Genomic DNA, 70510 nt, shown 5'->3' with positions numbered 1-70510 from the left:
AAATTAATTATTTGAAATGAAAGGTGCTTTTTAGCTTTTTATGGCACTTTTTTTAAAAAGCGCTGTCTTTTATCTTTGTATCCAAAATTATTTTGATCCAAAATCACTTCACAATCAGTGCACACAACAACAAAACATATTCAAATACCATAAGCAGTTCACACAATCAGTAGAACATAAATCAGAACTCTGTAACTTTTTTAACATATATGTAACTCTGTAATTTACAACCTAAGTAACTACATTCAGATACATATATACAACCTAATTTACAACCTAATTACCTACATTCAGATACGTATATATATATAACCTAATTTACAACCTAAACTACATTCAGATCCATATGCATGTTCATATATTGTGTCCTATGATCATTTACATATAATAACTAACAGAATATACATTATATGCACTAGCTACCATATAATATTCAGATCCCTTGCCCAGCAGCAAGCTATTTCCCAGAAAATCAAATAATTTTCATGTCAAGCACGTACTGACACCATTCTTCCTTTAATTCCATCAGATCTTCCTCAGAATATGATGGACTGGAATTGTCAAAGTACTGCAATATAAAAATTGAACATATTATATTAAGTTAGTATCAAATATATAGATAATTTATATATGAAAATCATATAATGCAAATACCGTACCGTTTCTGGGATAATAGTTTTATTCTTCTCAACAATCTCCTTCATGAATCTCAATATGTAGTACCCACAGTCGATGTTATTTGTTTGACGAGGGCACTTTATTGAGATCCATGTAATGTTATTAGACTTCTGCTTCGACACTTTAGCACCTCTTTGAGCTCGATAAACTTTTAAGGCACTATCGAATGAATAAATGTGATTATTAGAGCATGAATATTTATATATATATATATATATAAATATTCATGCTCTAATAATCACATTTATTCATTCGATAGTGCCTTAAAAGTTTATCGAGCTCAAAGAGGTGCTAAAGTGTCGAAGCAGAAGTCGAATAACATTACATGGATCTCAATAAAGTGCCCTCGTCAAACAAATAACATTGACTGTGGGTACTACATATTGAGATTCATGAAGGAGATTGTTGAGAAGAATAAAACTATTATCCCAGAAACGGTACGGTATTTGCATTATATGATTTTCATATATAAATTATCTATATATTTGATACTAACTTAATATAATATGTTCAATTTTTATATTGCAGTACTTTGCCAATTCCAGTCCATCATATTCTGAGGAAGATCTGATGGAATTAAAGGAAGAATGGTGTCAGTACGTGCTTGACATGAAAATTATTTGATTTTCTGGGAAATAGCTTGTGCTGGGCAAGGGATCTGAATATTATATGGTAGCTAGTGCATATAATGTATATTCTGTTAGTTATTATATGTAAATGATCATAGGACACAATATATGCATATAATGGATCTGTTAGTTATTATATAATGGATCTGAATGTAGGTAATTAGGTTGTAAATTAGGTTGTATATATGTATCTGAATGTAGTTACTTAGGTTGTAAATTACAGAGTTACATATATGTTAAAAAAGTTACAGAGTTCTGATTTATGTTCTATTGATTGTGTGAACTGATTGTCTATAATATGTTCTGTTCTACTGATTGTGAAGTGATTTTGGATCAAAAATAATTTTGGGTACAATGATAAAAGACAGCGCTTTTTAAAAAAAGTGCCATAAAAAGCTAAAAAGCATTTTTCATTTCAAATAATTAATTTACAGCGTTTAAAAAAAAAAAAATACATTTTACAGCGCTTTTTTTAAAAAGCGCTGTAAAATGTTGTTCTAAAGCGCTTTAATGGTGCACCTTCTACAGCGCTTCCGTGAGAAAGCGCTGTAATATGTACAAGAAAAGCGCTGTAAAATGCAGACCCATAATATGAAATTATGGGTGGGCATATTACAGCGCTTTTGTGAGAAAGCGCTGTAATATGCACACCCATATATGAAATTATGGGTAGGCATTTTACAGCGCTTTTTCGAGAAAGCGCTGTAATATGTACGCCCATATATGAAATTATGGGTGGGCATATTACAGCGCTTTTTCGAGAAAGCGCTGTAATATGCACACCCATATATGAAATTATGGGTGGGCATATTACAGCGCTTCTTCGAGAAAGCGCTGTAATATGTACACCCATAACTCATATGACGGGGTGCATATTACAGCGCTTTTTCGAGAAAGCGCTGTAATATGTACGCCCATATATGAAATTATGGGTGGGCATATTACAGCGCTTTTGTGAGAAAGCGCTGTAATATGCACACCCATAACTCATATGACGGGGTGCATATTACAGCGCTTTTTGTGAAGAAGTGCTGTAAAATGTGCATAACAAGCGCGCGTTGTATTTACATGTTTTATAGCGCTTTTATAAAAGCGCTGTTGTATCATTTACAGCGCTCGTTTCCACAGCGCTTATTTTTTTGAAAAAGCGCTGTAAATGGCTTAAAAAAAGCGCTGTAAAAGCCGTTTTTTCGCGTAGTGTGTTAACTTTTTAACATATCAAACACATTGTTGGTCAAATCAGGTTTAACTAGAGGTCTTAAGTTCCAATCAATTCTAAAAAAAAAAAAAAAAAAAAACATTAATTGGTAATAAACCTAATCGCTCTTTTTAAAATCAATTATAGCTCTTTTTTTTATTTTAAAATAGTAAAATGAATAATTGGTAATAAAAAATGATAAACTGATAATTTTTATGGTGTGCAAGGCTACTTACATTAGGAAAACTATCTTCTTATTAATTATATTTTTCTTCTCTAGTGAAAAGAGAACAAAGGTACATGTATAAAATAAAATAAAAATATATAATAGACCAAAAATAATATAAAAAAAAATAAACAATTAATGATTTTGATTGTGACATTGAGTCATTGACCAGATTAGAAAAATACACTAAATAAATATTTATATTTTAATATTGTTATCAGGTATTGATCAATTGTTTAGGTTTGTACCCAAAAAATATACAAAGTATCGTATTAGAAAAAAGGAATGTTTTTATTGACTTGAAGAGGGATTGGTATGGCTATCTTTTGTTCCACAAAATTAATTAGTGGTGTGGATCTATAGTATCTTTCATAATTTTAATTCTTTCACATGCAACACATGGTTAACACCTCACTCAAAATAAAAGTCATTTTTGCTTCATTGTGTAATGTTTGTTCTCATTCTTTTATTTATATATATAAATCGGTCATTTAAAAAAAAATAACAAAAGATAATAAGTTAGTATGTTTTTGGTTAAAAGTGAATTAAATGTAATTAATTTGATTAATACACCATTTAATAAATGAGAATAATACAATGCTAAACATTCAAAAACCAAAGTAATATAACTCCCAATATTATATTTTCAAACAAAGAAACGTATGTATTATCAGTACCTAAGGTTGCATTAAAATCTCATGATATATATTAGAAATTATTATATTCAATACATTACAATATTAAATATTTTATTATAATATATATTTGTGTGTGTGTCAGCGTGCACATATATTGTTTTTGCTCTCTTGTGTAGATATATAGTGATGAAGGAATTTGGTCAAACATTCTCAAATGTGACTATCGAATATTCCTTAAATATTTTATACTGCTCAAGATCCAATTCATTGAATTAGGGGCCTCCGTAAATGGAGACTTAAGAGATGTAGGTGGCACGAGATAAATAGCATTGTTGATGTCAAATTCAGAGTTTTTATAGATTTATATGATATGTTTTTTCAAAAATTATTTGTATGATATGTGTAAAGAAGTGGTTTTAGGGTTTTAATGTTAATTGCTTATAAAATATGGTTTAACTCAAAATTATAGAAATCACTTCACTTAAAATATATTTCAATACCTGTCCCCAATATATATATATATAAATATCAATACAATTTGACTCACGTTTAGTTTGGTTTAATTAAAATCTCATGTGAGGGAATTACCCCTCCTTATATTTTTGTGTTTTACAAATAAATAAAAATAATAAAAGAATATGATGGGATATCAACAAATTTAACATAAAATATTTATTTATTAAAATTGTAATATCATGTTGAAATATATGCTTTGATATACATTTCTCTGCATGTTTACATGATGAACTTTTTTATTATTTTTTAAATTATTCAAACATATTATACTATTAGTTTGTCCAAACTCTAGGGCAGATGATGAATTATATATGAACTCATCCAGCTCCTCACAGTATGCTCTACATCGTGTTCGAAGAGCAAGATACTTTTTAATATATAAATATATAAATCATGAAAAACATGTATAAAGAAAAAGAAATAGACTTTCAAATACAATTCTTTTGGACAAAGAAATTAGCTCGATACTATGATATTTATAACCACTATCACATGTGATTTCAAAATATGCGCCTCCACCTTAGTCGGTAATCATTAGAGAATTTTTTTTAAAAAAAAAACTAATTAAATATATGTTTGATTCCAAGTGATTTAAATGTATATTGATTTATATGAACAATACACTATCAATAAATGAATATAGTACCATGCTAAACTTAGCAAAACAAAAACAATATAACTCTTAATAATATATTTTCAAAATAAAAAATGATTGTATTATCGGTATCTAAGGTTGCATTAAAATATCATGTTATTAGAAACTATTTATTATATTCAATACATTACTAACATTAAACATTAAGAATTTGAATATAAAATATATTTGTGTGTGTGCGTGCGTGCGAGATATTCAATTAACTAAATAAAAGGTCTTTGTAAATGAAAACCTAAGGCATGTAGGTGACATGAGATAACAACCATTGTTGATGTCAAATTCATAGTTGTTATAGATTTGTATGATCCGTTCTTTTCAAAAATGTATTTATAGATATGTGTATAAAATGAGACTAATGAAGTCTCATTGGATATTAGTAATTACATGGTTTTACGGATTTGGTGTAAATTACTTTAAACAAAATTGTTTAACTCAAAACTATATAAATCAATTCACTCAAAATATAGTTCAGTACAATTTGACTCGCATTTTAGTTTGATTTACTTAAAGTCTTATGCGTGAGAACCACCCCTCTTTTTGTTTGTGTTTTATAATTAAAAAGTTACTAATAGAATTGAATTGGGTATCAACAAACTTGTTATGTAATATTTATTTATTAAAATTAAAATCTCATGAAATGCATGTTCACGTGATATTTTGTGAACTTTTTGATTATTTTGAAAATTATCCAAACATATTTGACATTTGTCTAAATATAAAAGCAGTTGAAGAGTTATATAGAAACTCATTCATCTCCTCATGGTAAGTCCTACACCATGGTCGACAATCTAGACACTTTTTCATATATAAATATAAAAATCATGGCCTCTAGTTCTGTCAAAAGATGCGCCTTAACCCAAATCAATCATCACTAGAAAAAAAAAATAACAAAAGATAATTAATATATATTTAATTAAAAGTAAATTAATTATAAATTAATTTATACGAGCAATACATGATTTAATAAATGAATATAGTTTTTCAATCAAAGAAATTTATGTATTATCAATGCTGCCAATATTTAAGGTTGCATCAAAATCTCATGTTATTATAAACTATTATATTCAATACATCACTAATATTAAATATTTAACATTTGAATATAAAATATATTTGTGTGTGTGCGCTTGCGAGTGAGCATGTACATTTTTTTTTTCTCTTGTGTGTAGGTAGAGTAAAATGAAATTGCTCAAGCTTCCTCCAATGCACTTGACTATAGAGAATTCCTTGAATGTTTTTTTGCAGCTTAATACTAAGTTCACTTAATATGAGCCCCTGTAAATAGAAAATATAAGAGATATAGGTGGCATGAGATAATATACATTGTTGACATAAAATTCAGAATTTTTATATAATTGTATGATATGTTATTTCAAAAAAAAAACATTATTTGTATGATATGTCTATAACATGGGACAAATGAAGATTTTATGGATGTTAGTAATGACAGGGTTTTAGAGTTTTTGTGAGTGGTTAGCTGAAAACTATGTAAATTAGTTTTGGTACTAATATATAGAGAAATAAGATAGACTTCCTAGCTAATATATATTTTTGGACAAAGATAGTCTCGTATAACTTTTATAACCAGTGTCACGGGTGCTGCAAAATTTGCACCTCCACCCTAATCGATGATACTTATCTTGCATGTTAGAAAGTAAAATTAATATTGTTCTTTTTATGATAGATTAAAAAATTAACATGTTTAAGTATTATTAAATTAAATCATAAATAATTGAATCATATGTCATTTGTGAATGAGTTTAATCATATTTTAAATTTAACACTATCAAATTTTTATGTTTTATATTTTAGATATATTTTGAAATGACATTTTTTGTTATGATTTTAATTAAAGTATAAAAACAATTTATTTAATTAATGAGATCAAAATTAAATAAATAAATATACCAAAATCCTTAATTTAATCAATTTTAATATATATTATAGTAATGTCTACATAGACAAGTTAGATAAAATTATTGATCAAAAGATTCATAGTACCGATACTCTTAAAAGTATATTGTATAACTTGTTGTGTCTTGATCCTTAGTCAATTTCTTCTCTGTCACACATATGTGCAATTTTTTTCCCTCTTCACACAAATGTGTGTTTCCCTTCTCTATGCATTTACACAATCAATCACGCTTCTTCTTGCAACATAAATCTCTGCTTCTGATTGTATTATGTAGACCATTACATCTCATCCCTTTTTCGTTTTTTTATTTTATTTATAAGTACTATATCTAAACTCACTGAGTCTTTTCTTCATTCTGCTTAATCACCTTTTCTGAAATCCAAGATATTAGTTGATGAATGACAAATATTAGTTTTGTGTATGGGTTGTGCCGTAACTTTTAAGAGAAATGTTATTTAAACACAACTTTAAACACAAATACAAACACATATACTGTATACGTATACATACTTAAGGGTGTATACATACTTAAGGGACATTTTAGTCATTTTAATAGTTCTCTTTGTATTCCTCAAAAACCCTTTCTCTCCTTCCTGGATGCTTCTCCGTCTTCTTCTCTTCGTTTCTCCATCTTCTTTTCCACTGAGAACCTGAATGCTTCTCCATCTTCTTCTATTTGTTTCATCATCTTCCTCGTTGTCGCTCATTCTCGTTGCATCTGATTTCTGTCGATTTATGTGGTTCGCTCGTTGCATCTGTTCGTTCACTCGTTGCTTTCGTTGTCGCTTGTTGGGTATTTTCATTGTAAGTGTACTTCTCTCTATCATTGTTGTTGCTTCTTTGTATGATTATTGTTTCATTTAATTTAGGGTTTTTAGTTATTGATTTAGGGTTTCTATTTTTGCTTCTTCGTTTATGACTTTTGGTTTTTAGGTTTCTATTTTTGGCTTATTCATTTCTATTTTTGGTTTTTTGGGTTTTTATTTTTGACCAGATTGATTGTTTTATTGCTTTATATTTTAGATAGAATGATTTTGCTTTATATGCTTAAATGCTGATATTCCTTCCATTGTTGCTTTAAATGCTTAAATTTGATGGTATGAATATTGAATTTTTAGTCAATCAAATATTTACGGTATGCAATTGGACTTGTTAATAACATACTATTTGTTAAGAGGTGACATGGGAGTTAGTACCACTGTTGAGAATGTTGGGAATGAAGTCGCATGTGAGCCAAACGCTAACAATTCAACAAACATAATTATGAGAATGAAAGATAAACCAAGGAAACGAGTTAAAAGTGTAGTCAATCAAAGTTCATTTGTGAATCCAGATGAAAAGAAGACGAAGAAAAAATAAATGTGTTATGGGCATATTTTGAGTTTGTGGGAGGTTTTCTCTAACGATGTAGTTAGGTGGCATTTAAACTACACTTTTTGCTTGTATTTTTCTGTCTTTCTACTTTTATGAACAAATATGTATGAAATTTTGAATTTCTTTATTTCTGTTTTTATGAAATTTTTGTTCAAATCCATTAATCAAGTTGTGACCAAATATTCTGTTCAAATCCATTAATCAAGTTGTGCAAGGAATTAACCATATTGTTTTAAGTCATTAACCAGGTTTATATCTTGTTTGATTAGAAGGCCCTAGTTTACAGTTCGAATTCATCAACCAAGTTGTTCACAACATTAACTATGTTTCTTAAAGTCATTAACTAGAGTTATATTTTGTCTAATAAGAATGATCAAACATTCTGTTCAAATCCATTAACCAAGTTGTGCAAGGAACTAACTATATTGCTTTAAATCATTAACCAGATTTATATCTTGTTTGATTAGAGTGCCAAGTTTTCAGTTCAAATTTATTAACCAATGTGTTCATAATATTAACCATGTTTCTTAAAGCCATTAACCAAATTTATGTTTTGTATGATAAGAATGAACAAACATTACGTTCAAATCCATTAACCAAGTTGTTCACAATATTAACCATGTTTCTTAAAACCATTGATTAGATTTATATTTTGTCTGATAAGAATGACCAAACATTCTCTTAAAATCTATTAATGACGAAAAAGTGACAAAAGTGATAAGCCACGTACATGATTATCATACAACCCATTTACTTGATTGTTTGTTGCAGCAAAATGTCATATAAAAAATCGATAAAACATTTACATTTTATCACATAGTTGTGTTGAATTAAGTAGTAGAGCTCCCCATCTTGTCCTTTTCTTGAAGATCTAATCTTCCATCCAAAAACCTTTCTCGAAGCATACTTTTCATAAAATGATTTGACTTTATCTAAGTAAGAAAAACGCATCCCTGTAGCAGGCTACCAACAACATGCGTTGTCATCATCATCAAGGTTGTCAACTTTGATACCTTCACCTTCAACAGTACCACAATCCATGAAGTTTCAATTGATAGTGCAAATGTCACACAACAACTACAAAAAACATTTCAATCTGATTATTAATCATCTATTGTACTTCGCTAACCAATAATATTTACACTTTTAACCAGAAACAAAAAATCAGAAAGACACATAATTAACACACAATAAATCACATAATATGAAACTTAACAATTCAAATCTGATTAACATCATTGATTAATAGTGATTAAACTTAATATTTAGACAAAAATAATTAACATGATTGATTAACATTTTACAACCCTAATTTTTAGACAAAAATAAGTCATTAATCACCTATTGTATTTCATTAACTAATAATTTTATACCAGAAGCGGAAAAACCAAGTATCAACCCAGAAAATGAGTGTGAATCCAAAAAAGCAAAACGATGTACAAAAAACAACTGCAATTTTTCTCAATATTAATGTCTAAAAAAAATAACACATTCTTAAAATTTGAAACTCAAAATTGTGGAAAAGAAAGAAATGAGAAGTTGCCTTGCAAGTGAGGAGATAAAGTTGCTCAAGTTACTTCATAAAAAATTTGATTAAAATCAATAAATAAAAGGAAGAAGAAGGAATTATGGAAGAAAATGAAGATGAATGTGTTTATTTTTGTAGAGGAAGATAAAAAATAAAAAATAAAAAGTAAAGAAAGAGAGGTAAAAAATGGGGAAAGTAAAAAAAAAAAGGGAAAATTAAATAAAAAGAGAGATTGTGTGGAGGCCACAAGTATTTGTGTTTGTATTTGTGTAATACCTCAATTTTGTTCGAATAATTAAAAATTATTTTAATAATAATAATAATATATTTAATAAATATTTTACAATTATTATCAAAAATCAAAAATAATTATTATTTTACAAAATAAATTATAAAACAAGAAGTTTAATTACAACAACACACACGCCTTCTTCAATTTTATTTTACTTGGTGCCAGTCAACCCACATCAACGCATCAGCCAATTGATTTGTTTTGTAAATTAATAAAGAAATGACTTGTAACAGGCAGAAAAAATTTATTTCCTAAAATCATATTTTGTTTACAGATTGTTACAAAAACAATGTATAATCCAATTAAATTCTCTTCTAATTTTGTCGTATAAATTGAGACAAACAGAACTGAAGATAGGGAGAAAGGAAAAAAAAATTTAAAGAAAGATCAGCAAAGGAGGGAAAGGGTAGAAGAGAGAGTTGTATGTAAATAAACACATTTTACTCACAACAAACCACATCCATAACTATAAAGATATTCAAACCCATCTTTCACACGAGACCAGAGAATCCCACATCGGAAGATTTTGTTCTATATAAATGTTGGTTTGGCTGAAATTTTGTATGTGTAAAGTTTAAAATGGTTGGGGTTATTTTTGTTTGAGAGGATTGTTTTTTTAGTGTTGTGTGTTAGAAACTTAAGATTTGTTTCCAGCGCAACTCGTTTGTTTAGACACTAGTTTAGATTGACTGCAACTGCAAGGCTTCAGCTGTTCTATATTCAACTGTACGCGTTAAATGCTTAGTTGTTACTCTGCTGCGACACATTATTATTGTTTCATTTTATTAAACTATTATTTACTACATTTATTACATTTAACATAAATTATTATGTTTATTATAAATAATTATGAACATAATAAGCTAGCAATAAATATCATTTATTTTATGTTATGTTAATAGTTTTTTTATTACAAAATAGGTTAAAAGAGAATTACATTTGTAATTAGTATTAAAATGTTTTTTTTCTATTTAATAGATTAAGTTACAAGTCGATATATTTTTCTTTATGCTATTTTACTTTCGTGTTTATTACTAATTTTATTTCGAAGAATCATTTAAATTTATTTAATATTTAGTTTTTTTCCTTAAAAAAGAAAATAAAAATAAAATTATAACAAATATTTCATTAAAAATTAACTAGATGTGACATCTTTTTAATCTTTGAGTTTTTAGAACACAAATTGTAACAACTTGGTGATTCTAAATCTCATCTTCACAAATAAATTAATAAATAAAAAATCATAAACAAATTAATCATAAAAATTATTAAAAGTTAACTAAAAATGACATATTTTAATATCGGAGTTACATAATACAAATAATATATTTTCATAGCTCTAAAATTTATTTTTATAAATAAATAGATCTAAAATCAAATTTTTAAAATTTAATTAATTAGATGTGTTTATTTTAATCTTAGAGCTGTTAAGGCACAAGTTAAACATTTTGTTGGTTTTAAAACTCAATTTAAAAAAAAAAAATATTCTTAAGAGGGTTAAAATTAGATGTGACATTTTTTTTTACTCCTTGAGTTTTGAGACACACGAGTTGTACCATTCGATCGTCTTAAAACTCATATTTTAAAATAATTATTCAAATCAAGCAAGCTTTTTTTAAGTTCGTCAAATTTAACTTTTTTAATAACAAAATACAATTTATTTAAAAGCAATCAACACATTCACATTTTCTATCAAGAACTACGTAGCTTTGATTTCTCCATCGCACCGGGAGATACGTAGGAGCAAGATCACACTTTTGTCAAGCACACTAATAAAAACTTTCTTTTTTTTTTTCTACTCTTTTTAACACACTTTTATCTCAAAAATCACATTTATAAAAAATAATTTATATTCATATTTAATAATAAAAAAATAAATATATTTAAGTTGATAAAATTTTGCACAATTAATTATAGGTAACCGTATTTTAACGGATGTCGTAGGGTGCTAATACATTCCCTACGCATAATCGACTCCCGAACTCAAAATCTGGTTTCAAAGACCATTTTTACATTTTTTCTATTTTTAAGGGTTTTCCCATATTTTCTCTATTTTAAAATAAATTTTGGTGGCGACTCCTTTGAATTCGAGAAACACTTGAAATTTTAGGCCGCGACAATTTGTGTTTAAAATTTTGTTCAAACATCATTGCTCAACTTTTAATTAAGTATTATAATAATCTACACTTCTGACTATTAAATATTAAAGAGATATTCAAATAATTAAATGTGTATTTTTCTGTTAATTAATTGATTCGTGAATGACCACAACTTAACTAATTAATTAACATTTGTCTTAATTGTTTTTATATTAAACTATAATTAGTGAAATTTCAATAGACATAATAATAATAATAATAATAATAATAATAATAATAATAATAATAATAATAATAAAATACACATTTATCTCTTAACTAATCAATTAGTAAAATACAATATTTGAAGAGATACACTAATAATTAAATAAACATTTAATTTTTTAACTGTTTTATTCGTGAATAATTATATTTTAACTAATTGATTAGTGACAAACATATATTATCATGTATGATTTGTACAGTAAATTTTATATTTATCAATGACACATATTTGTCTGATGTAAAATTTGAATAATAAATTAAAATTAGTGTATTATATATTTATTTATTTTTTGTAGAAAACATTTAAAAATTGAGTGCTCAAATTTTAATTTGTGAAAAAAAAGAGAGAAAAATAGAAGTTGTGAAATTTTGAAATTGAAAAGAATGAAAGAGAAGAGTAAAACAGAAAAAAGTAGAAGAGAATTTAAATAAATCATAATTAGTGTTTTATAATTTTTTCTCATTTTTTTAAAAAGATATTTTAGAAAAATTTCGAAGAAGATTCTCTTGTTGATTTGTTGTTGGAGAGCTCACTTGTTGACGAAGGATATGGTGTTCACGGTTAGAGCTGTTAAATTTTTTTTTTTATTAACTCTCTAATATTAGGCCCCCTATCAAAATACTTATTTTAATGTTCCGGCTCATTATTTCATGGGCTTTAAGGGAGGGGGCTCAAGGGCTTATAAACCCCCTGATATTTTGTTAATTTTGAGATTTTTTTTTTTGAAAAATTTTCAAAATTTATATTTTTCGAAAAAATATTCTTTTTCTCAAAAAAATTTATGAGAAAAATAAATAAAAAGTTCTTGAAAAAAATCAATTTTTTTTAATAAAAAAAATTGTTAAATTTTTTAAAAAAAAAAAACAATTTATTTTTTGAAAAAGTGGGCATAGAGGTCCACTAAGTCCACAAAATTTTAGGGGGCTTACTTCTTTATGGCTTTTTAAATTATAAATTGTTTTTGCCCCTCCAACATATGGATCAGGACCAATAAATAGGAGGCTTGTCAAATTGACAGCTCTATTCATGGTGATGTTGAAGGTGGTGAAAGTTTGAGAAGTGATGTTGGTGATGATAATTGGTAGATGGACTACACGGTAGGGTTGTGCAAAGGAATCGAGTTATGAAACCTAAATCCAAAATCGAATCCAAATCCATTTTAAATATCCGGTTAAAATAATATGGTTATAATCAGATTTATTTATTAATCAGTTCGATACCCACTTATGTTTTATATTTAGATTTGGTTTTTATCCAAACTACCAAAAATCCTAAATCTCCAAAACGCTAAAACGATTCTGATTTTGCCATCTCATAGGCCCTAATTTTTCGTTAATTTTGATTTTTTTTTTGAATTTTTTTTTAGAAAAAATTAAAAACCTTTTACTTTTTATCAGAAAAATTTAAATCGAATTTTTCTCATAAAATTTCTCGAAAAAATCAAATTTTTTCTCGATTTAAAAAATTGTAAATTATTTTTTATCGAAAAAAATTGAAATTTTTTTATTGAAAAATTTTAAGAAAAAAATTAAAAAAAATTGTCAAAATTTTCTATAAAAAAAAAATCAATTTTTTTTTGTAAACGTGGATCTATAGGCCCACAAAATTTTGAATCTTTTAATTATGAAATTTTTTTACCCCTCTAACATGTGAGCTGGACCCAATAGTTAGTGAGCTTATCAAATTGACAGCTCTAGTTATTATTAAAACCATATTGTATGATAATTAGTTAATGAATTAAGATATTTAATATTTATTGAAGAATACTAAAATATGATAAACTAAATATTTTAAATATAAATTTTTAAATTACTGATTTTTAAAGGTTAGAAATAATATTGAGATTTAAAGGTTCAAAATGTTACATTAATATGTTAGGTTGGAAATGATATTGAGATTTAAATATTGCTCAAACTTCACATAATTATAAATTTTCAAGACAAAAATTAATATATTAAATCTATTAGATATTTTAAATTTACTAAATCTTGGGGTGGTGGTGTCCATCTCGGTATTGGAAACAAACTTTCAAGCATTTGTATTTTTTAGGGTTTTATTATGGTGCAGTAATTGTTAAATTTGATCGAATAAACTTTCAAGTGTTTGTATTTTCTACGGTTTTAGTAATAAGCAATTTATTGAATAGTATGAATACGAATCGATGATCTTAATGAAGTTAGTAATAAATCAATTTTAATCACAAGTTATTGTAAGCAATTGAACATGTTCAATTTTAATTTCAAGAGAAATCAATTGTATGGTTGATGTATGTTTTTTATTGAGCTTTTATTTTGTAAAAATATTCAATTTTTAAATATGAATATTTTTTTAAAATAACCAGTTTTTAAACTATGAATAAATAATTTTTTAAAAAATAAATATTAAAAATAATCAAATGTTAACCGGTTTTGAGAAAAAAAATTGATTTTAAAATTGAATTTTTCAAAATCGTTTGCTTAATTAGAAACCGATTATTTAACTATAACCAATTTTACAATTGAGTTTATCATTTTTAAACCAAATAATAGATTTGATTATAAATCCAAATCCATATATTAATTTTAAAATGAATATAGTTTGATTTTAAAAAAAAAAAACAACCATGCAGAGCCCTACCAGAGGATATGAATAAAAGCATAAGCAATGAGTCTTAAAAAAGAGTTTAAATTTGAAAAAGAAGGGTTGGATAAATGATTGTGGGTAATTAGTGTTGCTCTATTAAAAAAATTATATTATTAATATAAGAAAAAAAAGAACTATCAAAATACAAATTTAATCTTTATTTAATTTTTTGGCACATTTTGAAGGTAAACAAGTAAGTTTAAGAAATAAATAAATAACTAAAAAAAATAAATATAACTATATTTTATTTTGACAAAAAATATAACTATCTCAATAAAAAGAATAATTATGTTATAAAAAAAATAACTACCAAAAAAATCAATAAAAGAAACAATTATCAATAATATAAATTTACCTTTATTTAATTTTTTGTCACATCATTATTTGAGAGTAAAGAAGTAAATTTGAGGGGAAAAAAAGAAATAAATATTTAAAACAAGAAATAGAACTACATTTTTTTACCAAAAAATATAATTACCTTAGATGAAAAGAAACAACTATCTTATAAAAAAAAACTAAGAAAAAAGAAACTAATATTATCCTCATTATTTTTGTTATAACTATCAAAATATCTACTTTCTAATCATTATTATTAGATACGCAAATCAAAACTCGCTGATCATATATTATTTTCCAACAATATATTTTCTTTGATCTTCAAATTATCAATATAATAAATGAGAAAATTAGTAAAAAAATTAATATTTAAAAAATATATTAAATAAATATTTGTTATTAATAAATATTAAATATAAAAAATAAATATTTATAATACACACATAAAAAATAGAACAAAATATAAAAATATAAAAAATACATAATAAATATTTGACGATAATACACAAAATAAGAGACAAATATTTGTTAATAAATATTATTAAAAAAATTGAATAATTTTTTTCATTAATAAATATTTAAAAATATGAGATAAATATGTATTATTAATAAATATACCAAAATACATAACAAATATTTATTAGTATAAATAAAATGAAATTTTTTATTTAATATATAAATAATATACATGATGTGTCACACGTATATAGCAAGATTAATTGCTGGTTTGTAATTTAAAATAAGTGATTTGTTGTTACTGCTATAGATTTAATCATTGGAAGAAGCCATCACCTATGGGAATCAACAATCAGAAAGAACGATGTCCGGGAATCTTATTATGAAGACTTGAAAAAAAAAAATTTATTTTCGAACAATTAGAAAATAAAATAATGAGATTGGAGTGCATATCAAATTAGAATGGATAATTGGTGTCACGTATGTGACTGACGTGCCAAAAATATGACACAATATCACGGCTAAAAGAAAAATAGGAATCAGTTGATATTAGAAACCAAATTCAATGACCAAGGAATTATTTAGGAATTTTAAAATACTTTCCTTTCTTTGAATGACTATTGTGACACTTTATGCAACACAAGGATGAAAGTGAACGTTTACACAAGAATGACTATCCTTGAGATGTAGTTGACATTTTACACGTGTTTTTTTTTCAAAATTTTAAATAAAAAAATCTCATTTTATTTATTAATGATAAATAAATATTTAATATTTTTAATATTTCTTAATGATAAAGAATTGTCTTATATTTTTATTTATTTATTTATTAATGATGTATATTTGTTTTGGGTTTTTATTTATTAGTAGAAATATTTGTTCTATAATTTTTTATATTTATTTGACAATATATATTTTATATTATTAAAAATATTTATTTAATATTTGTAACAAAAAAAATTATCATCTATAATATTTATCAATGATAAATATTCAACATTTTTTAATTCATTAATAATAAATATCTATTTTATAATTTTGTATATTTATTATTGATAAATATTTTAATCTATATAATTTTTTAATTTCTACATTAATGACTCCACTAGACAACACTAATGTATTTTACATTGAAATTACAAGCATCTATTTGTGTAATTACAATATTGTCCCGTTAACACATTTAGTAAGACATTTACTTTAGATATCAATTGCGTGGATGACAAATATATTTTACTTGCACATTTTTTGCCGTTAAATGTGCAGTTTTGTTGTTGATTTACAATTTTATAGTGCAGTTTTTGTGAACATTATTTATTTTATGTTTTTTTTTTCTGCAAAGTTTTTTGGGTTTTTTTTTAGAATTTTATTTTATGCATTTTTTTCTTCTAAATTTATTATGCAGTTTTTCTTTTATTTAATGAGACTTTAAATAAAGCAAAAAAGATCAAATTTTAAATAGTCGATGTTGTAATTTTGATACCATATTCTTTTATATATTGATAGTAGATATATTGATAGTAAATTTCATTTTTATTCTTAATTATTTATTGGATTGTACACACGTTACATGCACGAAAAAAATTATGAGTTAAAATATTTTATTATTATTTTAGAGATGATTTTTTTTTAAAAAATTGAAATTAATTTTAATAATTAGTTTTAATAACTTTTTTCAATAAAATTTTAAAATATATAAAAATTGCTACGTCAAAGAGTCTACACCTATCATTTTATATATGAAGTGAGATAGATGTCTTTTACCAATGTAAACAAACTATAAATAAGTTGAGGTGTCTATAAAAAAAATGGAGTTTGTAAAAAAAAATTAAGCAATGCAATCAGTCAACGTGACTTGTAATTTATTTTTATAAAGGTTTGTAATAAAAATTTGTGGTTTGAAAAATTGAAAAACATGTATAATAAAATTTTATTGCACAATAAAATAATAATTATTGCAAATATTTTTTATTTATTAAGAAAAAACATTAGAACTAAATTAATTAATAAACACATTACCAAGACAACAACTAATACAAAACTCAAAAAAAATTTAAAAAATTTATAAAGTAAATTATTAAAATATACCTAACTTAAAAATCTACTATATGATGATCTTATTTTATACATGTTATTGACCATTTTACTTTATATATGTTATTATTATTATATAAAGCATCCAAAATCATTTATATTTTAGATGAAAGGATGTGAAGAGCCAACAAATTTTAAATAAATTAAAGGATATGAGTAGTCAAAAAATTGAGATATTAAAAAATGTTAATAATTAAAAAATTAATAGAATTTTTTTAAATTAATCTACAAATGTTAATAAACATAATTAATTTATTAATTAAATTTAATAAACATTATTACTTTATCCATTATTTGGGAGAAAAATTATTCCTTTAGTTGTTAATCAACTTTTATATATAAGAATATTAATGATAAAAATAAAAAGCCTACAAATAATGTTAATATAAATAAAGGAGAAAAACTGATTTTTCATAAGTTTGAATTTCTACTATGAAAGCATCATGAGAAAAATAGTTTAGAGAAATATAACAAAGAACAACACAAATAACAAAATAACAAAAAAATTATAGAAGAAAGTAGTATATAAAAAATAAGGGATTAATTTTTAACCTTTTTTACCTTTTCTTTTTTTTTTTTTATTACTTTGAAAATATTATAACGGGTAGAAAAATGAACGAATTTGCACTCGCAAAAAGATATTCAAATGTGTGGTAGCGTGATTAAAACAATTATCCAAACTTTTAATTTAAAAAATCTATTGGAGTGAATTCCAAACAATAAAAATATAATTAAGAGTTTAAGAAAAAAATTAAAATAATAATATATATTGATGAATATTTTTCTCCAAGATTTTCTAAGAGTGCTGTAATTGAAGAAATTTATTGAAAATATACTCAAGAAAAAAATAGAAACAAATAAATGTATTCTATTTGTACTATAGAATAAAAAAAGAAACAAAGAGATAAATTAACGCCTTAGAATTGTATGGAATAAATAAAAACATAAATTAATAAATAGTTGACTAAATTACATTCGTGGTCCCTTAACTTAATTTCAGGTAACGTTTTAGTCCTTTATCTTTTTTTTTTTCCCGACTTGGTCCTTTATTTTAATTTTAAGTGACAATTTGATATTTTATGTTTTAAAATTTCAACAATGATATCCTTTTTTATAGAAAAATTCAAAAAAAAAATCAATCAAAACTCATAAAATTAATTATATTCTTCAATATAAAACAAATTTCATCAAATTCGTAACGCAAATCTTCAAATAAACTCATATTTTCATACTTTGATATTTTTAGGAATAAAGGACTAAATCGGGAAAAAAAAGAGAAAGGACTAAAACGTTACCTGAAATTAAATTAAATGACCACAAATGTAATTTAGCCTAAATAGTTAGAATAATAAAGTATGAAAGTTACAAAAATGAATTTCAGAGCTAAATATTTCACAACTTTTACATATAAACATTATCTCAATCAACTTATTTTTTTTCTCTATAAATAAATAAAAATAATTTTGACAAAAAATATTTAACATTAATTTAAATTTTAAAAACACAAATAAAAAGTGAAAAAAATGATACTATATTATAAATCTAAACTAATTTTAAATGGACAATCATTAATTTTATACACCACATAATTATAACTATTATCATAAAATAATTAAATAATTTGGGGATTGACAGTAGTTTTAAAATTGTTTACATTATCCGCATCAAACTCACAAAAATAACATTTTTCTTTATGAAAAAATAATATTTAAAAAACAACAAAAAGAGTAAATTAAAGAAGAAGAAAAATGTGAAACCCTTACAGGTTACATTATCGCTCGTCGTTTTCATCTTCTCCGATCGTCGGCCTTCCTTGAATTCGCCTCTCGTTCTTCTCCGTCGCGGCGCCTCTCACTGCGTTCCTCGTCGACAAGGTACCTACAGCTTCTTCTTTTCCATTTTTTTGTAGAAAATCTTCATCTTTAATTTACCTATGTTTTTACCTATCTTTTTTCCCTCTTCTTATTTGTAATCATAAACATTAGTATATGAAAGTGTGATGAAGGAAGATTGAGAATTAAATGATGTAAATGAGCATAGTATAATTCCTAATAGTTCTCTCTTTATGGACATTTGCTTTCTGCAACAGTCTTATGGCCCAAATTTCATAATCTATGCAAATAAATAAACAAAAAATATAAAAATTCAATTTGATGATAAACTATTTCCAAAAGATATATATTTTTACTTCTGCATTTAATTAAACATTGGACTGCTTGAAACCTTAACCTAACTCATTTTAAAAACAGAAAAAATAATTATTGGAAATAAATACATACAAAGAGAAGGAAACCTGTGTTGCTATGAGCAAGGGTGTTAAATCTACTATTACTCGAGTCTAGCTATCAATTAAAAGTTGACTTGACTGTAAACTCAAATTTTAGCTAACTCGAAAATGAAATCAAGTTTACTTAGCTTGACTCGCACTGAATTCAGTAAACTCGGTGAACTCGCAGAGAATTTATAACGGGGTTTTTATCGTTTTTTTATCTAAGTTTTCACATTCGGTTCCTTTTCTTGTGTGTTAGTTTGATTTTGTTCATGTCAGTTTTTTCTTTTATACTTGAGTTGAAGTTTTGAGTTATTTGATGCATTATTGTGTTATATAAGTATATATGCCATGCATGTATTATTTGTAATATTATTTAATAGGACACTCGTAAAAGTCTACGATACGAGTTTAGGAGTCGATTTGACATAGGCAGAACGAGTTTCTTTAAACTCGCAATTTTGACAACCTTGGCTATGAGAGCCGCAACTTAAGTATAGTTGAGTCTCAAACAACGAGTGACATGTTTCTGGGCAAGGTAGCCAGCATTGTGCATTTCTAGTTTTTAAATTTCTATTGGACACAGTTTCATTTCAATTCTTAGAGTAGAGTGTGTTTATTGTCCAAGGGATGTATTGCAGTTTTGAAAAAAAAACTATCCTCATATAAATTATTTGTACACATATTATGGAACAAAAGATACTTGCTAATGGTACACACTTTTGACTGCCAGAGAATGTTAGGTTTGTATTTCGTCACAAAACATACTTCATCTGCATATAAGGGGAACCATGCCTTAATTCTTGGGACATTTCATATAGCATTTTGAATATCATACATAAAGGACGAGTTGTAGAATTAACTGGCATGGCATCCAAATGTTGCTGTGCAGGCTGTCATTTATCATTGTGATGTGAGGAATTTGATTTAGGACTATGTTTGCTTTCTGCTTTATTTTCTATAGTTAATATATATTGTTATTATCTTTTTTATAGTATTTTTTTTAACTGGGTTATTTTGTAATGGCTTTCTAAATTATTTGAACGACATGTATCAGCTTGATTTTTTACAAGTAAGAAAATATGAAATGGAATTAAAATTAATTTAATTTGACTGGTTCTGTGGTAGGTTGTAGCATGAGTAAAGTAATAGATTTATTAGAGTTACGTTTCTCTGTCTAGTTTGAGCTTTGAATTGCTTTCCCTATGCTGAAATGGATTCTTATTCTGCGTAAAGTGATTCCTATATATAACAAAAATCTAGTTCATTTACTGCGTGTTATATAATTCTTCTTTCTTTTCTATTTGGTTATTTGATTACAGCCTTTTCCAACAGTATTCACTGGATTTACCTTAAAATTTCTCTTAATGGTTCGACCTATAATTTTCTTTGGTCTCCCTGTACAACTTACTATTGGGCTAAGTTAAAAACTTTTTACTCTTAGGTTTCATTAACTTTATACATGGAACCATCAGCCGAAGAGTATGCTGCCTTTGAAGAGAAGGTTAAAAGGACAGTGTACTTTGACAACCTGTCACCACAAGTTACTGAGTCTGTGATTAGAACTGCTCTTGACCAGTTTACAGCTGTGAAAAATGTCAAGTTTATCCCCAACTACCTAGGACCGAGCAATCTGCCGCAATGTGCATTGGTGGAATTGGACTCTGCCAAGAAGGTCAAGGAAGTGAGAGCAATGATTGGGCAGTATCCTTTCATGATGTCTGGGATGCCACGGCCCGTAAGAGCTCGTCCTGCTGTAGCGGAAATGTTTGATGATCGGCCAGTAAAGCCTAAGAGAAAGATGAAGTGTTGTTGGTTGGAGAAAAATGACCCTGATTTTGAGGTGGCAAGAGAGCTGAAGAATCTGACACGTAAACATGCTGCAGAAATAGCATTCATGCACAAAGTAAGTTCATTCCTTTCCTAGTAATCAAATTATTTTTCTCTTCTTGCTATTACTTGTCCAGTATTTTATTTGATTTACCGAGTAAGTCTGTAGTAGTAGATATAATATTTGTTTGTTTGAGTATTTTCCTTTAACCGAAGAATAGTTAGTAGTAACCTTAAGCATGTTTATTGTAAGTATGATAATTACTAGTAAGTTTGTGGGAGCTGTCAACTGGAATGGTACGGTATCAAGTGATGTAGTTCTTATGCTCTGTTAGATCATAATCTTTATCACTTAAAGTGATAATCAAATGGAAGTTAAGGAAAAATTTAATAATGAAATAATGGTTTTTTCATATTAAAATATCAGAAACTGCGGATTTCTAATTCTATGAGAAGTTGGAATTCAAAAAAAATGTTTGGAACATTGATTGATTTGTTAACAAGTATAAGGATTGGGCTTCCATGTTATTTTGTTTGATATATTACTTTAGTTTCATTGATCATAGAGTTCGTGATTGGGATAATTTATTTGTTCTATTTCAAGGAAAGAATTTATCACCACCTTATGTCATTTAATGCAATTTGCTTTTCATAATCCATAGTTCCCCGACATTGATCCCATGAGAGAAAATTGCAGGAAGGGAACATTCCTGTTTAAAGTGTGTTGTGGGAGAGTCTGGTAGTGTAAAAAACTGCTATAAAGTGAGTCATGTTTTTCAAGTAAGCTTTATCCACATTTGAATTTTAGTGAGTTGGTAATGTGATGCATTTCAAATTAAATCAAATGCAATGCACTCTTACTTGCTCACTATAGAGACAAGCTCAATTCAGGGAAGTCTTGTATTGTCTTAATCGCAAAATGAAAGTAAATCCTTTTTCTTCTTCTGGCTGAAGAACTCACCTTTTTAGCTCCGTGATAGCGGCCATCCCACTCTCCACTATACTGGTATAGCGGTTTGGGGGTTCAGCACTCCGTGCTGCTATCCAATGTTAACAACATAGTATGGAAGACTATGCTCAAGAAAAATCTAGTCCCTTTTCTGGTGTCAAAATAACGTCTGAACTGGCTTACCAATTGTAATCCTTTAAAAGTATGTTTGAAGTGTACTATGATGAGAGATTTGGGGTTATTCTAAGTGTGTTGTGTGTGCGCTTTTCTTTAGGTGCATCTAAAAGAAGAAGAGAAGCTTGCGGCTCAGCAGGCAGAAACACTTAAAGTGCATTACAAAAAGTTTAAGTTGATAGAGGGCATTATGACTGACAGAACTGCCCTTACTTTGGCGCGAAAGTATAATCTGGCAGTTGCAGATGAGTGAAAGAGTATTTCCGATTAACAATTTATGTAAATAGTTTTTTCTCTGTGATTAGGATCAAGCTTAGTTTCACCCTGCTGCTGCTAAAGAAATTCCATTTATACATGGTATGTAATATGCTATTCAATCCTTGTCAACGATTTGATGCTAATGTTGTTTTCCTATCATCAGATTCATGGCAGTGTGTTGGTGGATGTTTAAGTTTTATTTTATTAGATCAACTTTTAGAAGACTCATTCTGAATCGGAAGTAGTGCATGTTTGGTTCAACTTTTGTAGGGGTCAAAATCAATTTTGGAGGTCTAAAATTGATTTTGGTATTTTTGGGTGCTATCAAGTAGAATGAATTTTGTCTCCATAATTGGTTCTAACTTGAAACTAGGATTTGTAGCTTTTGAGTTCATATGTGATTTTTATACTAAAAATTATTGTTCACTTCACTTTTATCCAAATATATTCAAACATAAATCACTTTATATTCTAGCACTTTTAACTAAAATCAATATTTTAGTAAAAAAAAATAAACAAGTCAATTTTAGTCGTTGGCTGAAATAATTACATAACTCATTTTTTGTAGAAAATCATCCATTTGTTTGTTGAAAGATTAGTTTGGTTGACATGATTTTTATACCTCATAGAAAGTTAATATCAATTCAATTCTTAATAGATGGAGATTGACATTTTGTCTTCTTAAGAAATAGGCATCAATTCAGTCCCTTAAGTATACTGATAAATATAAATATTTATAATGAAAGTCTATTAATAATTTAAATTTCATTTAGTCTTAGAATAATTAAATTGATGTCACTTATGATTTAAGAAACAGTGATGTTTTTTTATAGGAAGAAACAATGATGCTACTCTTATATTTTTAAGAAACCAAATAGATTTATTTTGGTACATACAAATTTAGATTATGAGAGGTAAATATCCATGCAAGGTCAGTGAAAACTTACTCATCTAATAAAAGTTTGTTTTGTTTTGTAACTTGAGAATTTCAGGTGTAAATCTAAGTTCATGTTTGATTTTGGAGTGAGATTGGCAAAGTCACAACTCACTATGATTTTGTTAATTCCACCGAGAAATCAAACATATATTAGGTCATAGAAATAGCATGAATAGGTGATCATTTGGTGAGAATGATTAGTTTTTATAAGCTGCAATATAGTTCTCACATATGGTAGTATATTTTAGTTAATTTTCTGTTTTCATTTATATTGACGCCTGAATATGATCACAATCATGTATATGGAAAATATTCTGTTGAAAGAAATAGAATCCATCTTGGGTTAATCTTTGCCACAAAGGATTAAACTCTGGCTATAGATTAAACGATATCTTTTGAATTAGAGAGCTTGTTTTTTCACCCATGATTCTAAAAAATCACACATGTATTTCTCCAAATGACAAAAACTTAATTTTTTTTCTAAAACTATATTTTGAAGTAACTTTGGAGGTATGAAAAGAAACTCCCCTGAAATATTCAATATTCACCTAAAAAGACAAGTTTCTTTGAGATGTTACTACATAAGGGATTTGAGTCATTTGTATAACTTTGTAAAAAGAAAGCCCTTTAAGAGACTTTAGGTCTTTTCAATAATGATGATAATAACAAGTCATGACATTAACCAAGGATCATTAGCTACTAATAGCAAAATTTATGTGAAGTGTTAACAATAAATTAGAAATAGTTGTATTTAATAGTTAGGAAAATAGGGTCCAATACTTAGGTTATATATTTAAGCAAACACCTAAGTAGTAAATCCGTGAGCACACGAAATCACTTATAGTTTGGATTATATGCCAAAGAGAAAATAAGGGCCAGATAAGAGTGAAGATGAGGAAATAGTTTGGGGAGAGAGATAAAAAGGGTGATGAGAGATAAAAAGACATTTTGTTATAGAGGTCCTAAGTTCTTCCCTAAGAACATTTTTTTTTTTTTTTTTTATCTTTGTCATTTATTAATTTGACATTATTTTTAATCAATGGTGTTCTCAATCCTTGGTGCACATTAGCATAGTTTGTGGTTAATTGTTTTGATTCTTGATTGAGTAATTTAGTTTGTTGTGATCATATGGTAGAAAAATTATAAACTTTCTTTTGTTTTTGTTTTTGTTTTAAGCACCTCTTGTTTCTTTAATTTATTCATTTTTTGCTTGTTCAAAAAAAAGTTGGGGGCAACAAAAGTAATTATTTTCTTTCAATTAATGAGACTTTGAGTTATTACAAAAACATGTAAAGAATCTCTAACTATGGAGATGTAACTTTTGTCAAAACTAATTTGTGTATATCTGATCACTATATCCTTTATTGACTGAAAGAAAACTATATCTATGAATCCTAATTCATGATTGATGCATAAAGAATTGAATTCCAAGTATCTGGGACACCAGCTACACACCAATGTGTACAATCCATGCCATGGAAGCCATTATGAGAACTAGGATGTCCATCTTTTCTTAATGCTGAGAGAGCTGTAATGTTGAAAAGGTGAGCAGGTTTTGTTACTTTTTGGAACGCACTTTCTAATACATATTGTGCTTTTGGTAATCCTTGGGACGATGATGATCCACCTATTGGTGTTTTCTCATTTGCACAATTTGTCACTGCTGGTTCATGCCATTGTGCTCCACTGTTTTTTATATGCACAAATCAAAATAATTAGAAAAGCATTAACAACAATAAACAATGTTTCATGCAAAATTTGTTTTTGAAACTTTGAATTTGATTTTTAAACCATGTATCTCCTCTGTCTCACAAAACACCAATTCAGATATGTATTTGACTACATAAGTCGACGGACTTTAAGTTAGTTGACAGGAAAAAAAAAATTTAGATTAAATTTATTTGTGAATACGAAAAGTCTTTTTCAAAAAGTAAAAAGTAAAAATTAGTTGGTAACGCTAAGTAAATTTTCTTTTATTGAGGTCTAAAGTTTTTGGTTCATTGGTTGGGTAAGGCTGCAAAAATCTCATCTTTGAAATTTTTTGAAGTTGTTGCATTTCTATGATTAAATTTGAAGAATAGTATAATCTTAATGTTAAAAAAAAAAAAAGTGAGATTTGTTAAACTTACTGGTAGTGTTGAGGAGAAATTCCTTGGAGAAAAACTTTGGTTTTGGTTGTATCAACCTCTGTATTAACCCAATTAGCCCAAGTTATCAAAGCAAGATCAAAAGCTTCCATACGATCCATGTCTTTCACTATTTTGTTACCAATTTGAATATAATCCCATCTGCAATAGAAAATCAAAACAGACTCATTATTTGTTAGCTATTGTTTTCATTAAAAAAAAATGGTATAGTTAAACAATTTACTAAATCTAATTAATGAAAATTTAAAATAATCTCTAAACTTAAAAATTTTCAATCACATACATCTTATCAATACATTTTAAAGATTGAATTAACTGATTTTAAAAACTAATCTGATTATAGATTTTCAATCACATAAATCTCACCAAGACAATCTTAAAATTTAAATTGTCTGATTTCAAAAAAAACTTATATAATTTTTAATTTTTTAATTTTAATGATTATTTTATAATTGTTTATTTTATATACTTATAATTTCAGAGACTAAATTAACTTACGGTTGCTTGGGTCCTGTGCGGTACCACCAAAGCCAAGTGTTGAAAACCAAAACATCCATGGTTTTCCATAATTCTCCATGCTTAAGGGAATCAAGTTTCAATACACGACCAATTTTTTCCACTTCAATGTCAACCAAATGTGTAGTATGGAAGACAATAACTGAAACATCATAGTCCTGCAAAAAAAAATTTGCTTGAAATTAATTTAATAAAAATAATTTTTTTTTAATTTTTTTGTTTAAATATATATTATTTTGGTCAAATTGTTTAAAGATACTTTTTTTGTCTTTAATTTTTCCATATTTAAACTGATCTTTATAATTTTTATTCAACAAGATGAAAATCAAATATTATACAGATAAGTTTTAATTTAAATGAATTTTGTAGGACTAAAACAAAATAACAATAACCAAAAGCAAAAGCAAAAAAACTGTATATTTACAAGGATTAAAGGACAAAATTAATATACTTGCAAACATAAAAATATATTTCTTGTAAAAAAAAAAATTAAAAGAGGATTTATATTTTTGCAACAAATTTGAAAGAGGATTTGTGATGAGATAGGTCACTGACCAGGAATGTAACATTGGTGATGGGTTCACCACCCTTTTCTATTATTCTAGCTTCAGGAACTGAAGAATGAAGCAAACACATAAATGATTGCCATTGATTGAGACTCACTGAATCTCCTATAAACATTATCTTTTTTCCTCTGTACTTTGTCAAGAAACTTTTTCCATCAAATCTGCAAAGATCATTATTTTTTATTACATAATAAGTATTGTTATTAAATTGTTTTGAAAACATTATTATATAATAACCTTAAGAGGATTTGAGATTATTAAATAATGACATCAGTATTGCTCAATAATTATAAATTTACCTAAAGATATTGAAAAATACACAAGACCATGTCTTAATATATATATATTAGAATGGCAATGTGGCAACTAATGGTGGCATGTCCTAGACATGATTAGATCCCATAATCATATGTTCACTTTTTCAAAAGACATTGTCTTTTTTATTGTTTTTATCATAGAAATTTTCAAACAAATATTAATATTTTTAGGTGATGGAGTAAAATGAGGATATTATTGAACCAAGATTCTGGATTAATTGATTGATGTATTTAGGTTGTACTAAAATAATATAATTTTAACTAATTATAAAGTCACACACTTTAGTTGACATTTTGGTTGGATATATTCACAGTGTAAATTTTTTTACAGTAATAATATATAAAAATTAAATTTATAATTTCAATTTTAATGCATTTTAGATTAACATTGTTTATATATATATATAAAAAAAACCTTTGTACTCTATAAAAAAAAAATAAGTTGGTGTGTTAAGGGAAAAAGTGGTTTGGTTTTAGTTTTGACTTTTGAGCTTTGGGCTATTGGGTTTCAACTATATAATAAAATGGTTTGGTTTGGTTTGACTTCCACTATTTTCTTAAAACAAACTAAAATTTAATTAGAAAAAAAAACACTTTGAGTAGTTAGAAGGTAAACAAACAAATAAATTAATTAATAAAACAAACACAAAATAACTTTTTAAGTTTCCAAAAAAAAACTTCAATTAAAAACTATTAATTTTAAATTTTTAATATATAAAATCTAAATTTAATTAGGCATGACAGGTCATGGCATAACTTATCTTTAAAACATATATGAGTGAAAAATATTAAACATATATTTATATCTCTCAGTATAACCAAAGTCCTATCAAACACGGCACTCATTCTGTAATAAGACTATAACCACAAGTTAAGTTGTTAACATATACGCAATCTATTGATATGCATCAATTAGACAATCAAATCAATAACATACACACATTGAAAATCAAGATAAAATAAAAGATAGATTAACTCATATATATACACTATCAATATAAAACACCTCATGGTCGATAAATTACAACTATTATATTTATAATTTTAAAATTAATTATAATTAAAGTTAAATATTTTCAATTGTAAAGTAAAAATATTCTATTCCGACAATTAATGAATATAAATTAAATTAAACATAACTTTATTAAAATTGTACCTTGGTAAGTTGCAATTGCTTGGTTGCCATCTATATTTGAGATATTCCTTATCAACACGACCATATTTCAAGCAATTAAATTCCATACGAATATGAGGGCATGTTGAAGAATCATAAAGTGGGTAAGATTGATCAAGCAACCAACTACCTTCATATAAATTGCAACTTCCTACATTAGTTTCTAAACAAAAGCATGGAGAGAGACAAATTATGGCCATAGAAATGACCATTGAAATCCAACCATGTAACTTCATTTCAACACCCATCTTACTCTCTCTTTTTTAATCCTAAAGATTTGTGTGTGATTATGTGTGTGTGTTTACAGGTATATATTGTGTGGTATCTGGTCATAATTGGTATCAAATAAATTTTGAATTTGAATCTTTTTGGTCTATTTTGAATTTATATCTTTATTACACAAAATATTAATGGTAAAAGGTGTTAGTTTCAAAAAAGGAAAATATGTATATATAATCAATGCAATTAATCTATATGGAAACTGTTAGTTTTCTGGCATATCAAACATTGTTGGTCAAATCAGGTTTAAATCTTAAGTTCCAGTCAATTCTTAAAAAAAGAAAATTCACTTGGTCAAAAAAAATGTAAAATACTAAACACTATCATTACTCATAATAAACTTAATCGCTCTTTTTTAAAATCAATTATAGCTCTTTTTATTTTATTTTAAAATAATAAAATGAATAATTAGTAATAAAAAATGATAACGTAACAATTTTTATTATATACAATAGACCAAAAAAAATAATAAAAAATAAACAATTAATGATTTTGATTGTGACATTGACCACATTAGAAAAATACATTGAACAAATTTTTATATTTTAATATTGTTATCAGGTATTGATCAATTGGTGCTTTACCAATTTAGTTTTGTACCCAAAAAATATACAAAGTATCTTATTAGAAAAAAGGATTGTTTTTATAGACTTGAAGAGGGATTGGTATGGCTATCTTTTGTTCCACAAAATTAATTAGTGATGTGGATCTATAGTATCTTTCATAATTTTAATTCTTTCACATGCAACACATGGTTAACACCTCACTCAAAAAACAAAAGTCATTTTTGCTTCATTGTGTAATGTTTGTTCTCATTCTTTTATTTATAATGGCCGATATTGGTAAGTTAAGTATTATATTTTTAGTTCGAATGAGATAATTTTATGTGTGTTTTTTTACCATTTCAATGGCTAACAAACAAAATAAATATGTGAATGTTGTCAGTGATGGAGTTTGAATGAAAATGTGCGGGTTATTAAATTTTTAAAATTTTAATAAATAAATAAAAATATATAATATAGTATTATATATAAAAATTTGAAGTTGTAAATTTATAAAAATATATTGACGAATAAACTCTAATGTTTATAAGATAAAGAGCTAACAAATCAAATTTTGGTTCGCAAATTTAATAATAAAAAATTAGTTCTTATTTTTTTTTCTTTTTTAAATGTTAAAATTTTATAGTTTAATTATTATGTTTTTTCAATACAAAAAGTTTTACAATGTCCGCACATCACAACCATCTATAAGTGTGACTTTAAAAGTAATTGTCACGTCTCCTTTGTCTTTGAAAAAAGAGTTGCTACCAATTTTATTTTTAATAAAGAAAAACTTAGATAAAATCTAAAATGAGATATTGAACCAAAAATTTGAATTCGAGAATTGATTAAAAATAGGAAAAATATTAAATCCATGTCCGTTAAAACAGCTACCCTATAATTAAACATGTAGAATTAATATATAAATTACCATAAATACATGTAAATTACCAGAAAAAAATAAACACATATAATCATCACAATTAGAATAAATTTGCACAAATACATGTAATTAATAAATAGAAATAACACAAAAGCCATAAATACAAGTATACCTCCACAATTAGAATAAATTATCATAAATGAATAGAATTAATACTTAAATTACCATAAATACATATAAATTACGTGAAAAAAATAAAAATAAAAGAATCATCACAATTAGAATAAATTTGCACAAATACATATAATTAATAGATAAATTGTCATTAATAAATATAAATAAAAGAATGACCACAATTAGAAAAAATTATCATAAATTACCACAAATAAATAAATAAAACCATAATTAGAACAAATTATTATAAATACATGTATACCTCCACAATTAAAATAAATTACCATAAATACATATAATTAATACGCAGATTATCATAAATATATATAAATCATAAATAAATAAAAAAGAATCACCATAATTTTATTCACAATAAATATATAATTAAATAATTAAAACAAATAAAAACAAGATGAGGTAATATAAATAAGAATAAATAAATAATTATATACAATTAATTAGGTTGAACTTGAGTATCCAACATCCCTAGTGGAGTCGTCAGCTGTCGCGTTCAGTTTATCTGCAAAAAAATGAGTCGCCGCCAATTTTATTTTTATTAAAGGAAAAATTGGATAAAACTTAAAATAATAATTTTTGAACCAAATGTTTCAATTCGGGAGTCGATTACGAGTAGGAAAAGTATTACATCTCTACAACGTCCGTTAAAACGATTACCCTATAATTAATTGTATACAAACTATTTATTTATTTATTTTTACCCCTAAAAAGAATACAAAGAAAAATAAATTATTTAAATTAATAAGAAAATAATTTTTTTTTTATTAATTTGGTTTTACAAGGAGAAGACATTACTCCTACGTATCACCAGGTGCAATAAAAAAAATCAAAACACACGTAGTTCTTGGGTAAAAAATATTTATGTGATCGACTTTATTATTAATTTTTATATATATATCAATCACACACACACAAATTAATAAAAGAATCACCACAATTATATTAAAATAAATATATAATAAAATAATTAAAACAAATAAAAACAAGAGGGGTAATATAAATATAAATATAAATATAAATATATAAATAATTATATACAATTAATTAGGTTGAGTTTGACTCTCCAACTTTCCTTGCGAAGTTGCCAGTTGTCACGTCTGATTTGTCCACGAAAAAGAATTTGCCACAAATTTTATTTTTAATAAAGGAAAATTGGATAAAACTTAAAATGATGATTTTGAATCAAAAATTTGAATTCGAGAGTCGATTACAAGTAAGGAAAATGTTACATCCCTACAACGTCCGTGGTTACCCTATAATTAACAGTATACAAACTATTTATTTATTTATTTATTTAATTATTTACTTTAATCCACAAAGAATAATAAAAAAAAAGAAAATAAATTATTTACATTAATAAAAAAAAATTAAATTTGATTTTACAAGGGGAAGATCTTGCTCTTATGTTTCCCCAAGTGCAATGGGGAAATCAAAACACATAGATCTTGGATATAAAATATTTATGTGCTGACTAATTTTATTATTAATTTCGCGAGTCGGCGGCGCATATGTGGTGGGGACAGGCCGCAGAAGAAAACAAAATAAAGAGGAGAGGGTACAGACAAATGAAAATGAAGAAGATCATACATTCAAAAACAAAATAACCGATTTGATTTTTATTAGTACATTCTAAAACTTAATCGTGAAATAAAAAAAAAAAATCACTTTTTAATGTCATACATGCATCATAAAAAAAAACTTCTATGACAACAATAATGTCAAAAATGGACAAGGAGAAAAATATTTACCACACTAGAAGTTTCTTATGAGCTCATATTTCCTCCTTTTTTCAGTTTTCTGCCTCTTTTTTTCAGTTTTCTTTTCCTCTTATTTATAGTTTAAATTATGTTTAAATTTTTTGGAAGACAATAATTCTCAATAACGATCATTAAGGTAATTTTTAGCGTTTTCAGAAACCTACTATAATTACTTAAGGTATGGTTTTTTTAAACCATTTTTAAGAAACAATAAATTAAATCAGAATTCTAATAATTAATTTTTTTTAATCTTATTAACAAAAAGTCCAAAATATCCTTAATGTTTATTATTATATTTTTTTGCAAATAAAAAAGAAGAGTAGACAAAATTAGGTGTCAATAGCTGCCCCTTTTTGCTTAAAATTTACTTGAGAATCAAAGTAAATGATAAGTAAAGATGACACTCTAATTTTGTCTGAATATGATTTTTGTAAGTCGTTTACGCAACTTCAAGATAATAGTCGTTTTCCCAACTTTGGGTGAGAGTTGTTTTCCCGACTTCAAGATGCGGGTTGTTTTCTCAGCTTCGGTATGAGTCATTTTCCCAACTTCAACATGCGAGTCGTTTTCTCGGCTTTGGGTGCGAGTCGTTTTCCCGACTTCAACATGCGGGTCGTTTTCTCAGTTTTGGGTGCGACTCGTTTTCCCAGCTTCAAGGTGCGAGTCGTTTTCTCGACTTAGCGTGCGAGTCATTTTCCCGACTTCAACATACGGGTCGTTTTTTTGGCTTCAGATGCGGGTCGTTTTCTCGGCTTAGCATGCGAGTCATTTTCCCGGCTTCAACATGCGGGTCGTTTTCTCGGCTTCGGGTTCAAGTTGTTTTTCCGGCTTCAACATGCGGGTCATTTTCTCGGCTTTAACATGCATGTCATTTTCTCGACTTCAGGTGCGACTCATTTTTCCGGCTTCAACATGCGGGTCGTTTTCTTGGCTTCAGGTACGAGTCGTTTTCCCGGCTTTAACATGCAGGTCGTTTTATCGGCTTAAAGTGCGAGTCATTTTCCCGACTTCAACATACGAGTCATTTTCTCGGTTTAAATTTATGAAATGTCATTATGGAACGAATGGATGAACGAACGAACGAATGAACGAACAAACGAACGAACGAACGAATGAATGAACGAATGAACGAACGAACGAACGAACGAACGAATGAATAAATGAATGAATGAATGAACGAATGAATGAATGAACGAATGAATGAACTTGATATCTTTGATCTCTCTTTTGTCCACTTCTTTTTCTTTTTCTTTCTTTCTCTTTATTTTTGAAGAAGAATTAATATTATGATCTTAAGCTGGATCTCATGTTGTTGTCTGCCTTGTACTGTAAACAACTTCTATTCTCGTGCTATAGTCTGATCCATATTGTTGATCATGTCCTTTTGAGTGTATATTCTTTATTTTTGTTTTTGTTGTTGTTTTTCTTCTTCTTCCATGTTGCCCTTTCAGATATTTATTATATTTTTTTTGTACCCTAATTTTTGCATATGTCTCCCTTTCAGGTTTTCAACCTAGCGAATATTATTTTTGTACCCTAGTTTTTCCCTATGTCGCCCTTTCAGGTTTTCAACCTAGCGTATATTTTTTTTATACCCTAATTTTTGCTTAGGTCGCCCTTTCAGGTTTTCAACATAGCGGTATTCATTATTATTATTATTACTATTATTATTATTATTATTATTATTATTATTATTATTATTATTATTATTATTATCTAGGTTGTCTCTTTTAGGTTTTCAACCTAGCGGTATTCATTATTTATGTATGATACTTTTTTACGACGTCTGAGTTTACAGGGAGGACTAAATCTTTTCCATCCATATTCATGAGGATCAAAGCTCCACCTGAGAAAGCTTTCTTCACGACGTATGGGCTCTCATAGTTAGGGGTCCATTTCCCACAATAATCCTTTTGAATGGGTAAGATATTTTTTAGCACCAAGTCTCCTTCCTGAAATTATAGATGACGTATTTTTTCTCGTACGCTCTTTTTAGTCTTTTTTGATATAATTACCCATGACATAAGGACGCCAACCTTTTTTTACAGTTAAATTCAATTGATCGAAACAGGTTTGAACCAATTTCGACTCCCCAAGTTTGACTTTCGTTAATACTCTTAGCGAGAGAATTTCTACTTCAATGGGTAGCACAACTTCCATCCACAAACTAGGGAAAAAGGGGTTGCCCCAGTTGAAGTGCATATCGAAGTGTGATACTCGTGTATTGCAAACGATAACATCTCATGTCAATTTTTGTATGTTACAACCATTTTCTAAATAATTTTTTTTTGATGTTTTTATTTTCTGCTTCAACTACGCCATTCATTTTTTGTCGTTACGAGGACGAGTTGTGGTGTTGAACTTTAAAGGTGGCACATAATTCATACTCCATTTTTATGAATTTGACTACCACTTTTTTTGTTACATTGGCGTACGAAGCGACCTCTACCCATTTTGTAAAGTAATCGATTGCCACCAAGATGAAGCGATGTTCGTTTGATGCTTTCGATTCGATCATTTCGATGACGTCTATTCCTCATATTGAGAACGACCAAGGCGTTGTAAGGGGTTCAGGGGAATTAGCGGGGCATGGATATTGTCAGCGTATATTTGACACTTATGACATTTCTTCACATAGTCAAAACAATATTTTTCTAGGGTGAGCAAGTAATATCCGGTCCGAAGAATCTTTCTATACACTGCGTGTCTGTTCATATGGGTCCCATAAGAACCTCCGTGGACATCTTGAATAATCTCTTTTGCCTTATTGATATCGACACGTTTAAGGAGTACCATATCATGATTTCTTTTAACCAAGATGTTTCCGTTCAAGAATAAATTCGCGGTTAACCATCTTAAGGTCCTTTTCTCATTTTCTGATATTCCAAGAGGATATTCTCTATTTATAAGATATTGTTTGATGTCGTGGTATCAAGGTTTCCCATCGGATTCTTCTTCCATTAAGTGGTAGCAGGCAGGATGATCTCGACTCTCCATTTTAATTGATGGGATTTTATTGTTTCAACTTATTTGGAACATCGAGGATAAAGTAGCCAAAACATCAGCCAATTGATTGTTTTCTCGAGAGACATGGTGAAAAGTGATTTTATCAAATTGTAAAGACAATTCTTTTATGTAGGAAAAATAAGGTATTAACTTCTCATCTCGAGTTTCCCATTCTTGGTTAAGTTGATTAATGACTAGGGTTAAATCTCCATATACTTCCACAACTTTCACTTTTGGTTCCAAAGCCGCCAAAATTCCCATGGCACAAGCTTCATATTCTGCCATATTATTGGTACAATCAAAACACAAGCGCATTGTGATAGGTATGAACTGTTTTTTGGGAGATATTAAAATAACCCGAATCACATGCCCCATTATGTTTGAGGTCCCATCGAACAACAAGGTCCATTTTCCACTATTGCATTCTTCAGACAAAACCATGATACTTTCGTCTAGGAATTCACATTACATTGACTCATAATCATCCACATGTTGATTAGCTAGATAATCTGCTAAGGCACTCCCTTTGATGGATTTCTGAGTAACATAGGTAATATCATATTCTGATAATATCACATGCCAGCGAGCAATTCGCCCTATGAGAACAGGCTTTTTAAAAATGTACTTGATTGGATCCATTTTGGATATCAAGTAAGTCGTATGGAAAAGCATGTATTGCCTCAAGCGATGGGCCGCCCAGGCTAAGGCACAACAAGTACGTTCTAACATTGTATATCTTGTTTCAACATCTGTAAATTTTTTACTTAGACAGTAAATGGCATGCTCGTTTTTTCCTGTTTCATCGTGTTGCCCCAACACGCATCCCATGGCCCCGTCGAGGAATGTAAGATACATAATCAAGGGTCGACCTGGAACTGGGGGAACTAGAATTGGAGGTTTTTGAAAAATACTATTGGATTTTCTAAAATGCTTTTTGACATTCTTCGTTCCACACAAGTGTTTGATTTTTCTGTAAAAAGTTTAAAGATTGGTTCACAAGGGGCAGTTAGTTGTGATATAAATCTTGATATATAATTTAGTCTCCCAAGAAAATCAAGGATCTCTCTCTCTGTACTTGGGGGAGGCATTTCCAAAATTGCTCGAACTTTATCGGGGTCGACCTCTATTAATTTCTGACTAACCATAAATTCCAACAATTTGTCCGATCGTACGCCTAAAGTGCATTTGGAGGCAAGTTTTAGCTTGAACTTTCAGAGTCTTTCAAAGAGTTTCATTAGATCAATCACATATTTTTCTTCTGTTTGTGACTTAGCAATCATGTCATCTACATAAACTTCTATCTCTTTATGTATCATGCCATGGAATAGAGTTACCATACTTCTTTGGTTGGTTGCCCCAACATTCTTTAGACTAAAAGGCATTACCTTGTAACACAATGTTTCCCAAGGGGTGACGAAAGTAATTTTTTTCCATGTCTTGGGCTTCCATCTTGATTTGATTATATCTTGAGAAACCATCCATAAAGGAGAAAAACAAATGGTTAGCTATATGGTCGACCAAAACATCGATGTGAGGCAAAGGGAAATCATCTTTAGGACTAGCTTTGCTAAAGTCCTTATAGTCGACACACATTCGCACCTTACTATCATTTTTCGGCACTAGGACGAAAATGGATATCCATTGAGGATGATTTGCCACAACGAGGAGCCCAACATCAAATTGTTTTTTTTTTTTTTTTACTTCTTCCTTGACTTTTAACCGGAGAGAAATCAGGCTTTAAGGGCGACTTATGCTCCACAAAGCTATTATCCAATCCATGAATGTCCTGATATGACCAGGCAAAAATATCTTTGTATTTGTTTAGGAGTTGGATAAGTTCATGATATACTTCTTTCTTTAAGATAGTGTTGACTTTCCTTTCCTTCTTGTTTTCTTCTTTCTCTAGATTAATCACTTTTATTGGTTACTCATGGGGCATACCGCCCTTGGCTTCTTGGTCTACCAATTTTAACTATTCTAGGGGAAATTTGTAATCTTCTTCATTATCTTTTACTGCCTGATTAGCAAGATAGTTAAAGTTATGTGGCGGGATTTTAGTACAATCATTTGTGAATGAACTATTCCCAAATATGGGAATTGCATTTAATACTATAGGCAACTTGATTGTTCGCCAATTCTTGATTTCTACTTTTGCATCATACAAATGAACCCAATTAGCATCTGTAAGTATAAAAGTACGCCTAAGAGGGGGGGTGAATTAGGTGTTAGTAAATTTTCTTGTTTTTAGTGATATGGTAATTGGATTTTCTGAGTTTAAGAACAAGGCTTAATAAAAATTGCAGTAAGTAAATGAACACGGTAAGATTTATCCTGGTTCCCCTTATAACCAAGGGTACGTCCAGTCCTCTTGCACACCACAAGAGATTAATCCAATACTTGTCAGAAAATGTACAACTCCCACCCTGGGATTCTTGCTACAAAACTTCTAACAATACTTTTAAGATAGCACACCACTATCTTACTTGTACAAATGATACAATAAGGTTTGAATGAGTCTAAGATGTGGTATATTGATAAACAACTCAATAGCAATTCAAGTACTTGAGAACTTTTAGAATGATATGAAAATCTAATGCAAGTACTTAGAAAAATAAGAATTTTGTTCAAAGTTGTTTAATGAATTAATTCAAGGATTGTTATTTTTTGATCTGAAGTTATGGGGTATTTATACTCCATAAAACATCCTTTCAGATTCGTGGCCATTGATCCAAGAGGTTTGATGAAAAATTACAATGTTCTAGAGGCATTCCAGATCTGAAAAATTGTAATGTTTCCAGGTGTATTCGAATACAGTATATGTGTATTCGAATACACGTCTTTGTAACGTTCAAAAAATTCAAATTTTACATCTTGTATTCGAATACACATCAGTGTAGTCGAATACAGATCAATGTATTTTAGCCTCTGACTTAACTTGTATTCGACTACATATGAGTGTAGTCGAATACATTTGGCTACTGACTTAGCATGTAGTCGACTACAGATGGGTGTAGTCGAATACACTTGGCCACTGACTTAGCTTGTATTCGACTACAGATGGGTGTAGTCGAATACACTTGGCCACTGACTTAGCTTGTATTCGACTACAGATGGGTGTAGTCGAATACACTTGGCCACTGACTTAGCTTGTATTCGACTACAGATGGGTGTAGTCGAATACACTTGGCCACTGACTTAGCTTGTAGTCGACTACAGATGCGTGTAGTCGAATACACCTTTTAAAGTTTTGCTTCTGACTTAAGTTGTATTCGAATACAACATGGTGTATTCGAATACACTTATGCAAATTGTCAAAAATATGATTTTAAATGATTTGTTAATGTTGTTTTTGATTTTTGAAAACATGTTAAATGCATATGTAAATATGAATTGTTCTCATGTATTTGAACTATTGATTTGTATCATATACCTTTACATTTAATCATTTATTATTTGGATTTTGAAGCTTATTCACGATGGTTTGATCTTCTTTTTGATCTTGCTGCATTGTCCATAGTTGGTGGTCTTGTCGTCATCAAAAACATGTAGTTTACATTCTCCCCCTTTTTGATTATGACAAAATGTTGATGTGAAGAGAGTGTATTGTTGAAATCTTTGCTCCCCCGTAATAGGTGCATACTCCCCCGTTGTATGTGATGATTTGAAAAAAATTGTTTTTGAGTGCCTACAAGGTTTGAAATGCAACAACAACACCAAATTTTCTCCCCCTTTTGACATGATCAAAAAGAAGAAGAATAGAAAAGAAAAAGAGACATATACGTTTCGAGGATAATCATACACAAAAAGCATATAAGGGAACAAGTGTAGCATAAATGGAAATTAAGTCAGAATATCATAGAAGTTAATACATAACATGTCCCGAAACGAGCAATACAAAATACACCAGAATTAAAACGACAAAGGAGTTCATAAAGCAAATATTACAATAACACAGAATACAAAAAGTTAACTTAGTACAAAATTTAAAGACTTAATCAAATTCTGTCGGAATGTGGAAATGATCAAGTTTGTCGGATAATTGACTAATGTCTTGAGATAGTGCGTCATGATTGCGAGCAATAGTAGTTTCAATGGTGGTGAAGCGAGTGTCGATAGAGGTGGTCAACTTGTCGAATTGAGTTTGGAAGAAGGTTTGGAAAGAATCAAGGCGAGTCATGATCATTTGATTGGAGATATAATCATCATCAGATGCAGTTTCCTCGCCATCTTCATCTCCTTGAGCAGCAGTGTTGGATGGTCCAGCAGTGTCCGCCGGTGCATCTTCAGAAGGTGGACCATGATCACCTTTATGCACAAATGCTTCAAGCTCTTCATTCCATATGATCCTCATGCTAGGCAAGACACCTAAATCCAGCAGATTTTCTTTGGTGGGTGTAAACATAACTTCATCAGAGAAGTCCACACCAAAGTGTTCCAAAATTCGTGAAACTTCCTTTGCATAGGGTAAGCCAATTGCTTCGCGAGATCCAAGCATGATAGATTTCACAAAAAATGCCCAATTAAGTTGACGACCTTCAAACATGAAATTCATAATTTGCAGTTCAAACTCCGAAATTTGGGAGTAATTTCCAGCCTTCGGAACCAAAATGTAGCTAAGGAAATAGTGTAGAAGCCGATAATCAACAGTAAGATTTCCCACACCATACCGTTGCTGGGCATATTTGGAACCTGCCTGAGCTCTCTTTTGTTCCATGGTGCGGCGATCAAACCGACAGAGAGAGACATACGCATCATATTTAGAAATATCACCCCATTCACATAAATTGTTTGGACAAAATTGTTCACCATTAAAAGGAATATTCAGAATTTCTCCAATGGTTTTGGTATTTAAACGAATAACTTTACCCTTAACGCGCGAGACTAGCAGTTTTCCCTCTTGTATGAGATTACAATAAAAAACCCTAACCAAATCTGGATAAACTGGACCATTGTAGCCTATAAACTCTTCAACATGTTGTGCTTTAAGCAACGCAGGAAATTTAAAATCAGAAAAAGAGTCCAAAGTACCGTATTTGGGGATAATAAGGCGCTTGTCTGAGTAGAAAGTGCGAAAACGATCAATTTCCTCCGGTGTGTGTAGAAGCCGGGATAGATCCGTGATGTTGGGAGTCTTGGTTCGTTTTCGTGAGGGACCTACTGCTGCATGTTTGGTGCGTGGTCCTCGTTTGCGGGCATCCATGGTGAGAAGGGGTATTTTTGGTGAAAGTGGGTTTTAGAGAAAATGTGAGAGTTGTGAGAGATTTGAAGAGGGATGACAAGAAGGAAGTAAAGAGTAATGGATTTTGTTAGGTTGGGTGAATGGGTAAGTAAGTGGAAGGAGGATGGATGAGTTTGGGAGAGAAGAGAGAAGAAACTTGGGGCTGTATTCGAATACCAAGTGAAAAACCCTAACTTATGTGTAGCAGCTTTTATATCTGGGCAAAAACGCGAAGGTGTATTCGACTACACCTTCTTGTATTTGAATACACATTTTTCTGGGAACGTGTATTCGACTACACATCCTTTGTATTCGAATACAGGAAATCTGGGAAAGTTTGTATTTTAATACAGACATTTGTATTCGACTACATAAGCACAGTTTTGCTTAAAAACTCAGTTTTTTATGAAAATTTGCATCATGTAATACACAAATTCATATATCAAAAAGCAATAATCAATAAGACATAAGAGATATGGCAAACTATGTATATCATGCAATGGTTAAAGATCATTTTCACTCAAAATACCAAGTTCTCTTCGGATTTTATAAAATGAGTCTTTAGGTAACGGTTTTGTAAATATATCGGCTAATTGATCGTGTGTATCAACAAATGTTACCTCAACATTACCTTTAAGTACATGATCCCGTAGAAAATGATGTCGGATATCGATGTGTTTAGTTCTGGAGTGCATGATTGGATTCTTTGAGATGTTTATTGCGCTTGTGTTATCACATCTTAAGGGAATGCATCCGAGATCAACTCCATAGTCATGTAATTGCTGTTTGAGCCAGAGAATCTGGGCACAACAGTTTCCTGCTGCAATGTATTCAGCTTCAGCAGTACTAAGTGCAACACAAGCTTGCTTTTTACAAGACCATGAAACAAGTGCATTTCCTAAGACATGACACGTGCCGCTGGTGCTTTTACGGTCTGTTTTGCATCCCGCATAATCCGAATCAGAGTATCCAACTAGGCTACATATGCTACCCTTGGGATACCATAGGCCTACATTTGTTGTTCCTTTCAGATACTTCATAATTCTTTTAACAGCTACTAGATGTGATTCTTTTGGATCTGCCTGAAATCTTGCACACAGACAAACACTAAACATGATATCTGGCCGGCTGGCCGTTAGATATAATAATGATCCAATCATACCTCGATATTTGGATATGTCGATAGAAATTCCTGAAGCATCTTTATCAACATATGTTCTGGATCCCATTGGAGTTGTACTTTCTTTGCAAATTTCCATTTCAAATTTCTTTAGTAATTCTTTACAATATTTTGCTTGATTGATGAAGATGCCGTGCTCAAGTTGCTTGATATGAAGTCCAAGAAAATAGTTTAGTTTTCCCATCATGGACATTTCGAATTCTCCTTGCATTATTGAAGAGAATTCTTCACATATGTCCTTGTTGGTTGATCCAAATATTATATCATCAACATAAATTTGAACCAATAATGTGTGACCATTTTCTCTTTTGACAAATAACGTTTTATCAACTTCTCCTTTGTCAAATCCTCGTTCACATAAAAAGGTGCTTAATCTGTCATACCAAGCTCTTGGAGCTTGTTTTAGACCATAAAGAGCCTTTTTCAATTTGTAAACGTGTGAGGGATTTTTGGAATCTTCAAATCCAGGGGGCTGCTTGACATAAACTTCTTCATTTATGTACCCATTGAGAAATGCACTTTTCACGTCCATTTGATATAACTCAAAATTCATGGAGCAAGCATATGCTAATAGTAGACGTATGGCTTCTAGTCTTGCTACCGGAGCAAATGTTTCGTCAAAGTCTATCCCTTCCTCTTGATTGTATCCTTGAGCAACCAATCTAGCTTTGTTGCGAACAACTATGCCATTCTCATCTAGTTTATTTTTGAACACCCATTTTGTACCAATGATGTGTTTATTTCCAGGATTAGGAACAAGTTCCCAAACTTGGCTTCTTTCGAATTGATTGAGTTCTTCTTGCATGGCAAGTATCCATTGATCATCTTTAAGTGCTTCACCAATTTTGGAGGGTTCGATTTGAGAAACAAACGCCATGTTTAAGCAAGCATCTTGCAATTTTAACCTTGTTGTGACTCCTTTATTTATATCACCTATGATGTTGTCAATAGGGTGATATCTATGGGTTCTCCATTCTTTAGGAAGATCATCACTTTGCCTTTCAATATTGACTCCACTTTCTTGTTGAAGTTCTTTGCTTGGATCATTACTTTCAAAAACATCATCATCATCACAAGAAATAATATTTTCTTCTTTTATGGGGTTAGTTTCATCAAAGGTTACATGCATTGATTCTTCAACTAATAAGGTTCTTTTATTAAAGATTCTAAATGCTTTACTAGATAAAGAGTAACCGAGAAATATACCTTCATCAGCTTTTTCATCAAATTTTCCAAGGTTGTCTTTACCATTATTTAACACAAAACATTTACATCCAAAAATGTGAAAGTGAGAGATATTGGGTTTTCTACCTTTGTAAAGTTCATATGGAGTTTTCTTAAGAATTGGCCTAATAATTACCCGGTTGGAAACATAGCATGCTGTGTTTACAGCATCTGCCCAAAAGTATTTTGGTAGATTTGAGTCGCTTAGCATAGTTCTAGCAAGCTCTATTAAGGATCTATTCTTTCTCTCAACGACCCCATTTTGTTGTGGTGTTCTTGGTGCAGAAAAATTGTGAAAAATACCATTTTCTTCACAAAATTCTTCAAATGAAGTATTTTGAAATTCCCTTCCATGATCACTTCTAATTGATACAATTTTGGCAGATTGTTCATTTTGGACTAGCTTGGCATAGTTTTTAAATGCCTTAAAAGCTTCATTTTTATTTGCCAAAAATAAGGTCCAAGTGAACCTTGAGTAATCATCAACAATAACTAGTCCATATGAGTTTCCACCAAGACTTTTGGTTCTTGATGGACCAAACAAATCCATATGTATCAATTGTAGTGGTCTAGAAGTTGAAATGACATTTTTAGGTTTGAAAGAACTTTTTGTTTGTTTGCCTTTTTGACAAGCGTCACATAATTTATCCTTTATAAATTTTATTTTTGGTAAGCCTACAACAAGATCATGCTTGACCAATTTGTTTAAATGATCCATGTGAATATGAGCAAATCTCTTATGCCATAGCCAAGCATCATTATTGTCGCTTACCAAAAGACATTTCATTTTCAAGGATAAATCTTCAAAATTAAGTATGAAAATGTTTTTGAAACGCTTACCAACAAACTGAGTTTCATTTGTAGCTTCATTTTGGATGACGCACTCATCTTTATTAAAAACTATCTTGTATCCTTTGTCACAAAGCTGGCTGATGCTTATGAGATTATGTTTTAGACCTTCAACATATAAGACATCTTCAATTGAGGGAGATGGTGCTGTACCAACTTTTCCAATGCCTAAAATTTTTCCTTTGTTGTTGTCTCCATATACTACATGTCCCTTTGACTCAAGTGTTAAAGCTGAAAATTTTGTTATATCACCCGTCATGTGTTTGGAGCAGCCACTATCCAAGTACCACATGTTTGAAGTCTTTTGTTTGCTTACCTACAAAATTGAAATCAAACTTTATTAGGTACCCAATGTGCTTTGGGTCCTTGATGGTTAGTACCTTTCTTTACCCATATGAAATGACCTTTTGGAACACTAATGTTTCTAATATGACATGTATTAGGTGTATGACCATGAAGACCACAATAAGAGCAAGTAGGATTAAATCTACTATTAGTAGCATATGTATGAGATTTATTTTGAATAATTTTCTTATTATAAAGATCATCCTTTTTCATAACTATAATCTTTTCTTGATTAGATTGACTACTTGCTTTAACAAAAATAGTTTTGTTCAAATTTGGTTTATCAAATTTTGAGTATCCAAGACCACTTTTATCATTTGAGTATCTTTGCATGTTTAGAACATTTTCCAATCCTAATTGTCCCTTTTCGTATCGTTCAATTACTCTATTTAATTGAACAATTTCGAAAGAGAGGGATTCACATTTATTGCATGCAGAATTCTGTTTTAGTTTTTCAGAATTTTTCTCCATAATATCAACTTTTTCTTGTAAACTTGAGATTTGTTTCTTTTGTGTTGATACTAGTTTACATAGATTTTTACATTCAATAAGTAATTCTTTTATTGCGTTTTGAGCATCATTGTATTCTATAATTAACTCATTATTAGTTTCATTATAATGAGGAGAGTCTATATTACTAACCTCTTCATCATCTTATTGATGCGAGGCCATTAATGCAACATTGGCGCATTCTTCACTTTCTGTGTCTGAAGATGAACTTACTTCATTATCTTCCCAAGCTATGTATGCCTTCTTGAAGTCTTTCTTTCTGTTGACATTCTTCTTAGCAAGGTTTGGGCAATCTGCTTTAATATGTCCTTGTTTTCCACATTCGAAGCAAGTGAAATTTTGATTTGATGTAGAATTATCTTTCTTCTTGAAGCTTTTCTTTTTGAATGTTCTGTCGTTTTTAAGAAATTTACCAAATTTCTTAACAAGAAGGATAATATTTTCATCTTCATCTGAATCATTCTCTTTGCTTTGTTCTCTTGATTCAGTCTTTAACGCAATATTTTTGTTCTTCTTTTCTTGACTTTCATTTTGTTCTAGCCTTCCGAGTTCGATTTCATGCTCTTGAAGTTTTCCAAATAGTGCAGAAAGAGACATCTTGGATAGGCTTTTCTTTTCCGATATTGCTGTAACTTTTGGTTGCCATGCCCTTGTCAATGACCTTAGTACTTTTAGATTTAGTTCATCATTTGTGAAGATTTTTCCGAGTGCTGTCAAATGATTGGTTAGGTGAGAGAACCTTTTCTGTAGATCTAGAATAGTCTCTCCGGGCTGCATTGAAATAACTCATATTCTTGTGATAGTGTGTTGAGTTTGGATCTCTTTACCTCAATGGTTCCTTCGTGAGTTACTTCCAACGTATCCCATATTTCTTTTGCTGTTTTACAGTGAGATATGCGGAAAAACTCATCCATTCCTAGTGCAGATTGTAATATGTTCTTAGCCTTTTTATCGAAAAGCACTTTTCTCTTATCCTCATCCGTCCAAGAATTTTTTATTTTTATTTCTTCTTTGTTATTGATGACAGTTTTTGGAATATGAGGACCATTTTCAACGGCATCCCATATGTCATCTCCTTGTGCTTCGAGATATGCTTGCATACGGATTTTCCAAAAATCGTAGTGCTCTCCAACAAAACATGGTGGCTTGGTACTGCTACCACCGTCTCTAAAAACAGGTTGTGCAGAAGCCATGAGTAATAGATCGAGGAATAAGTTACCTTAACCTGCTCTGATGCCAATTGTAAGTATAAAAGTACGCCTAAGAGGGGGGGTGAATTAGGTGTTAGTAAATTTTCTTGTTTTTAGTGATATGGTAATTGGATTTTCTGAGTTTAAGAACAAGGCTTAATAAAAATTGCAGTAAGTAAATGAACACGTTAAGATTTATCCTGGTTCCCCTTATAACCAAGGGTACGTCCAGTCCTCTTGCACACCACAAGAGATTAATAGTTGTTTAATGAATTTAATCAAGGATTGTTGATTTTTGATCTGAAGTTATGGGGTATTTATACTCCATAAAACATCCTTTCAGATTCGTGGCCATTGATCCAAGAGGTTTGATGAAAAATTACAATGTTCTAGAGGCATTCCAGATCTGAAAAATTGTAATGTTTCCAGGTGTATTCGAATACAGTATATGTGTATTCGAATACACGTCTTTGTAACGTTCAAAAAAATTCAAATTTTACATCTTGTACTCGAATACACATCAGTGTAGTCGAATACAGATTAGTGTATTTTAGCCTCTGACTTAACTTGTATTCGACTACATATGGGTGTAGTCGAATACACTTGGCCACTGACTTAGCTTGTATTCGACTACAGATGGGTGTAGTCGAATACACTATTTAACGTTTTGCCTCTGACTTAAGTTGTATTCGAATACAACATGGTGTATTCGAATACACTTATGCAAATTGTCAAAAATATGATTTTAAATGATTTGTTAATGTTGTTTTTGATTTTCGAAAACATGTTAAATGCATATGTAAATATGAATTGTTCTCATGTATTTGAACTATTGATTTGTATCATATACCTTTACATTTAATCATTTATTATTTGGATTTTGAAGCTTATTCAAGATGGTTTGATCTTCTTTTTGATCTTGTTGCATTGTCCATAGTTGGTGGTCTTGTCGTCATCAAAAACATGTAGTTTACAGCATCACCATTGGAGCAATTTTATCAAGAATCATTCATGAACCTTTCTTGTAATTCTTTTCTAATCTCTATCTTTTCTATATCTGTCATGAGTAACTAAACTCTATTTATTGGGGATGAGTGTAACAAGATGAAACCCTTATTTTTCTGATTTGATTTCTATTTATATGAGTGAGTTTATTGAATTATTTTTCTCATCTATGTGCTTAATGTTTTTTATTGCTTGATCAACATTAAAATGTTCCACAATTCGTATTTTGAAACGGGAGTGGACTTTATGAATGCTTCAGATGAGAAATTAATGAATTTTTAGTCTAGGGATAGATACAGGTCATGAAACCAATTAAATTAGTTGCAGAGTCAATAGATTAACAAGAGAATTCCTATACAGTAAGGCTTAATTCTAAGGGGATACTTTGGAATTAAAGGTTTTGTCACTAAGACATTAGGGCAAGAATAATAAACAGAATCCAGAAATAATTCAATAAAGGAATTCAATAACTAAGATCAAATTAGACACCAAGGTTGGATTCAAAGTGAAACTCATTCGTGACATTTTTCTTATTATAAAGGATCAATTTTATTACTGTTGTGAATTATAAATACTATTTCAATCAACTTGGGAACTTTTTGTTCAATTTTAGTAATTAAATATAATTCAATAGTAAAACGCAATCCTTGAGTTCTACACTCGGTATTACCGTTTTAATTATTACTTGCAACGAGTCAGTACACTCGGTATTACCGTTTTAATTATTACTCGCCATATCACTATTGAATATAATTTATTTACTCAATTGAAATTTGTTGCTCTGCAATAAAATTTTTGCTTTTATTTTATTTTTAATATTGAAAAAAAATGTTTTAAAACTGTTTTATTTCTACTTAATTATTTATCTTTCTTGATTTTAAAACTGTTAATTACTCATAATTTCTCTAACCTTGTATGCGAGACCAGTCCTCAGCTGAATTTTTCTTTGATCTAGAAATAAAAAAAACTGCGAATGTAGATCGAAAAGAGATTCGAGAAAGGAGACAAAGGGAAAGACAGTTAGTAGTGGAAGAAGAGGATTTGGGTGATTTCTTCATATTTGCGGAAATGGCTAATCCACCACCACCTGAACGTACCCTCGACGAGTATGGGAATCGAAATAGAAACCGTGCTTCATTGGCTACCCATAACACACCGGTTACAATTAACAGGTTTGAAATGATCCCCGCTCAATTCCGAGAGTTGAAGGAGATTCATTTTCCCGGTAAACATAACAAAGACGCCAATAAACACGTCACAAACTTCTTTGAATTATGTGAAACAGTGAAAGTGGATGGTTGTTTTGAAGATGGCAAGATGTTGAGACTATTTTTATTTTCATTGAAAGATGATGCTAAGGAGTGGCTTAATTCTAAGTTTCGGGTTGCTCATAGGATAACAACCTTTTATGTTTGGGGTGGTGATTCTCACAAAAATAAAAAATGAAAAAAAAGAAGAAAAAGAAAAATCAAAGCAAAACAAAATAAGAAGAAAAAAAATCAGTTTGTGTACTTTGGAAAATAATGTCTTATTGGTTCTTATGTCAATGTTAGAGAATTTCCACAATGAAAAGGTGAAGAAAAATAAAAAGTGGTAGAATAATTTGAAAATGTATGTCTAACTCCAAGTAGTAAAGCCTATTATCCCAAAAATTCATACCCTTACCTAAGCCCCATTACAACCCGAAAGTCCTCCAAAAGTGTATGTGTTTGCTACATTGTGATTGCTAACTAGAATTTTTTCAAGCCTATGGTAGAGTGATGCATGTTCTAGGATTTGAGTGATAAAATCATAACCCTTTCTAAACACTTGAGAGAAATTTTGGTGAGATTGTGTGAAGAGAGAGTTGAACTTGATGAATGAATGTTAAAGTGTACAAATTGTGTTGTTTTTAGTAAGCAATCAAAGAGCATGATGAATGTTTTGTAGTAGCTGGAACTTTGAAAATTAAATTCCTACCCTTACCTTAGCCCCATTACAACCGAAAAGTCCGCCAAAAGTGTATGTGTTTGCTGCATTGTGATTGCTAACTAGAATTTTTTCAAGCCTATGGTAACGTGATGCATATTCTAGGATTTGAGTGATAAAATCATAACCCTTTTTAAACACTTGAGGTAAATTTTGGTGATATTGTGTGAAGAGAGAGCTGAACTTGATGAATGAATGTTAAAGTGTACAAATTGTGTTGTTTTTAGTAAGCAATCTTATAGGATGATGAATGTTTTGTAGTAACTGGCACTTTGAGAATTGAGTTTGATTTGATTTGAGAAATTGAGTTTATGTTTGCTTTTAAATGTACCAAATCTGAAATTAATTGTTGCTTGGGGACAAGTAATAGATTAAGTTTGGGGTTGTGACGACTCTTCATCATATGCATACTTTTTATTGTTTTCAGTCTTATTTATCTTTTATTCATTAGTTAATTTAAGGATTCATACGATACATTTTTTTAATTTTATTTCTTTGATTTAATGAAAATGTTTATGTTCTTATTTCCTTGACTAAATAGATATTTTTCGGAGTTTTGCGTTGTTACTTTGTTGTAGTGCAGTGTAGAATTTTGGCGAGAAATCAACATTACCTATATGTAGTATTTCAACCATATATAGAGTTGTAGATGTCTAATTGGAGTCCAAGGAAGTGCAAATGAAAGCTAAGAACCATAGCTACAACTCTCATGAATACATCAGAACCCAATGCAAACTCTAAAGAGGAGTCAAATGCAGAAAACATCAACTAGAAGAAGTTGTACGCCTAAAGGGCAACAATCGCGCCTCAGGCACATTTCCAACATTTTGCCACTATTAGGACGCGCCTGAAACCCAAGAGCTGCACCTGGGGAGCATTTCCACCCTTTTGACACTATCAAGGCATACCCGAAGTGCAAGTCCCGCGCTGCTGAATGTATAAAAATGAGTTTTTTTTTTTTTTTTTTTTTTTTTTTTTTTTTTTTTTTTTTTTTCTATTGGGAAGTTGGGAGACTTGTGCCCTAGCATAGAAACTCAAAGACGGCCGTTTCTAACGCGATTGAAGCAGTTTTATCAAGAATCATCCATGAATCATTCTTGTAATTCTTCTTTAATCCTTATCTTTTGTATCTCTGTCATGAGTAACTAAACCCTGTTTGTTAGGGATGAGTGTAACCAGATGAAACCCTTATTTTTCTGATTTGATTTCTAGTTATATGAATGAGTTTATTGAATTGTTTTTCTCATCTCTGTGCTTAATGCTTTTTATTGCTTGATCAACATTAAAATGTTCTACGATTTGTATTTTGAAACGGAAGTGGACTTTACGAATGCTTGAGATGAGAAATTCATGAATTTGTAGTCTAGACATAGGTGCAGGTCATGAAACCAATTAAATTAGTTGCAAAGCAATAATTTACAAGAGAATTTCTATACGGTAATGCTTAATTCTAATCTTAAATCTACTAAGGAATTAGGGGTTACTTTGGAATTAAAGGTTCTGTCTCTAAGACATTAGGGCAAGAATAATAAAGAGAATTCGGTAATAATTCAATAAAGGAATTCAATAACTAGGATCAAATTAGACATCAAGGTTGGATTCGAAGTGAAACTCATTCGTGACATTTTTCTTGTTATAAAGGATCAATTTTACTACTGTTGTTAATTTTAAATATTGTTTCAATCAATTTGACAACTTTTTGTTCAATTTTAGTAATTAAATATAATTTGATAGTAAAACGCAATCCTTGAGTTCGACATCAGTATTACCGTTTTAATTATTACATGCAACGATTCAGTACATTTCCTAAAATACTATCAAGTTTTTGGCGTCGTTGCCAGAGATTGCATATCAGTATTGAATATTATTTATTTACTGAATTAAATTTTTTTGCTCTACAATAAAATCTTTGCTTCTATTTTATTTTTAATATTGAAAAAAATCGATTTAAAATTGTTTTATTTCTACTTAATTATTTATCTTTCTTTATTTTAAAACTGTTCATTACTCACAATTTGTCTAACCTAGTATGCGAGGCCAGTCCTCAGCTGAATTTTTCTTGGATCTAGAAATTGAAAAAACTGCTAAAGAAAATCAAAAAGAGGTTCGACAAATGAGACAAAGGGAAAGACATTTAGTAGTGGAAGAAAAGGATTTGGGTGATTTCTTCATATTTGCGGAAATTGCTGATCCACTACCACTTGTACGTACCCTCGACGAGTATGGGAATCGAAATGGAAACCGTGCTCGATTGGCCATCCATAACACACTAGTTACAGTTAACAAGTTTGAAGTGAGCCCCGCTCTATTCCGAGAGTTGAAGGAGATTCATTTTTCTGGGAAACATAACGAAGACGCCAACAGACATCTCACGAACTTTTTTGAATTATGTGAAACAGTGAAAGTGAATGGTTGTTCTAAAGAAGGCAAGATGCTGAGACTATTTCCATTTTCATTGATGTTAAGAAGTGCCTTAATTCTAATTTTGGGGTTGCTCATGGGATAGAAACCTTTTATGTTTGGGGTGGTGATTCTCCCAAAAAGAAAAAAAAAGAGAAGAAAAAGAAAAAGTAAAAAAAAAAAATCAGTTTGTGTATTTTGTTAAATAATATCTTCTTAGTTCTTTTGTCAATGTTTGATAATCTCCACAATGAAAAACTCAAGAAAAATAAAAAGTGGTAGAATAATTTGAAAATGTATGCGTAACTCCAAGTAGTAAAGCATACTATCCCACCCTATCCTTACCTAAGCCTCATTACAACCTGAAAGTCCTCCAAAAGTGTATGTGTTTGCTGCATTGTGATTGCTAACTAGAATTTTTTCAAGCCTATGGTAGCGTGTTGTATGTTCTAGGATTTGAGTGATAAAATCATAACCCTTTCTAAATACTTGAGATAAATTTTGGTGAGATTGTGTGAAGAGAGAGTTGAACTTGATAGCATGTTGTATGTTCTAGGATTTGAGTGATAAAATCATAACCCTTTCTAAATACTTGAGATAAATTTTGGTGAGATTGTGTGAAGAGAGAGTTGAACTTGATGAATGAATGTTAAAGTGTACAAATTGTGTTGTTTTTAGTAAGCAATCATAGAGCACGACGAATGTTTTGTAGTAGCTGGAACTTTGAGAAATTGAGTTTATGTTTATTTTTAACTGTACCAATTCTGAAATTAATTGTTGTTTGGGGACAAGCAATAGATTATGTTTGGGGTTGTGATGACTCTTTATCATATGCATATTTTTATTTTATTGTTTTTAGTTTTATTTTTATTTTTTCATTAGTTAATTTAAGGATTTATTTGATATATATTGTTTATTTTATTTCTTTGTTTTAATTAAATGTTTATGTTCTTATTTCTTTGATTAAGTAGAGATTTTTCGGAGTTTTGTGTTGTTACTTTGTTTTAGTGCAGTGTTGAATTTTAACGAGAAATCAACATTACATATGTGGAGTATTTCAGTCATATCTTGAGTTGTAGATGTCCAATTGGAGTTCAACGAAGTGCAAATGAAAGCTAAGATCCATAGCTATGATTCTCATTATGACATTGGAACGCAATTCAGACTCTAAAGAGGAGGAAAATGCAGAAAATGTCAACTAGAAGAAGTTGTGCGCCTAAAGCACAACGGCCACGTCTGAGGTGCATTACCAGCATTTTGCCACGGCGATGACGCTTTTGGAGCGCAAATACCGCGCCTGAGGCTTGTAGCGCGCTGCTTAATGTATAAAAACATGTTTTTTTTCACTTTCTAGATCTTTTTTACTATTAGAAAGTTGGGAGATTTGTGCCCTAGCATAGAAACTCAAAGACGGTCGTTTCTAACACCGTTGGAGCAGTTTTATCAAGAATCATCCTAAATCGTTCTTGCAATTATTCTCTAATCTCTATCTTTTGTATCTCTGTCATGAGTAACTAAACCATATTTGTTAGGGATAAGTGTAATAAGATGAAACCCTTATTTTTCTAATTTGATTTCTATTTATATGAATGAGTTTATTGAATTATTTTTCCCATGTCTGTGCTTAACACTTTTTATTGCTTGATCAACATTAAAATGTTCTACGATTCGTATTTTGAAACGGGAGTGGAATTTACGAATGTTGGAGATGAGAAATTCATGAATTTGTAGTCTAGAGATATATGCAGATCATGAAACCAATTAAATTAGTTACAGAGTCAATAGTTTAACAAGAGAATTCATGTATGGTAAGGCTTAATTCTAATCTTAAATCCACTAAGGAATTAGGGGTTACTTTGGAATTAAAGATTCTGTCACTAAGACATTACAGCAAGAATAATAAAGAGAATTCGGTAATAATTCAATAAAGGAATTCAATAACTAGGATCAAATTAGACACCAAGGTTGGATTCGAAGTGAAACTCAATCATGACATTTCTCTTATTATAAAGGATCAATTTTATTACTGTTGTTAATTTTAAATATTATTTCAATTAATTTGTGAAGTTTTTGTTCAATTTTAGTAATTAAATATAATTCGATAGTAAAACGCAATCCTTGAGTTCGATACTCGGTATTACCGTTTTAATTATTACTTGCAACGATTCAGTACACTTGCTGAAACGCTATCAAGTCTCTAGAAAGAAGTTTACACTTTACCTTTTAACCTTAAAAGGATTTCTTACAATCTACTCAAACTATACTCAACTCTTGTAGTTTGAGGTTTACACAATTATGATAAGATTTTTTTGATAGAACATGAGATGTCTCAACTCTTCTTTGAGATTAGATTCTTAATACAAGATTTAGTACAAGTATAATAAAGGATTGAAATAAACTCAGAACTGATGTTTCTTGAGAGAGTGAGAATTTCAAGTATGTGATTGTGAATGATTATGAGATTTGTTAGCACTTGAACTTCTGCGATTTCCTTGAGCATTGGTCTTCCTTTTATAGGCCATTAGGACATTTAATGATGGTCAAAAAGAGCTAGTGGTAGTGTTCTTGTCAGTCTTGACAAATACCAAATTATATGATGAAAAAATGTTCCAGCTTTTGAATATTATGAGTTCTGTTGAATGGACTAATTTTCTTTATTCTTGGCAGTCTTCTCTTGAGTTTTAATGATCGTACAATCTTCAGATATCTCAATTAGTGCCATCAGTTTAATATGTAGTTTTGATTCTTACAAAATAGGCTGAAGAATGATAGTAATTTCCCGCAAAATGATTGCTGAACATTCTAACGAATGTTTCATCATTATGGAGATTCAATGATCATTCTGGAGATTGATAATTGATCTGGAGATTTAATCTTGATCATTCTGGACATTTGCCTGATCGTTTTTAAGTGTGTTGTGATGTCTTTCATATTCCAAGGTTGTTCAACGTTCTTGACAGTCAGTATGGAGAAAGATTACTCTTATTTGATCTTGCCTGATTCATGATCTTTTTCTTTTGTGATTCAAGTTGTTTCTTTGACCGGAACTGATCCTATTTGTTCCATGGATAATACTGATAATATTAGTGTTAATTTCAGAATCAATATCTTTTTATAATAAATGAAGATTGATTGTTCTTAAAGTTGTCTTGATCATTCTTGGTTCTGGAGAACATTCTCCGTTTTCCAGATTTTGTCAAGAATATTATCCTTTCTTATCTGTTCATATTTTTGCCTTTTATGCTGATTTCTTGGTTTTGTTTAAATCCTATCTTTAATTTAATACACTCAAAATCACAAGTTAAATTAACATAACATTTAAAATCATAATTAGCGTTCTTAATTAACCTTTGTTTTTCATCAAAACTTAAATTGAGAGTTTGTCTTAACAGTTGTCACGTCAATGTTTGCATCCATAGAAAGTAAGAAGTGACATATGTCGTTGAAGTTGATAATAATGATAAAAACATCGAAGGGAAAGAAAATGAGAATAGTATAATGTGGAAGAGTCAATTGTAAAGTAAAATGAGAGTCTCGTAAAATCTCAAGTGTTTTGGTGTAATTGTTGGTTGAATGTATTTTAACTAAAAAGGGGTCAAAACCCTCGCTAAATGCCTTTTTTAAACAATACCAGGGTTGATAAAATTGAACATATCATTAAATGTTAAATTATCCTGATCAATATTCAGGGTTGATACCACTAGTAGGAAAAATAGATAATCTAGATATCTTGATATAAGGATGACTGGAAGACTAAAGTGGGGCAACTGAGGATTGCATTGGAAAATAGTGATGTAGAGATGGTTGATTCAAATCATATCGATTATGTCTTCTCTATTGATATTGAGAAGATGTCGACGAACGAGTATGTGATGGAGGCATCTACTATTGAAAATTATATTGTGATGGTAGCATATGCTTCTTCTGATAATTATATTGAGAAGAATAGAAAAATGGATATTGCATTTGTTGAGAATTATGGAGCTTCTCCCTTATTCGTCACTTAAATTCTCGTCGTTTCTCCTCCTCCATCTTCAAAATAGTCTCAATAGCTCTCTACATCGATTCCTCATGTTCTAACCGCAACAACTGTTGACTCTTAAGATGTTTTTTTGTAACATCTCAAATTTTATAATAAACTATTTTATTAATGAAATAGAATTTTAAATAATTAATTTGATTTTAAAATTATTTTAGAATATACGTTGATAAATTTTGTGATCAATTATGGTTATATGGATGCTTCCCATAATCTGCTAGTTTTATACATATTAGATTAAATGAGTAATATCAATAATAGTAAATATTATATTCATTATATTTTTCTAAAAATAATAGTATTTTCGTGTAATATTTTAATGAATAAGATTTTAGGTTACTTTCATCTACATGTGTGTTTCATAATTAATTGATATTTTTTTGTGTGTTGACTAATGTTAAATGTGCATTTAATTATATTTAATTATTTTTAAATATATCTTATTTTAATTATTTATTTTATAAATAATTATTTTGATATATTAGTAACATTGATATTGATTTCTTTTATTTTTATATAATATCTATGGTATGATGATTTTATACGTATTTATTGTAATTTAGTAATTGTTGATATTATATTTATATATATATATATATATATATTAATATTTTAAATCTCTTTAAAGATGATAGTATTTTAATGTAAATATCTTCATAAATAATATTTTAATAATCGTGGTAGTAATTATTGTTGAGACAAAATCTCTCAAATGATTTTAATGATAACAAAATTACTTAAGAGATTATGATTGTGGTTAATGACTAACATGTGCTCTTGAGTGTATTCATTTAAGATAATAGGTTATTAATCATTAAGGCAAAAAGAAGGAAAAAGTGATTTTGGCCTGAGGATGGAAAACCCTCGTGAGGATGGAAATTGCTGCAAGCGCGAGGATGGAAATTGCTGCAAGTTGAAAAACTCCAGATCTGGACAATCTGATTTCTCACCAGAATAATTGTGTTTATTCAAATGTATAACAATGTCAAACATGAATAAACAAAGCATTCAAAAGTAAGAGTCAAAAGGTCAAAAGAAAAAGGTGAATATGGCTAGATCTAGTATGTAAAGGAAAGGCTAGCAAAAGTGAAAGCAACCTATCAAGCATGTGCAAAGGTCAAAATCTGACCATTTAATGGGCTTGCACGTTTTAATTCATAAGGAAGTCAAGTTAGCAAAAGGCAACTTGAAACAAGCCAAAAATGGAAGATCACATGTTGCTGCCAGATCTGATCCTCGGACTGAGTATGACAGTCCTATGTCATAAAGTGGCTTTTTCTCTCTTGTCCACATCACCTCAAAAGATGAAGCCAACCTAGACCTTAAAGACTTCGAAAAATGCAGCTCAGAAACAGCCTTGCACTTTGATTAAAGAGAAAAAGCAAGGACATGTCAAGATCAAAGCTATGCTGCAAGAGGATGGGTTCTGCCTAAGCCTAACAAGCTGAGTGGCAGTTCTGTAATTTTGATGAAAACCTTGGATCCTTTGAAAATGAGCTCCAACGGTGATCAAAGGCTTGGATCTCTATAAAATGCATACAAGCTCTCCATTGGAAGACACACAACACACTTGCATAAAAAGATCAAGCATCTTAAAGCTTTCAAGAAGCAAATCACATCCTTATTACTTTCTTTGATCCTACACTATATCTTTGTATATCTTTTGAGAAAGTATTAAGTATCAACCACTCTCATTCTACTTTGTAATTTCCTAGTGAGTGAAGCTTGGAAATATTTGGAAATTGATTGTAAGCTTGGTGAAGCTTGATAATACACAGTTTGTAATCATCCTCGGGTTGAGGATTGATCTGTTTGAAAGTTAGTGAAATCTCACAAGGGTGTGAGGACTGGACGTAGCCATCTTTGGGTGAACCAATATAAAATTGTGTGTGTGTCCCTCATATTCTGCTCCTACTTTTTTACTCAGCTTAGATCTAACGATTTAAAAATCCCATCCTCGAGCTAGCCATCCTCAGCGAGAGGATAGTTTTAAAAACACTTAAAATATTTTTTAACAGCAAAATCCCTATTCAACCCCCCTTTCTAGTGATATTTAGCTACAACAATTATAAGTACGACGATTTTAGATATATATTTAAAAGATTGATTACTTTAATTATTCTATTTTGAAAAATATTAGTTTTAAAATATTAATAGTGCTTTAGAAATATATTTGTGTTCAAAGAAGTGTTAAAAATTAATTATTGATAATTATTAATTTTATTTTAGAAAAATAAAAGAAAGGGTAAAATGCATCTTAGGGCATCTTAGGGGTTAGATCCATGTGTAAGAGTAAAATATAATTAAATAATTAAAAAAAAAAAGAGAGAAAGTGTGGGCAACAAGTGAAAGGCACTACAGTGGTATGAATCCGAAGGGAAAAAAAAAGAAATTGTGCATTTGTGAGAGAAACTTGGTTCCAATGTCCAACCCAGAAAACTTTATCAGTTTCTGTCCAAATTTCATCCAATTTGAGTGAAACAAACACCAAAACGATCATATGAACGGTAGCTATATTCTCCCCTAATTATTTTCCGATTTAGGATCAATTGGAGGATAAGGAGTCAAAAAACAAAGAATTTTTTATTGCAAAGTCGTATTCACGTGTGAAAGTGACGAAATAAAGTAATGGGTGAGAGAGTGTTTGATTTCATGAGTACATTATAATGTGAGACGAACAAGAAAATTGTATTTCTCAACAATTCATTTGCAGCTCACTACCCACGACATTATCCCTATTTAGTAATAATTGAATTAATATGACTAATTAGGGTTTGTAGGATTAAAAATGGATTATAAACTTTTAGAAGGTGTTGTCTGATTTAAATTCTGCAATTGTGTGGTATATGTGAAGAAAGTTTAAATTTTTATGTTTAATGTGTTGAAAGTCTTATTTATGATATGTTTGATAAAATTTGAATTTAAATGTGGCATATGATGAAGGTTTTAATTTTTATATGTATGTGATGAAAGTTTAAATTTTTATGATGTAACAAATTAAAGTTTTGATTTTTATGATACTTTTATGAATATATGATTTCACGATATGTGTAGTGAAAGTGTTGACCTTTGTGATAGTTGTTTATAAATATATGATATTCATGATATGTGAGGTGAAATAATTGATTTTTATGTTGATTGTGTTATAAATATTTGATTTTTATGATAAGAACATGTGATGTCTGATCTTAGTGATATTTGGATAAGGTGATGATTTCTTATAAGTAACTTTTAGATCATTTGACCTAATCTGAGTGGGCTGTGTGAGAATGTTTGATTTTGATAATACATCATCATGTCATGGTATATGCATGCACTAGTGCATTTTAACCTTGTTACACGTTTATATTAGATAGGTTGTTATACATCCAATGTAATAAACAAGGCGGTGACAAACTTGTTTTTATGGTAAACTTTGTTAGATCTGAACTTTTGTTAGATCTGTTGTTATATTTAGATCATTCAACCAAGCATTTTACTAAAAAATAAAAAAAATAAAAAAAACAGGCACCAACCCATTCTTCATTTCACCCTTGAGCACTAACTCATCCTTCAACCCTTCAGCGCTTAACCTTCAGCCTTCATCCTTCAATGCAAACTCATCATTCATCCTTCAACACGAATCAGATGAACTTTATCCATTTTTCTCGCACCCTAATTCTCCCTCGCCGCGACTCCAATTCATAACCGCCAAGATCTGCGCCAATCATCTCAGTATGTGATTTCTTCTTTCATTTTTTGCTAAATCTTTGTTTTGTAATTTTGATTTCGAGATTTTTATTGTTCTCTCGATTGTGTTACACTTTTGGCTATGATGAATGAGCAAAGAACATGCTGGGAATGAGAAATCTTATGTTTAGCATGCTAGGGATTTTGCTGATGGTGAACTTAAGGATGAACTTTTCTGCATTCGTTTTCCATCTATTGAAAGTAAGCACAAGTTTTTATGTTGCATTATGTAGATGGATTTATTGACATGCTCTGCTATTATGTTTGGTGTTTTCATAGTTAGTTTTATTAGCTTTATTTAGATCAATTTTTTGATTCACTCTTAGATAAAGTTGGTTGTTATAATTTTAGATGTCTTGGAATTATTTGTCACCAGTTGGATACTATTAATTGATTTGCCAATTTATGTTTTGTAATTGATATGGTGACAATGTTGATTTGTGAAGTTCTTCTGTTGTGGTTTGTAATTCTTGTATGTTTGATTTGTTCCCTCAATTTGAACTCTTAATGATCTAAGCACAATGCATTGTTTTGCACCTAGTGTCTCCCTGAAACACAAGCATCTATGTATTTGTTTTTTTGAATTGTGAAGTTGCTTACGATGAATCTCTTCTTAATCACTATCCTTACTCAACCATAATCACTATCCTTTCTTCAATTATGTTTCGAAAGAAAGATTCTTTGGAGCCTTTGCTTAATTTCCTCTGAGCTCACAAATATAAAGGCCAAGTAAGTTTTCTTTCACAACGGTTTTAAGTTTCAAGGAATGCAGCTTGAGCATGCAAGTTTTCTTTACGAAATCCCACTAATGGTTATTGTGTAGGGACTTATGTTAAATGATTGTATTATTTTCATGTCATTAACGACACATTTTTTATGCTATAGTTTGTGACATATATTTGGACTTGCTTCTTGACATATATTTGTGATCATGTATTGCTTTATTTGTATTATTATATATTGCCAAGCCTAAATATTCAATTGCTAAAATATATGTTACTTTCAAGTTACTACAATTCATTTGTGTATTAGATTAGGGTGGATTTAGTCTTTGTTCATTCATACAATTGTTTATATCTTTTGTTTTATTTTTCTGGGTGCATATATAAATGAGAGCAATAGAAGAAGAGTTGTTGGGTGGATGATATCATTCATATGCTTAGGGGCGTTTGTCCTCACATATGCAGCTTCATGTTTAAATTTTCTTAGGCCAGTCTAATCTTGATTCACATAGCTTTTCTCAAGGCGCACATGCAATGATAATTTTATGCATTTTATTAGTGTTTTTCATGCCATTTAAGAATTTCTCTTAGTGTTCTAATTCTTTTCACTATTATTTTATGTTATTACCAGTTATGTTCGCTTCACATTGTGTGGAGTCGGAGACACTCTTCTTGTGTCTGGATTTGTCTTCTTAACTTGTATAGATCAAGAAGATGGAAGACACAAATTTGGTCACTCTAGAGGTATGCCTTACCATGATGTCCTTATATTTGATAAATTTATATGGATAGTGTTAGTGTGAATCTGTTCATAACTCTATCATTAGTCTGTGGTATTGAGTTGGTAAAACAGACCTAGGCAAAGGCTATGGCCCTCCAAAATGTCACTAGTCTAATTAGCGAGGGTTAAAGGCCCTCATAATTGGTTTTTCACGTGGTCAAATAGCGAGGGTCGTGATCCTTGGTCATTTAAAAGTACCATACTGATAGCTTTAGCTCAACCCTTTGAAAATTTCTTTCTCTCATCTCTATTTTGGCCAAGGGCTTTGGCCTTAGCTAAAGTTTGATGTTGCATCACCTAGGGATACGAATGAATTATCCAAATTAATCTGGTTCAACTCGTGACCTAGTAACCTAGTAACCTAGTAATCCAACACTTTTATCAAGTTGATGATCGGACCAATTTTTAAATGGAAAAAATTAGATGCATTTGGTTGGATGTTTTTCCGTATGATTTTGTAACTTATAATACTTTTTCATGGTTATAACCAATTTTAAGAAAATTATGAATTTGAGAACTACACGAAAAATATTTAAGGCTAACAACACACTATTTAACTCAAACTTTTTAGCACACTATCTTTAGTTGATTAAAATACACATAAATTCTACCAAATTTATATGAGATCCACATATTTTAGTGAGACCTATATAAATTTTTACTAATCAAATATAGTGTGTTAGAAAATGTGTGTTAAAGAGTCTATTATTAACACTCCTCGATATCTAAAGAGAGACACTTAAGTTTTGTTCTTTTTAAAACATTGATCTTTAGTAAGAAAAAAACATTGACTTTCTTTGTCTGTAGAGGAAGTGATAAAGAAGTTTGCATAAAAATAGGAGGTCTCACATTCGAACTTTGAATATAATCTAGAATAACAATATCAACATTTTCTAATTGATCTAACCATTACGGATAAAAAAAACATTAATCTTAATAATCCTTATCAAATACCACCATAATTAGTTTTTATTCTTTAAAATCTTAGTCCAATATAAAAAAAAAAAAAAGAGTTTACAACCAAAAAGTGTTTTAAAATCTATTGAATACCTTCAATTTTAGAGTGAAAGAATATTTTAGTCCCCTCGCAAAAAATAACATATTAATTCCCAACAAAAAAAACTATTTTTATTCCTTCACAAAAATAAACCATGTTAATCCTTCTTCGATTCTTTTCTTAATCAAAATTTTTTATTTGATTTTTAGTCGTGATTGAATTGTTGACGGTCCACATGTTATACAATGGTTAAGCCATTCTTTATCATAATAAAAAATAGCTGAAAATTATTCTCTTATATTTTTCTTCAAAACCACAGAAAATTCATGACCACCATTAAAGAGACTTAACTGTATGACATTAAATTATCCTGATTTATTTTTTTCAAAAATTTAAAATATATATTTATTTTTTCATAAATTAATCTCTCCTTGGTGTTGTTTTTGGACCAAAACGTTACTTTACCCTAAATTTTATAAGATTTTATTTTTAACAAAGTTAACCTGCCTGATTGTTGGAGTTGAGCATTGAACCCTAATCTTATTCTTCCTTCACGGTTTTAAAATCTCCATTTTCGACAATAACTCGGTGAAACTTCCATTGAAGAGTTTGATTTATAACAAGTTACTTTGGTTTTTGATGAAATTCTAACTTGTTTGATTTGGTTTGGGTTTGTTGACCCCCTTTTTTTTTTGTTCTTTCTGGTTTGATTTGATTTTCAGGTTGAATAAGTGTAATAAAATTTGGTAATTGAATTTTTAGGTGAGTTGGTTCACTGATAATAATTTTTCACTGTTACAGATGGTGGGGAAGTTTGCAGAAGAGATGTATGGTGAAAGTTCACAGCTTTCAAAAGAAGAAGTAATATCATCTTGTGTTGATGATGAAGATAATTTAAATGGTATAATTCTCTATCTGAATAAATTAATGTTGAAAACCTGTTGCTAAATGGATTATTTAAATGCTTTATTTTGGTAAATGCATAGGCTAAATATGAAGTTGGGGAAAAATGCATTAGGCGGGTGCTTCATATGAAGCACGGATGCTGGTATGGATTGAACACCTGACATAATGCTGACATTGACATGTCGAGACGAGTAATAGTTTGAGAAAATGTATTAATTGAATATAATCAATATATGGGTGTCGGTCACCGGGACACACATTTGATAAGAAGTGTTAGTGCTAGATAATGTCTTGTTTACGCATGCTTTTCTGAACTCTGTAGTCTTAGGAGTGAGGAATCTGACCATATGATGCTTGGAGGGTAATAGGGGCGGTCCAAGTGTTGAGCCAGTGAAGTCCTAGCTTTAGAAATTGGGTAACCTTTATATGTCAACAATAGATGGGAGAGGAGAAACATTTCTCACCCCAACATGACTTCAGATATATAAAAACACAATCTTTTTGCCGTCCGAAAGTACACATTAGGAAACATGTGCAGTTTTTATTTGAAATGTGGCGTGAAAAGTAGCCTATAAATATACCTGTAATCTAAATCAATGTTCTACTTAACCTTTCATGTTGCAGAAGTAGCCTCTCAATTCATTTTCTTTACACCCAAACCTTACTTTCTTGTTTTTTATGCCCGTAACTTCAGTTGGGCTGACCTTGTGCTAATAGAAGTTTTGGATAAAAATGTGGTGTTATCTCGACTCGACGAGTCCATTTCTTCACTAAGGCTTGTAAGTGGAGATCTCTCCAGAATTTTTACTCTTTTGAGCTTACTCTAACCTAACACGTCTATTTTATTAATGTGCATTATTTTACCTTTTATGCCTATTGTAGATTGCAACATCCTTTCCTAAATGTGGTTTCTGTCTTAGCACATATAAATAATGTTGGTGATCCATGACTTTGTTGACTCGATGATGTATAAAACACATCAATGTAGAGATGGGCTAAAACAGTCTTCTTAAAATTTCTTAAGCATTGAACCAAATTTTGTTTCCAAGTAGTATTTCCTAAATGAATCTCTGGCTTTCAATATAAAGATGTAATCTGGATGTCAGTATTATAATTTGTGTATAGAAGCTGTTTTTTGTTTTATGGTACCTTGGAAAATGCCAGTAGTTTGATGAGTACATAAGGTATCGTTTCCGATGCTTTCTTTTCAGTGATCTAATTGTATTTTATGATTCTAGATTGCCATCATGGTTATATGAACCTTGAAGATTCAGTGTGGGATGATTCTCATGAAGTATTTGATGAAGCATCAGATTTGGATAGAGAGTGGCAGAGGAGGCATGATCAATTCCACACAGTAATTTAGAATTAATCTTCCTAATATTTATTCTAAAGATTTTGGTAACAAAAAAAAGAAGCTTCATTTTTTTTTATTATGTGATGATTATATTAGGTAGTCATTGTTTTCATTCTGCATCATATTTTAGATTGGATTTCGAGATGGTCTTATCGCAGGGAAGGAAGCTGCTGCACAAGAGGGGTTCAATATTGGTTTTAAACAATCAGTCCTTCATGGTTATCGCTGGGGTCTTGTGAGGGGTGTTACCAGGTATTCTGAAAGGAAAAATGATCTTGTTTGAATAAACAACTTAATTAATTGCTTATATCTTAAGTGCTTATCATATAATTATAAGTTATTTCTATATCAAAAGATAAAATAAAGCTAAACTATTTTCATATAAGTTATAGGCTTTTTCATAAGCACTATAAGCTATTTGTAAACATTTTCTTAACAATTGGATACATTTTATTGTTTTATAGTTCGTCAAATTATTTGGAAATTTAGGCATTGTTTGGTTAAATTACTTAATTAAACATTTATAGTTTAATTATATAATACATATAAGGGCTTATGTTATAAGCTATATCTATAACAAAAGATAAAATCAAATCAAACTATTTTTGTATAAGCTTTAAGTTGTTTTCATAGCTATCTTGGAAAACTTATGGAAATAAATTGAAAACAACTTGTGGACATAGTATAAGTTGTTTTCATAAACTCTTCCAAACAATCTCACAAGAGTTTATGCGAGTAGACAAACGTAAATAAGCCAATCCAAACATGTCTGTATAAGTCGAGACTTACGCGTCATATTTAAATTTTAATATTGCAAATAGGTCACTTATTATTCTCTTTTTGTGTGTGTGTGGATTTTTGCATCTTTTGAAGTGCATTAAGTAATCTTCCAGATCAGTTAAAGGAGAAGTTAATTGAAGCACAAGAAAAGAGAGAAGAATTCCAAGTGTTATATGAATCAATGCAGTCTTTATCAACAAGAGATGCTCTGAGAATGTTCAATGATGATATCAAGGCAAAAGAAGCTTTGGAGCATAGTGAACATGTAAAGATTAGCCCCAACTCACAAGTGCAAACTTCATATGGTTCTCTTGGAAGTTATATTGGAAAACTTGAATCTCTGATTAGGGAATCTCCTGCAATTGACATTCAAATTCCTGAACTTAAGTAGGTGATGTTCGGATTCGGATTACACACACTACTGTTTTTCCAACGTCCGATCTAATTCAATAGCTGAGATCGATTAACGGTATAAAACTGTCTGTGTAATCTTAATCTAATCAATCAGATCATAAGTCCGTGATATTCTACCTTAGGTATAAAATGGTTTATCTAGAATCATTTGTGATTCTTGTGAAAGAGTCGGTTACTTTGTTCTTCATTACTCAAGAATAATTCAGTTTATCTTTTTTGCAGCTATAACTTGTATTCTAGTGAAAAAATTTTAGGATTGTTTCTACTATGTTTGATTTAACTTAGAAAACCCAACACATACATTAGCTCCAATATATTAAATTTAATTATTATACATCAACAGTGTTAAGGAGCTTTACCCAGAAGTTCAATTATATAATACTATTATGGAGAGTGCTTCGGGGGATACTCACAATATATGGTTGACTGTGTATTAATATTTAAAAATCACTTAAAATTTTAACGATGATCAATGATACTCTTCAGATGTAAACGTTTACGACTTTCTTTATCTTTACAGTTGTTACAGTTGTACGATGATCTAATTATAATTGATTCAATGAGTTCAATTTTGAGGAATTTATATTTATTTTTCTTCATTTTTATTAAACGAACAATAATCAAATCACGTTCTTAGTCCTAAGAACGAGGAGAGCTATAAATTTCTACTCTTCAGATGATCAATGATACTCTTCAGATGTAAATGTAATGTCTGTTATTATTTAAACTTTGAACAGTTTTCAAATATCAATTCACAACGGACAACTTATTAAAATGATCCTTATTAGAATTTTCGCGTAGGTATTTTATCAACATGGTCTTTAACATACGTGACACCTAATATATGATCCAAAGTTAGCACAAGTGACACCACCAAATCGAGGCATATGGCATTGGAAAAACCAACTTAATTGTCTCTTAAACAAATGTCCAAAATAAATGCCGTTTTAGAATCATCTTCTTTGAGTTATAAATAAATATTTTAAGGTTCATTCTTTAGAGATCAACAAAAGATTTCTTTTTTAAAGTTCTCTGTAGTTTGGTATTCATGGCAGATGAAAAACTAGGACATGGATCTAATCCTCCTCAGGAGCAACCACATGAACCCTTGCCAAGTGAGTTATAATTTTGCTCTTTCTAAGTATATTGATACAAATCCAAATTGATTCAATAAGATGTAGTTTGAATTCGCTTTTAATTAGTTTACTTGAGCTTGTTAATTAATTAAATAAAGTTTATAATTATTTACATAAAGAAAGAGTTTAAGTAAAAAATAGATAAAAATAATAATTTAGTTATTAGTAAATCACTAATTTATTTCTTAAAATTGTAGGAGTTTAAGTTAACGAGTTTAAGAAAATAATCTAGAAATAATTTATAAATAATATATAAATTAATTTTATAAATTCTCAGTCTTACAAATTCTTATACTAGGAAATAATTAATCTTAAATAAACCGATCCAAAGAAACCTTTGTCTCTCCCAAATAATTATAAAGGCTAAATTTACTTATCCAAAAGATTTAGTATGATAAAAAAATATATATATAAAAAAACTACTAAAAATTATTGACATATTCAAAGATTAAATTTACATCGTGCTAAAATCATAGGAATTAAATTGATGAATGACTACAAAATACTAGCTATATGATAAAAAAGTGTCATATTATTGTTTGAAAAAACCAGCTGTTATAAGATTATGTCTTAATATTTATTTATTTATTTTATTTGGACATATTTATCCAAACTTAAATGATACCAAAATATGTTTGGTGTTGCAGAGACATACAACCAACTTCTAGGGACAAATAACCCTACAAAAAAAAGTTGGCCAGAGTTGGTTGGTGTGACTGCAGAAGAAGCAGAGAAGAAGATAAAAGAGGAGATGCCTGAGGCTGAAATTCAAGTTGTGCCTCATGATTCATTTGTTACTGCTGATTTCAAGCCTCATAGAGTTAGATTGTATGTTGATCTATCTAATAAGGTCATTAGGATTCCAGGAATTGGCTAATTCATCAACTAAAGATTTCGGTATGAAGCCTAAAGATGTAATTTGAAGAAATAAATTTAATAAAATTCCAAGGCGTGTATAGTTATTATTATGTATTTTCGTTCCACAATTTATTCATATTTATCATTAATGTATAGTGAAATATTGTGAATTGAGAGTGATGTATTATCAATAAGATGGTACTATTGTAAAAAAGTAATTAATATTGTATTAAAAGTTGAAAGTGTTGTTTATTTTGGGATAAGTACTTTTTCAAATGATCACTTATTGTGGTATTCAAACCAAAAAAGAAGAATATGCGAAAAAACGCACAATATTTAAGTTAATGTATTAAACGATAAAATGGCTACAATTGTGACGGTTTATAATTTTGACAGTTTACAAATATCATAAAAGTGAAGTGTCTAAATTATATGTGTTTTCAGAGTTGTAACGTTGAGGGTGTCGAAGTCACTAATTGAATTTGCATTGTATTGAAGTTGCTCTGTCAATTTGAATCAAATGAAAACCGCAATAATATGAGAAATCAAAAAAGTGCCGCATCAAGACAAGAACAAAAATGTCACATGAAGATGAAGAAATAAAAAAATACAACACGAAACAATTTTGAGGGTGATTTTAGATCAAAAATTGGTCTTAAACCACTTCTTTCAAATGAATAAAAGAATATGAAACTATAGGAGTCAAGAAAATACCTTCTGAATTTTGAAAATAGGCAAATAACACATTTAAATTGAAAGACGGCTGACAACAAAGTCCATCATTTTATTATATTGATGTGGACGTTAACTGTTTATATGGCGAGCCTAGTCGTTGGTCAACTCATTGCCACGTCTGAGAAAAGCTAATTTGTTCAATTTTAAAAAAGAAATTGAAACTCTTTTTTATTAATAGGAAATTATGTATTATTGCAACGGTAATATCTCTATCTATATAATTCATTCTTGTTATTCTTCTATTATTTCAATGATAATTTCAGTTTAAAAATAATTGAGTTTCAATTTCGTTTTTAAAATCGAGAAAATTAGACCCTCGAATTTTCAAAATCATACAAATAAGTCTCTCTCTTATGTGACAATGAGTTGACTATAACTGTTAGACTTGTCACCTAAACAATTAACGTCTATCTTAAACTCATTAATAGAGCAAATCAACGGAGCATCTATGTTGTCTAATGACTTTCAATTTCAAGTGTTATTTGTCTATTTTTAAAGTTCAAGATAATAATTGTTCGACCTCTACATTTTTAGGAGACAATTTAGTGATTTATTTAGAAAAAATGGATGGTTGATAACCCTTAGGTTTTCTTTGTAACGTTAATCTTAATCCACTAAAAAAAACATGTTAATATTTTCTTCACTCAAAAGCACAATTACTGTATATTTTATATGTTCTAAAATATAAACAAAAATTAATTAAAGAAAGCGGATATATATGATTCAAAATTTAAATAATATACACTAAATTTATTTGATTCATTATTGCTTATATTTTAGGACGGAGTAATATTTTTTTTTGAGATAGCAAATATTTATATGTTAGTGTTATATAATGAATGAGAATAAAATCATGCAATCTATTATATATATTTAAAACAGACTTCGCTGCCACCTCACGATATTTCTTTTACGTAGGTAAATATTTCCCACCTCAGCCAAAAAGCTGACATGTACATCTTCATAGAGAGTTTCCTCTATTCAATTTCTAGTTTTTTCACAAATTCTATAAACCATCAACTATCTTATACTATCTCCTATTTAAATATTATTGCATAATGTCTACTCAAAACTTTCTAAATTAATTTCACATTATTATTTTATAACGTCACATTATTATTTAATAACGTTTGTCCAACATCTTTCACATTAATTCCACATTATTTTAAAAAATCAATATGAAGTTTTATGTCTCAATTGTCAAATGATTATTGATATAGTAGTTATATCAATAATATATATTCAATTTTATCAATACAATTTATAAAAGAGAAGTACCCAACAATAATATATATTTAGTTTTATATGAGTGTTATTATTGTGTTTTCGGGAGAAAATTATTTTGACGTATTCTACTTCTTCAAACAATCTCTACAATTAGTGGCTTGCAACCCAACCGTCAAATGATCATTGATATAGTAGTTATATCAATAATATATAATCAATTTTATCAATACAATTTATAAAAGAGAAGTACCCAACAATAATATATATTTAGCTTTATATCAATAATATATATTCAATTTTATCAATCTAATTTATAGAACAAAAGTACCCAACAATAATATATATTTAGTTTTATATGAGTGTTATTATTGTGTCTTCGAGAGAAAATTGTTTTAATGTATATTATTCTACTTCTTCAAACCATCTCTACAATTAGTGGCATGCAACCCAATTATTTTCAAAGTAGATATAGTTGGAAAATTCTTATTATATTATTATTATTATTATTATTATTATTGTTATTATTATTATTATTTAGTATCTAATATTATATATAATTATTAATGTGTCATGAGTTACAAATTAAAGTACAATCAATATATAATTTTCTACGTACAAAACTAAAATGGAGTAATCAACCATTCTGATCCATTTTAATTGATCTCATCTACGACATAAAAATATATTGACTACTCAAAAGACAAAGAAGACTGTTCATATTCAACTTTATACGAGTGTTATTATTGTGTCTTCGGGAGAAAACTATTTACCATTTATAGATAAAAGAATAATGTTTAATATTTAAATTAAAAAATTATTTGTTATTTTTTTACGGAGATGTTTTATGCTGTTAATTTTATAAAAATACTATCAATTTGAAGTTTCTACATCTGTTTTACTTCTACTCAACCGTACATATGAGTTGTTTGTGAAAATTTTCAAGTCATGTTGTATAGAAGTTTCATACTCAAAATATTGAATTTAGATTTGTCATTTCTTTGACAAAATTAGAATGAAATGAATTCCAAATGACAAAATCATTTTTATATTTTTGTAAAAATATTTTAAAAATAAATTTAAATTTGAGAACACAATAAAAGAGCATGACTAATTTGATTTTACGGTAGATAATTACATATATTAATATTTATTAAAACACTTTTAATATTTTTAACACTATATATAATTTATGAATTTTGTTTCTAGGATGATAATCACTAGGGACTTTTAATACTAAATATATGAATTAGTTGCAAATACATTCTATAAAATATTTTACATATTCTCAAATGTGTGTTTGTCAACTCATATATAATCACTACGCGAAAAAACGCATTTTACAACGCTTTTTTTAAGCCATTTACAGCGCTTTTTCAAAAAAATAAGCGCTGTGGAAACGGGCGCTGTAAATGATACAACAGCGCTTTTAAAAAAGCGCTATAAAACATGTAAATACAACGCGCGCTTGTTATGCACATTTTACAGCGCTTCTTCACAAAAAGCGCTGTAATATGCACCCCATTATATGAGTTATGGGTGTGCATATTACAGCGCTTTCTCAAACAAGCGCTGTAATATGCCCAACCATAATTTCATATATGGGTGGGCATATTACAGCGCTTT

General features: G+C 29.3%; 5 protein-coding genes and 1 long non-coding RNA gene across 19 annotated transcripts; 4 read left to right on the top strand and 2 right to left on the bottom strand.

The window, feature by feature from the left end:
- Positions 1-923: 923 nt before the first annotated feature.
- On the top strand, positions 924-1575 carry LOC140920235 (uncharacterized). The gene is made up of 2 exons (XR_012162960.1): positions 924-1115; positions 1207-1575. It is a non-coding gene; the product is annotated as an uncharacterized lncRNA (long non-coding RNA).
- A 17681-nt stretch (positions 1576-19256) lies between these two features.
- LOC101491770 (ASI1-immunoprecipitated protein 1-like) lies at positions 19257-23163 on the top strand. Its single transcript, XM_004499787.3, has 3 exons — positions 19257-19395; positions 21235-21696; positions 22844-23163. The coding sequence occupies exons 2-3, from the start codon at positions 21253-21255 to the stop codon at positions 22994-22996; spliced, it is 597 nt and encodes a 198-aa protein (XP_004499844.1). The 5' UTR covers positions 19257-19395; positions 21235-21252; the 3' UTR covers positions 22997-23163.
- A 2003-nt stretch (positions 23164-25166) lies between these two features.
- On the bottom strand, positions 25167-29030 carry LOC101491454 (protein trichome birefringence-like 38). The gene is made up of 5 exons (XM_004499786.4): positions 28641-29030; positions 27157-27328; positions 26584-26759; positions 26068-26226; positions 25167-25624 (listed from the first exon to the last, which is right to left on the bottom strand). Exons 1-5 carry the CDS (start codon positions 28904-28906, stop codon positions 25333-25335), a joined length of 1065 nt encoding a protein of 354 aa, XP_004499843.1. The 5' UTR covers positions 28907-29030; the 3' UTR covers positions 25167-25332.
- A 5810-nt stretch (positions 29031-34840) lies between these two features.
- On the bottom strand, positions 34841-35602 carry LOC140920370 (uncharacterized). Its single transcript, XM_073368632.1, has 2 exons — positions 35349-35602; positions 34841-35210 (listed from the first exon to the last, which is right to left on the bottom strand). Exons 1-2 carry the CDS (start codon positions 35600-35602, stop codon positions 34841-34843), a joined length of 624 nt encoding a protein of 207 aa, XP_073224733.1.
- A 23136-nt stretch (positions 35603-58738) lies between these two features.
- LOC101488761 (uncharacterized) lies at positions 58739-65196 on the top strand. 14 transcript variants are annotated; one of them, XM_012715668.3, is made up of 7 exons: positions 58739-58959; positions 59106-59175; positions 60328-60440; positions 62276-62375; positions 63619-63737; positions 63868-63989; positions 64611-65196. In XM_012715668.3, the coding sequence occupies exons 3-7, from the start codon at positions 60411-60413 to the stop codon at positions 64906-64908; spliced, it is 669 nt and encodes a 222-aa protein (XP_012571122.1). In that variant the 5' UTR covers positions 58739-58959; positions 59106-59175; positions 60328-60410; the 3' UTR covers positions 64909-65196. The 14 variants fall into 14 exon arrangements, with proteins under 14 accessions (XP_012571122.1, XP_004499836.1, XP_073225154.1 ...); XM_004499779.4 differs by having other exon boundaries at positions 59074-59175; XM_073369053.1 differs by having other exon boundaries at positions 59074-59175; positions 59647-60440.
- Positions 65197-65880: 684 nt separating this feature from the next.
- LOC101488426 (subtilisin inhibitor-like) lies at positions 65881-67177 on the top strand. The gene is made up of 2 exons (XM_004499773.4): positions 65881-66046; positions 66715-67177. Exons 1-2 carry the CDS (start codon positions 65980-65982, stop codon positions 66942-66944), a joined length of 297 nt encoding a protein of 98 aa, XP_004499830.1. The 5' UTR covers positions 65881-65979; the 3' UTR covers positions 66945-67177.
- The last annotated feature ends 3333 nt before the right edge of the window (positions 67178-70510 follow it).

Source organism: Cicer arietinum, chromosome 5 (assembly GCF_000331145.2).
Source record: "Cicer arietinum cultivar CDC Frontier isolate Library 1 chromosome 5, Cicar.CDCFrontier_v2.0, whole genome shotgun sequence".
Classification (NCBI taxonomy): domain Eukaryota; kingdom Viridiplantae; phylum Streptophyta; class Magnoliopsida; order Fabales; family Fabaceae; genus Cicer; species Cicer arietinum.
Note: the sequence above shows the minus strand (reverse complement) of the source record. Positions and strands in the feature narration are given on the sequence as shown.

Excerpts from the sequence above, each read along its gene's own strand:
- LOC101491770 (XM_004499787.3), top strand. The coding sequence starts at position 21,253 with ATGGAACCATCAGCCGAAGAGTATGCTGCCTTTGAAGAGAAGGTTAAA. Across the intron at positions 21,697-22,843 it reads AAATAGCATTCATGCACAAA|GTGCATCTAAAAGAAGAAGA; the intron begins GTAAGTTCATTC and ends GCTTTTCTTTAG.
- LOC101491454 (XM_004499786.4), bottom strand. The coding sequence starts at position 28,906 with ATGGGTGTTGAAATGAAGTTACATGGTTGGATTTCAATGGTCATTTCT. Across the intron at positions 26,760-27,156 it reads TCACCAATGTTACATTCCTG|GACTATGATGTTTCAGTTAT; the intron begins GTCAGTGACCTA and ends TTTTTTTTGCAG. Across the intron at positions 26,227-26,583 it reads CGCACAGGACCCAAGCAACC|ATGGGATTATATTCAAATTG; the intron begins GTAAGTTAATTT and ends TTTCTATTGCAG.
- LOC140920370 (XM_073368632.1), bottom strand. The coding sequence starts at position 35,602 with ATGGCAGAATATGAAGCTTGTGCCATGGGAATTTTGGCGGCTTTGGAA. Across the intron at positions 35,211-35,348 it reads TTGGCTACTTTATCCTCGAT|AGAATATCCTCTTGGAATAT; the intron begins GTTCCAAATAAG and ends TCTTATAAATAG.
- LOC101488761 (XM_004499780.4), top strand. The coding sequence starts at position 60,411 with ATGGAAGACACAAATTTGGTCACTCTAGAG. Across the intron at positions 60,441-62,275 it reads CAAATTTGGTCACTCTAGAG|ATGGTGGGGAAGTTTGCAGA; the intron begins GTATGCCTTACC and ends TCACTGTTACAG. Across the intron at positions 63,990-64,610 it reads CTTGTGAGGGGTGTTACCAG|TGCATTAAGTAATCTTCCAG; the intron begins GTATTCTGAAAG and ends CATCTTTTGAAG.
- LOC101488426 (XM_004499773.4), top strand. The coding sequence starts at position 65,980 with ATGGCAGATGAAAAACTAGGACATGGATCTAATCCTCCTCAGGAGCAA. Across the intron at positions 66,047-66,714 it reads ACCACATGAACCCTTGCCAA|AGACATACAACCAACTTCTA; the intron begins GTGAGTTATAAT and ends TTGGTGTTGCAG.